Source organism: Phocoena phocoena, chromosome 10 (assembly GCF_963924675.1).
Source record: "Phocoena phocoena chromosome 10, mPhoPho1.1, whole genome shotgun sequence".
NCBI classification, from domain to species: domain Eukaryota; kingdom Metazoa; phylum Chordata; class Mammalia; order Artiodactyla; family Phocoenidae; genus Phocoena; species Phocoena phocoena.
In genome coordinates this window covers 47,436,827-47,508,915 of record NC_089228.1, presented here as the reverse complement: position 1 = coordinate 47,508,915, position 72,089 = coordinate 47,436,827, and the positions used below count along the sequence as shown (strand labels likewise).

The 72,089-nt window shown below is 41.9% G+C and overlaps 1 protein-coding gene across 1 annotated transcript; it reads right to left on the bottom strand.

Annotated features, from left to right (window-relative positions):
* Positions 1–42,996: 42,996 nt before the first annotated feature.
* On the bottom strand, positions 42,997–71,829 carry TCAIM (T cell activation inhibitor, mitochondrial). The gene is made up of 10 exons (XM_065886160.1): positions 71,801–71,829; positions 70,382–70,517; positions 67,505–67,658; positions 64,316–64,568; positions 58,216–58,338; positions 55,795–55,892; positions 55,412–55,503; positions 51,057–51,289; positions 50,023–50,154; positions 42,997–43,237 (listed from the first exon to the last, which is right to left on the bottom strand). The coding sequence occupies exons 1-10, from the start codon at positions 71,827–71,829 to the stop codon at positions 42,997–42,999; spliced, it is 1,491 nt and encodes a 496-aa protein (XP_065742232.1).
* Positions 71,830–72,089: the final 260 nt, after the last annotated feature.

The following is a 72,089-nucleotide window of genomic DNA, read 5'->3' as shown; positions in this document are numbered from 1 at the left end:
TACATTTTTAATTTTTTTAAAAAATGTTTTGGCCGTGCCGTGTGGCATGTGGGATCTTAGTTTCCTGACCAGGGATCGAACTTGTGCTCCCTACACTGGGAGCATGGAGTCTTAACCACTGGACTGCCAGGGAAGTCCTGGTCTTTACATTTTTAAATGGTTGGGAAAAGAATCGAAAGAAGAATATTTTGTGACATGTAAAGATTATATAAAATTCAAATTTCAGTGTCCCTAAATGAAGTTTCACTGGAACAGATCTACACTCACTCACTACATATTGTCTACGGTTACTTTCACTCTTCAGGTCAGAGATAGCCCACAACTTTTACAGAAAGTTTCCTAACCTTTGCTTTAAAGTCTTTTGTTTTGTTTTGGTATGGGAGCTCCACCAGCATTTTTTGGTTAGTATTTTTATTGCAGACCTTTCCCCTCCTTTTACTTTCAGCCGGTGTCCTTATGTTTTTGGTGTATATCTTGAAAACATCATTTAGTTGCATTTTTCCTAGTCTGACCATTTACTCGCCTTAAAAATATCACATTTACTGATATTCTTGGAATCAGTTCTATAATCTTATAGTGTTTTAGTTTGTCCTGCTTTATCTAAGCTGTTCTTTTCTACTTTTGTTTGGATTCATTGAAGCCTTTAAATTAATTTTTTCCTCTATACTGTTATATGCTGTTTCTACTATTTGAAAAGATCATGCATTTTTATACTATATAAACACACTTGTATTGTACTTGTATTAACTTATAAAGTTAATACATCTACCTCAATTACTTTGAAACACTATCTTTAATCACTCTCCATCTTTTAAATGTTTTTAATTTTAGAAATTATTTTTAGCCAAAAAAATTAAAAATTATTGGTTATATAATATAAAGTTTTATAAAGAAAGAATTAATCAGATGCTCAACCAGAACTGCTTGAGTCTCTCCCACTTCCTTTTTTCATTTAACAATATATCATGGACTTCCTTCCAAGTCAGTATATATAGACACCCTTTATCTTATTATCTAAATTTTTATTTTGTTTTTTATCCCATAAACTGGACATTTTTATTATTGGTTTCTGCAATGTTTACTACCGATGTAGACATCTTTAAATATAGTTTATTTTTTCCTGATTTTTAAATTTATATAAATGGAATCACACTGTTTTCTGTCCTTCTTCTTGCTCAAAATTATGTCAGTTTTATGCATGTTTCTACTGCATGTCACTGTGCTTTATTTTGTTTTATGATATTCTGTATGATAACACCACAATTGATATCCAGTCTACTCTTTTTAAAAAATTATTTTTATTTATTTTTTTATGCACTTCTTTTATTTTAAAAATATTTATTTATTTATTTGGCTGCACTGGATCTTAGTTGCTGCGTGTGGGATCTTTAGTTGCGGTATGCGAACTCCTAGTTGCAGCATGTGGGATCTAGTTCCCTGACCAGGGATCGAACCCGTGTCCCCTGCACTGGGAGCGTGGAGTCTTAACCACTGGACCACAAGGGAAGTCTCATATCCAGTCTACTCTTGATGGACATTGGGCTCTTTCCAGTTTTTGTCCTGGCTTATTGAGAATGCCTACGTCCTATGCTCTAAAATAATGCCAAATTGGAGCAGTTCTCATTAATGCTTGATTTTTTGCCAGCTTTCTTCACGTTTACCAATATGATAGATGTTATAGAAAAGCAACACACTTAAACTCATCTTTGCTAGCAGCACCAGTGTTATCTCCTGCAAAGGCTGCCTCTTCATAGCCACAGCTAATAACTGCCTTGGCTGAGTATATAGAGGTGGTTAGTTTTCTCAAACTTGTAAGGAAACAACCTTTTCAACTGTCCATGTATGGCAGGCCACAATTGGGTGTTAACTACATTAGCAACACTCTGGATCCTTCCAACTCTCCTTGCATACTGGCTAATTCCAGCCAGGGACCACTTTTCTCACAGGACTTTGCTAAGAGCAGCCAAGGAGCAGCCAACAAAACTACCATTCTGGATTCTTATTACCATTTTCTTTTCTTTCTTTCTATCTCTCTTTTGGCTGCACCACACAGCTTGTGGGACATTAGTTCCCCCACCAGGGATTGAACTCAGGTCCACAGCAGTGGAGTCACCACTGGACCACCAAGGAATTCCCTTATTACCATTTTCTTAATGCCACAGATGGGTTCAAATTGTGGTCTCCCTTCCACACAGATGTAGAGAACAAATGTATGGACACCAAGGGGGGAAAGTGGGGTGGGTGGTGGTGGTGGGATGAATTGGGAGATTGGGATTGACATGTATACACTAATATGTATAAAGTAGATAACTAATAAGAACCTGCTGTATAAAAAATAAATAAAATTAAATTAAAATTAAAAAAAAACCCGAACAAATTGTGGTCTCCCTTCCACATTAAGATTGCAACCTGACCAAACATTTTAAAGCACTGGCCTTCCTGTCTCTGCCCAGCTGAAGTCTGGGATTTCTATTACTAAGGAAAAGCCGAGAACGGACATTGGTGAACCCTAACCTTGTCTTTCTTCCAGCAAGCTCTGGCATCATTTTCTTTCTTCCGGAATAACACCCTTTAGACCAGTGGTTTTCAACGAGGGGACATATGGCAATGTCTGAAGACAATTTTTGTTGTCACAACTAAGAAGAGTGACATCCAGTGGACAGAGGACGCAGGTACTGCTAAATATCGTATTGATACAATACACAGTACTGCCCCCCAACCCCCCACAAGAAGGAATCACAGCTGACCCTTGAATAACAAAAGTTTAAACTGTGGGTCCATTTATACATGAATTTCTTTTTTCAACAGTAAATACTTCAGTAGTACATGATCCCTGGTTGGTTGAATCCCAGGATGCAGAGGCACTGTGGATACCTGGATTTTCCACTGCATGGGGGGTCCGAGCCCCTAACCCTTGTGTCTGGCCCCAAATGTCAAGGGTTCTGAGGTTAAGAAACACTGCTTGAGGCATTCCTTTAGTCTAGGTCTGATTGTGATAAAGTTTTTATCTCGAAAGTCTTTATATTTTCCAATTCTTGAAAAATTAGGTGAGCACACAAATCTGGGGTAACTGGTTTTTCTAAGTATGTTAAAACTGTTATTTGATGAAATTACATCATTGTTGATGTCATAGGTTATTTATTTTCTTTAGCTGTTTTCAAGATTTGTCTTCAGGGTTCCATAGTTTTGCTACAGTGTAAGTGTGGATGTTTTTAATTATCCCACTTGGGATTCAGTGGAATCTCTGAGAATTCCTGTCTTGCATCAGTTTTGGAGAATGCTCAGCCTTCTGTCTTTGACGTGGTCTCCCCCAGCTCTCTGTTCCGTAATCCTCAAGCTTTCTTTCTGTGATTTGTATATTGTCACTTCAAACTTCCTACCCCTGAAGGAGAATGGCACTTGAGATCCCGTTCGCTTAGCCCTTCTGCCATCTGTGTCCTATCTTACATTCAATCTGTCCACTGAGTTCTTATCCCTAATGATCATATTTTTTCTTTTTTTAAATGGAAAACACATAGTAGCACAAAGACTCAAACATTGGATATTATTTTTTTAAATTTATCTAAAATAATTTATTTAAAAGAATTATATGTATGTATACATAATGATAAAAAGAATTTAAGAAAGCCTTCAATATTAGATTTTGAGAAATGTTAAAGGTCAAACCAGGTCATGATTTGTTTCAGGCTGGGGGCCTCTGAGGACCCTGTGAGTAATGCTAACAGCCTGGAATATGACTTTCTGGGGGTTGAAGGATGTCACCTTCATGGACAAATTATTAAAGCAGGAATGCCCTTGAGCTGGGAGAGTGCCTGGAGGGGAGGGAAATGTAGAGGGCAGTGGCCGAGGAGGTGGTACCAATGGCCTACAGAGTGGGGGAGGGCCTGTGTCTGGCAGCGAAGGAGGGCTGTTGATGGCAGCAGGCACCCAGCCAGCGCCTGGAGAGTAGCCAGGGCTCCTTGGGCCACTTTCTTTTGGGGAGGCAGCAGTAGGGGGTGCCACTGGACTCCATGTCTGTGCAGGGACAATAGGTGGGCCTCTGGGACAGGGGGGAGCCACATCCCCAGCCCTACATCCAGATAGAGGTCCATATCTCAGGCTCAGCAGAGAAGCAGGAGATGGTGCCGGAGGATCTATCTTCCACGTGGGGCAGGTGATTTGGGCTGTGACTTCATTTACCCACATAAATGTAGGTAGAGCCCGGTTCTTTGACCCCACCTGACTTCTAGACATCTAAAGGAGAGGAGAGAAAACCTAGGTGAGTTCTCCATCAGTGGGCAATGGAGGGGCCACCCCTCACACAGCATGCGTTCTTACATAGCAAGGAACCCCAGGGTCCGTGGGCTTCAATGAACTAACCCCATACCCCGTGGGGCTACAGCTTTTCAGAAGCTTTCGCAGGAACAAGAGAGGTCTCATAAACTGTCCAAAGTTCATTTTTGGGTTTGATCAGAACTCCAGTAAGAGAAACACTGGATGTCCCCAAGTCCACTCCTCTTCTAAATAACTGACACGTTTGCCAAAGGCTATTACTATGCATTTATAAGTTCTATTTCTTTTATAAGGTATGAAGTGACGTTCCTTCCTGGTGAAATCTGAAAGCCCTTACCTTCTAGGTTAGAGTAGGTTTCAAGGTCTGAGCAGCTTTTCAGCTGTTAGATGCTGGGTGGAAAAGGTGGGTCTGACTGAGGAGCAGTGAGAAGTCTTCGGGCCTGGGACTGGAATGCTACATGGGTTCCAAGGCCATGTTCACTGGGTTTGGGGGAAGGAAGGCTGCGAAGGAAAGGAACACGAGGAGGAGTGGTCAAAGACTGGTAGTCCCCCCTCCGCCCCATGGCCCTCTCCTTTTATTCTCTGGCACTAGCACCTGGCCTTTATGACAGCGAGGTCTTCAGCCAATCACAGAGCTCACCCTTCGCTGTCACAGTGGACTCTCCAAGGCAATTTGTGGAGGAGAGCACCTTTGCTACCAGTGTAAATATGTACCTCTTTGCTTTTGCCAGTTGGCATGCCTGGGCAAGGGCAACTATTTTAGTCCTGTGGACTTTAATTTTGGGAAATTTAATTTTGGGGAGTGGTCTGTATTTTTAAGGGTGAATTTATTTCTATGATATTTAAAAATGTGAACAAATAAAATTAGATCAGGGCTATGCAAGGGAATCACTAAAAGGTGATTTAAGTGTATGCCAAAAGTACTGAGAGTTAACAGAATAGTTACAAAAAAGGAACAAATGGTGACAAAAAAGGAACCTCTATAATTTGGGCATTTAAAAAAGTAGTCATTTTACCTGAGAGACTGTATTAGGGTTGTCCAGAGAAACAGAACCAGTAGGATGTATGTGTGTGTGTATGTGTGTGTAAGTGTGTGTGTATAGAGAGTTCTTATAAGGAATTGTCTCACATGATTATGAAGCCTGAGAAGTCCAGACCCAAGAGGGCTGCTGGTGTAGTTCCAGTAGATGTTTGGAGGGCAAAGGCATGAGAAGACAGACATCCTGGCTTGAAAACAGCCACACAGAGCTTTTTTTCCATTCAGGCCTTCAATGGATTGGATGAGGCCCACTTTCCACTAAGTTATGGAAATAGTGGAAACATATTTAACTTATGAAACCAGTATAGGAAATATAGGAAGTTTGAATCATGAGAAATATAATATTGGTCTTAGTCAAACCAAAATATTGTGCTACCATGTTTTTAAATGATAATAAAGACTGAATAATGCTAAAGTCCGTTTTTTTAATTGATGCCTTATTATCTCATAAGTAGTTACAAAGGCTATTAGGTAAATATACTTTTTTTAAATGAAATTACTGGTTTATTATAAAAGGATATAACCCAGGAACAGCCAGATGGAAGAGATGCACAGGGCAAGGTATGGGGAAAGGGTATGGAGTATCCTTGCCCCGTCTGAGCAACCCCTGTCCCAGCATCTCCACGTGTCCACCAGCCCAGAAGCTCCTAATTATACTTTCTAATGTCTGTAAATAGAAACACTTTAATAACGTTTCTTTCCTTTTTCTCAATTAGACAATTTTGGCTTTATCCAAACTAAACGTTTGTGGAGTATATGTATAACAACTGAATGCGTTTTTTGATGAGTAAATCCTTCACATCTTCAAGAGAGGGAAAAGAGAGGAAGTGTGATAGAAAAAAATAAGAGGGAATTGGCTTTAGACAGATAGCTAATCATTTTTCTTTGTAAGGAGAGAGGAGAAAGTTTCGACATGCACACACACAAAAAAGAGTGTCATATATCTGGTTCTGACATAATTTGGTCCTTGAAAATTATATCCAGCCATGAGATATTTGAAGCCAGCACTTATTAATTCCTTATGTGTGGAAAGGAAGGAAGTGATGCTTCCTGAGTGAAATAAAATTATGTGTTGCTCAGGCAAACAAGATTAATCATTTCCTCATGAGAATTCTTTCGTATTTTGGTGTCTAAAGTCTCCTTAAAATATATAACCGAATGTCAATGTTTGTTGATGAAAATTCAATTAACAAGTTAAGAAAAAAGATTTGTTCAAGCCAAACTGAGGATTATAATCTGGGAGACAGACTCTCAGAAGCTCTGAGAACCATTCTGCCTGTTAGAAGTGGAAGGCACAGTCATACACGTTTTTTTTTTTTCGGTACGCGGGCCTCTCACTGCGGTGGCCTCTCCCGTCGCGGAGCACAGGCTCCGGACGCACAGGCTCAGCGGCCATGGCTCACGGGACCAGCCGCTCCGCGGCATGTGGGATCCTCCCGGACCGTGGCACGATCCCGCGTCCCCTGCATCGGCAGGCGGACTCTCAACCACTGCGCCACCAGGGAAGCCCCATACACATTTTTGAGACAAAGGACTGTACATCAAAATGACACTGACATTTAAAGTTCAACAAATATACATAATCCAGGTAACATGTACAGAGAGAGAAGCAAGTCACCATGACCCCTCACAGAATTGGGAAAGAATGCTCATCTTTTAAGAAGTTATATTACCAGCGTCAGAAGAAAGGAAAAATAATTGAACTTTACAGTTGAGCAGGCATTCCCACCTTTGAGGAGGTCCGGTTAATGTACAAGGCAGACGCACATTAGGGAGGGAGGGAGGAGGCTGAAACAGAAAGAATTTTATGTGTAAATTTTCCTGTCCTGGCTTAAAATATAAATTTTATTTCATCATGCCATGGAGTGATTTACCAGCCAACATTTTTGTTTACCTAATACATCTATGATTTCTGACTTTTAGCCATTAACCAACAGTGGAAAGAGCACTGGAAATAACATCAAAAGTTAATCCTGAACACTGTCTGAAGGTGCTGATGAGGGAGAAGATTCTCATATTTTACATTAGTTTTCACTAAGTAATATTTAGGGAGGCAGTTTTTTTTTTTTTTTTTGCGGTACGCGGGCCTCTCACTGTTGAGGCCTCTCCCGTTGCGGAGCACAGGCTCCAGACGCACAGGCTCAGTGGCCATGGCTCACGGGCCCAGCCGCTCCGCGGCATGTGGGATCTTCCTGGACCGGGGCACGAACCCGTGTCCCCTGCATCGGCAGGCAGACTCTCAACCACTGCGCCACCAGGGAAGCCTCCTAGGGAGTCAAGTTTTGAATTCAAATTGTGTTTAGAATCCTTCTCATACCAATTAAGAAAGCACACCATTGGACAGTCAGACTTTTGCTTTGTTTTTTGTTCTAAGACGCTTCTCAAATGAGTAATTTTGTCCATATCAAATTTCCTCAAAAGTGGCTACTAGGACTTCCCTGGTGGCGCAGTGGTTAAGAATCCGCCTGCCAATACAGGGGACATGGATTCTAACCCTGGTCCAGGAAGATCCCACATGCCGTGGAGCAGCTAAGCCCGTGCACCACAACTACTGAAGCCCACATGCTTAGAGCCCGTGCTCCCCAACAAGAGAAGCCACCGCAGTGAGAAGCCCATGCACCGAAAAGAAGAGTAGCCCCCCCTTGCTGCAACTAGAGAAAGCCCACGTGCAGCAACGAAGACCCAACGCAGCCACAAATAAATAAATAAATAAATAAATTTAAAAGTGGCTACTATAATTCCAAATTATAATCGCTGAAATTGAGCCAGTGAGAAAGATACACACAGGCATTAGCATCATAGTGAGAACACGTTCAGGGAGCAGGTGTTTCAGAGTTTTAGATGGATAAGACCCCGGAGAACTGGGTGTGTGTCCAGAGGTGTGTAACTTTTCCTCTTGGAACTTGTCAAAGGCCCGTCATCACCAATCAGAGTTTTCAGATGCATGGAAGACAAAGCTCTCAGAGCACAAATTTTAAGGGCTGGACACTGTGGTGAGAGCAAGTGAAATCTTAAGCTTGGTCATATTGTCAGCAAGCTGAGTTTCCAAGCTCAGTGAGATGAGGTATGAGGTAACATTCCTGGGGGAAGCTGCCCGTGTGTGTACACGTTACTGAGTCCAAACTCATGGTGCTCGCCACAAGACAGGCCAGCTGACCGAGAAGGTGGTGGACTTGTGTCCCAAAGAACCATCTTCTCTGAATTAGAATTCAGGCCTCTTTTATGCAGGAAGGGGAGGGAGTAAAGTCCTGGTTCCTGTCAAGACTCTGGAGGGGATGTGTTAATTTCTCCCTTCCTGCAGTCATTCCCAGGTGGGCCTGGTCGGGATGTTTGCTGTGAGCTAAACAGGTATTTTTGCTTAATGCTGGTTACCTAGGAGGCAGGGTTCCCAGAGATGGGCCATTATGTATAATTTAAGCTTATAGGCAACATCCCTTTAGTGATTAACTTGTAATAGAATACAAAGGTTCTTCCCTATCACAGACAGAGATGGGAGTGCTGGGGAAAGAAGTGGGAGACTCAGGCCTAGACAAGTAGCAGGAGGGGACAAGTAGAGTCAGGGAAGGAGGAGACAGAGGGCTTTTCCCTCACCTTAGCAATGGCCTCATGCAAAGGACAGGCTCACAGCAGTCCCTGGGAAGAGTCAAGGCCACAAATGCCCAGGGGAGAAAGTTATCGGTGGCAGGCTGCTGGATGGAGAACACCTTGGGGCATAGAGGAGACTCAGCAGTGCTTCTGGACTGCCCTCCTTCAGGTGGGTCGCACCAGGCAGATGAGAAGAGGGGAAAAGCCTAATGGGATGACCTGGGGCCAGTCTAAGAGGTCCGCCATTCCATCTCCATCAGCGTGATGGGCCGGCACCCTGTAACACTTGGCAGCTGCTGGGTCCACAGTGTGGGGCAGCCCCAGGTCAGAGGCAGCTTGGTGAAGATTCAAGGTGGTCCTGGGCTGGGGCAGAATCTCAGTTAGCAGATGGTAAAATGGGGAATGGGTCTAATTCTCAGGGAGCTGAGGCCGTGAAGAGGTTGTGGGTCCAAGGCTGAGCCAAACCCAGGGAGTGGCTCTGTGAAAAGTCCCCAACTGAAGAACCCCTGGCATCCACTATGCTAAGAAGAAACTAACCTTGCCAGAGGAGGGCATCCTCCCTTGTCTGTAAGTTTATGTCCTGGAAAAAACAGACACTGCTTGTGGAGACACACAGTGGGACTGGCAAAAGTCAGGAACTATAGGAAGGGGAAGGGTGGGTGTCAGGGACACCTCTAGGTTGGGGATATCAGACACTATGACAGAGGGGACTGGAGCAGGAGTGAGGTGTGTTTGTGGCTGTGCCGGAGAGATCTGAGGTCACCAGGTGGAATCAAGGCTGGGATAGGGTGGGAAATGCTTTACACAATAAAGATTGGGTTGCTAGGAGCCCCTGGTCTTCTACTGCTCCTTCTCCTCTCTGAAGCTCCCTCCACAGACTTCTTCCCCCAGCACCTCCTGACAGGTGAGCTTCAAACCCTTCATACCTTTATAGTCCCCTAGCTCCTGGCCAGCCCCTACCTGTTCAACCCACCGAGCCCTTGCTAGCAGCCACCCTGGCTCTGGGAATCCCTGCAGGATGTGCTGACTTCCCCATGGCCTTGTGGACCATCAGGGGAAGGTGGGAGAAACCCTCTCTGCCTGAGGGCAAATTGGAGCTTCATGTAGGATGCAGGTGTCAGGACCTTGAAAGCACGTTGACTTGGTTGATGTTCTAGGTAGTGTAACTTGATGTTTCTCAGGACCTTGAAAGCTCGTTGACTTGGTTGATGTTCTAGGTAGTGTAACTTGATGTTTCTCAGGACCTTGAAAGCTTGTTGACTTGGTTGATGTTCTAGGTAGTGTAAGTTGATGTTTCTCAGGACCTGGAAAGCTCGTTGACTTGGTTGATGTTCTATGTAGTGTAACTTGATGTTTGTCAGGGGTGACAGTCACTGTCCACTTTCAAGAAGGTGAAGCAATTATCAAGCTTGACAGAATGAAAGTAGGAAGAGTCTCCGGACTGGCTAATAGGCCCACACCAAAGGCATGCTTACCCTGAGCTCAGGAAGAGTCAGCTTTGTAGCCTCTCTCTTGCACTGTTCCTGGAAAAGTGTTCTCATGGTGTATGAGTTTGTTGCTGCAGTAATAAATGACCACAAATTTAGCTGCTTGGAACAAGAGCCATTTACCATCTCACAGAGCCTGAGTCTGGCAAGTGTGGCTTGGTACGCCACTTAGGGTCTCACAAGACCACCATCAAGGTTTTGTCCACCCTGGGCTCTTACCTGGACGCTCTGAGGAAAATCCACTTCTAGGCTCATTCATTTTGTTGATAGAATTGATTTCCTTCTCATGGTCTTCACTTGGTCCCTGCTATCATCAAGCCAGCAATGGTGGGAAAGTCCTTCTCATACTTAATCTGTCTTCCACTTCTCCTTCTGCTCCATTTCTCTGATCCCAGCCAGAGAAATCTCTCTACTTTTCAGAGCCCAAGTGATTAGATTGGGGCACCCAATCTATCTAAGGTGATACAGGATAATATCTCCCTAGTTTTAGGTCCATAATTTTAACTACATCTGCAAAATCCCTTTGGCCATGTAATAAAACATATTTACAGGTTCTGAGGATTAGGGCAAGGACATCTTTGGGGAACAATTCCACAGACTACACATGGTCACGTTTTTGTAAAATTTGTAAGAGTGATTTTTTTCTCTTCATTTGTAGAACCTCCAACATTCTCCATTCTCCTCTTAATCTCAGACAGTGTTTTTGAAGCTACAGTTTATTAATCATTGCTGCTTCCCTCGTAAAATGAGTTTAAGGAATGGCAAAGAGCATTTTTTAAAGGAATATAGGAAAACTCAATTGCATAGAAAAATATCAGAGACCACTGCACACAACCACTCACATTCCATGAAATTGTTACCATTCATCCATACACACGTGCACATTCACCCCCCCACCCCACACACACATATCTGAACTAGATCAAGATGTAAAGAATACTTTTTAGTATGCTTGGTTAAAATTTTTAAATTTGGAAAGATAATTAAGAAAAGACCCTAGGGACTTCCCCTGCGGTTCAGTAGTTAGGACTCCCTGCTTTCACTGTGGTGGCCTGGGTTCAATCCCTGGTTGGGGAACTAAGATCCCACAAGCCCACGTGGCACTAACATTAAAAAAAGAAAAAAAAAAAAAAGAAGAAGAAGAAGAAGAAGAAGACCCTCGAATTCATCGGAGCCTCCAGGTAGGCCTGCTTTTGGTCCTGGGAAGATTTCTGGAGCCTAGGTAGGGGCTGGCCAGATTTCAGAAGCCTAGCACAGTTTGTTTACAGAAGCCCGGGGCTGGCGGCTCCCTTTGATGCTGTTTGTGTAGGTGGAGCCCTCCCTCAGTATGGACGGCTGAAGACCCTCCTGTGTTGTCTCCATTTTCTCCTTTGCAGCGATGTCAAAGAGTTCGGACAGGGGAAGAAGCCTCTAGATTTTTCTGGGTAAACGAGATAACTAGAGAAATCACCTACCCCCTGCTGAGGGCAGACACACCCGCAGATTCTCCAGCTCCGGTAGAGAAGCCAGGAGAGAGACCCAGATCTCAGCGCGGGAGCGTGCAGGGGTGTCCTCCCCGGCGCCCAGGGCTCAGCCAGCACACGCGCAGAAGGCCGCGCCTCCACCCCGTCCTAGGGCTTCACTGGAAGAGACTGGCTCCCGAAACTCCGTCCCACCTACACCGACCCATCTCCCGGCCAAAGCTGGAGCCCGGAGCCCCACGCTGTTCTCAGCAATTCCTGTCACCATCTCACCGCCAGGAGGCGCTCCGCTGCCATTCGGCCCACTTGGGCTAGCGCCTCTGCCACAAGCCTCTACCTTTTCTCCCAGCCGTTCTGCGCCCCACCTGCACCTTCACCTGCAAGCTGAAAAATGTCCTTACTGGGAATAACCGATTTTCCTTTTGAGCCTGAGAGAATGTGCCGGGGCACGCCCTCTGAGCATCTTTCTGAGCCATTGTCCCCTGCCACCTGTACGCCTTCATACCCTGCAAGGACCATTCCGCCTCCCCTGGAAGCACTCAGGACCCTCTGTGGAATTCTTATAGGAATGTTTTCAAACACCATATAAATTTAATTTAGATTTTGACACATAATGTTTTCTAGAACTTCCTTTATCTCTTGAGACATCTTGGTGTTTTTAGCTCTTTGGGGTTCAAGAATCCAATTCTAATGTTGGCAGCAGAGTAATAGTTCCCAGCCAGAGCCAGAAGGATCCCCCACTTGGTTGAGATAGGAACAAGCCAGGATGAGTGGGACTCGAAGGCCTGGTGTCCCTGGGCACAACCTGGGGCCACCTGGGCTTGGGGGCAGCATTGAGGGCCAGCCTGGGCCCTGATCAGAAAGGAGCTAGAGCTGGGGCTGGAGGGACAGCCTGAGGCCAGGGGGCCTTTGGGCAGAGAGCCCCAGCCACAGCCCAGCTCTGTGCCTTCCCTGGTGGAATAGCCTCTGGGTGATGCTCTGGGGGGCCAATGAGCAGCCGCTCGGCCCTCCAGGAGTGGAGTGACTGCTGCCTACTGATGCAGCCATGCTGGGCAGGAAGTGGTAAGTGGAGGCTCTGAAACACACTGTCCCAGCCTGAGGACCCCCGGAAACGTCAGATCTCTGGGCTGGAGATTAAAGGCCTGGGGTCCAGCATTGAGTCTCTGGCTAATGACCCTCTGACGCAGCCAGGACCCCTCCTCTCTTGGCCTCGGTTTCCCTCCCTGCATGACGTGCGGGTGAGAAGCCTGTCTGCCCTTCTGCTCAACTGCAGTCTGTGACTGTGTTCCTAGGAACCAGGACTGGGTGAGGCCCCGGGGACACAGGGGACCTGGAGGTCAGGCCTGGGCTGGGGTCAGCTGATGCCAAGGGCATGACTGCTTCTGAGAATGGCAGGGGCCATTAGCTCCACAGGGTGGGTGGTGGGAGGACCAGAGTACACTCTCCGGGCTCCCTGCTGGTTGGCCTTGACAAAGACCTCGTTGTCATGGCTGGGGGTGCTGGCCTCTCAGGCAGAGCTGTTGGGGCCAGGCCCCCAGCCCTGACCTTGCAGGGGCTCTTAGCCTCACTCCCATCCAGCCCCCAAGAGTCCCAACAAGTGTCTCAGAGAGGCCCAGAGAGGTTCAAGCTCAGCCTGGGGCAGGCACCAGGGCTCAGTCTACACCAGCAGAGTCCCCAGGGTAACAGTGACTGTTATAAATCCCATGGACAAAACCGTCCAAGCCCTTCTGGGACAGCATGGCTTGGTCCTCTACTTCATGACCTCTCAGGGCCACTTCCGCTGACAGTGTATATGTGAAAAAAATCTTGGCAGGAGTTTCCTGTCAAGTTTGGCCTGATTGTCCACGGGGTCTCTAATCTGGAAAGCCAGCCAGCAGTGGGTATAACCCTCACCTTCAACCCTCTCCAAGCAAGTGGATAACAACAAAGGCCCTGCAGTTAGCAAAACCTCCAAGGCTGGAGGTACTGCTGAATCAGGTGTGCATGTCCTACTTCCTCAGTGGCCTCCTGGCTCTATTTTAGAGAGCTCTCTTAGCAATACTGACTCCATTTTTATTTTCCTTTCACAACCTGGAGATAGCATCCGATTTCACAGGCCAAGGGTTCAGTCCTACAAGACTGCCCACCCTGTCCCCCACTTCAGACACCAGTTGCAGGGCCAGGTTGTCACCTGTGCGTCTGACCCACTATAGATCAGAGGTTCCCACAACTGCTTCCTCAGGTTTGATTAACTTGGTAGAACAGCTCACAGAACTCAGAGAAACATTTTACTTCCTAGATCACCAATTTACTATAAAGGGATAAAACTCAGAAACAGCCAGATGGAAGAGATGCCTACGGCAGGGAACGTGGGAAGGGGCACAGAGCTTCCAACCCTCTCTGAGAGCCCCACTCTCCCAGTACCTCCACGTGTTCACTAACCCTGTCTGTTGGAGGGTTTTATGGAGGTTTCATTACCTCGCAATGGTTAAATCATTGGCCAATGGCAATTGATTCAACCTGTGGCCACTTTCTCCTCCTTGGAGGTCAGGGGGTGGGACTGAAAGTTCCTACCCTCTAATCACATGATTGGTTTCCTGGGCAACCAACCCCCACCCGCAGGTGTTTGCAACAGTCACCTCATTAACATAACAAAAGACACCTTTACATTCTCAGCACTCAAAAAATTCCAAGGGTTTTAGAAGCTGGATGCAGGGAGTGGGGACAGGGATGAAGACCAACAATATATCTCTTATTATAAATCACGATATCGCACTGACCGAGCAGGACCCCTTATTCCCCTTGTGTGCTAATGTTTTCATGCAGCCATCAGCCCACCCTGGGAGACCCCGAGCACCTACGGCCCCTTCACTGGGTGAACCTTCCAATGTTATGCCAAGCCTGGTGCCTGCCCAGAGAAGGCCTTGGGAAACACTCCACAAAGGATTTCAAGACCCCCAAGACTGCAGGACTCCCTTCCTCAGAGTGCTCATGATCACGTAAAGTACCTGTTCCCCTGGGGCTGGGCCCCCTTGGCATCCTGATCTTACCTGTTCCAGGTCACTGTGGGCTGCGGGATGCCTTTGCTGATGGGCTGACCTGGAGCCAGGAGCTCCTGGGGCCTGCACATCCCCGCTTGTGACCTGCATGGACGGGGGTCCTGAATGGGGAGGGGGCTGTGAACCTAGGTTGCTCCGACACTGGCCGCATGAACATGGGCAAGCGGCCCATGAGCCCGCCCCCCGCCCCACCCCAGGTGCTGGAAAACAGGGCTGTCTCTGTGCCCCCAGCGGGTCGTCGCTGAGCCTCTGAGTTAACTCTGGTGGTCTGTGTTGCTTCCCAAGTGATAGAATCACCACGTCCTGATTCTGGTGAGTTCTCTGATGGTCAGGAAGTTCTTCCTCCTGTCTAGCCACTGCCTACCTTGCTTTGACTTAAGCCAATCCAAAGGTACCTGGTTAACTGTCCAGGATGATAGACCAGGATGATAGGCCGGTGCGTGAGGAACATGCAAACCTCAGGCTATCAGGGGGAAAATGGCCCCATGGACAGCCAAGTTCTCTGCTGCCCCCTTGTAGAGTTCACCTCTCCCCAGGGAAGCAGTTTTGGTCAGAGCAGAGGGATCCGGCCATCCCAGGCGGTGGCCAGGGACAGAGGGTAGGCCTGAACGGCTGGCCCTGCAGATGGGCAGTGGGGAGGGTCCTGGGCTGGGAGATGCTGGATGGCTTCAGCTGGCTCTCTGTGCAATGATCCCTTGGCCCTGGGTTCCAGGGTCACACGCAGCACAAACGACCCCGGCTTGGCCCAGTCCCCCATCGCACTTTTGGTGTGTGTGTTGCTGGTCAAGTGCACAGGGTCCTCTGTGCGGTTTCCCTGAACTTGTCGTCAGGCGTGTTTCAGAGCCAGCTTTGCCCGCTATCATGCAGTGACACGTGCTGAACCTTCCTGCCCAGGGCTGTGGCTGGGCAGAGCATAGAGGGTTTGTGCTCTGTTTGTTTGTTTTGGCCACACCACTCGGCTTATGGGGTTTTAGTTCCCTGACCAGGGATCGAAACTGGGCCTTCGGCAGTGAGACCGCGGAACCCTAACCACTGGACCGCCAGAGGGCTCGTGCTCTGGAGCCAGTGGGTCTGGGTTTGAGGACCGGCCTCTCCACTTCAGGGCATGTTGAACCTCACCTAGAGGATGGGGTGGGCCTTGCCCTGCCCCCGCTCGGGAGGCTTTAGCAAAGACTTCAGCTGGGGTCTCGCTCCAACAGCTTTCTGTGCTGAGACCACTGGCCGACTCCCTCCCTCTACCTCCTGGAGGCTCCTTTCAGGCTTGCCCTCCAATCCCCGTGCCTCTCCTGCTGGCTGAGACCTGAGTGGGTGGGTCCTGCCCTGACCCCCGTGGATGGGGGCATCCTCCGTGCTACCCGCCACTGCATGCTCTGGGGAGACTGCTGGGTGGCGACAGCTCCCACCTGTGCCATCTCCTGTTCCAGGCCACACGGTGGAGGGGCTATCGCACCTTCCTGGTCTCATCTCGGACTTGGCTCGGTGAGACAAGGCGGGAAGTGAGACCCAGCCCGGGATGGGCCATGGGTGCTGCGTGGGTCCCAGAGTGGGGGACGAGGGGCTGGCCAAATGGGCTGCACCCTGAGCCATGTGGAGCTGGACATCACCCTTGTGGGTCATGCGCTGGTTCTGGCTGGGATGCACCTGATCTTGGAGAGACAGCAGTGAGCGGTGGCTTGAAGGAAGATCTTAGTTCTCTGCCCAGGAACTGGACCTGGGTAGCCTGGATGAAAACCAGGAATCCCAGCCGTTAGTCCACCAGGGGCTAGAGGCTGGAAGCTAAATTCCCCTGGCCCTTGCCTCCATTGAAAAATGCATTTCTCAAGGAGGCAAAAACTGCAAAAACAGGTACAAAGTTTATTATTAGAGACACAGCACAAGTGGGAAAGCACACAGTTTGTTTATCTAAGACAGAAGCAAGGCAGAAATACACACCCGGAGAGAAAGGGTGTGGGTGTCTCCGCTAATGAGGGGGAGCACGGGAAAGAGGTGGTTAAGTCATTTGTATAGGGCAGTTCTTCCACTCTTTGTTTATCTTTGGCCCATTATTTGGTTTCTTTTTCCACTCCTGACCTGCCCTAGGACCCTCCCCGACATGGATTCCAGCCCAGAGGCCTATGGGGGGCCTTGGCATCACCTATTATGGGGTGGCGCCCCCTCCTTTTTGACCCCCAAGGAGGCTTTCTGCTCATGTGCAGTGTCTCCCTTGCCCCAAGGATGGGAAACGTGTGACCTCTTTATTTTTTACTCAAATAGGGTTTAGCCCCTCTCTGTCCCCTCCATGACTGTTATCTTAAAGTGTCCTCAGGAGACAAAGTCCAGCTACTTACCCTGTTGCTGTTATTTGTATCTCCTAGTGCAAACAGGAGGCTGGTTGTAAATATCTAGCCTAGAGCCCACCTGCTTCCTTCCTCAAGAAATGTAAACAGGAGGCCAGTGGTAAATGCCCAGCCTGGAGCCCACAACCGGTGGGAAGCAACCAGAGCAGGGTTCTCCAGGGCACTCCCAGGTCCTAAAATCCCCCATGAGCCCGCTCTTGCCCTGCCTTGGCTTCACAGCGCCTTACTTGATTCAGAAGCCCTGTGTTCCTCTCCTGCCGGTTTATACCCAGGCAGGTTCACATTGCAGGGCCTAACTGTGTAGACAACAAGACCACAGCAGCTCTTCCTTCCAGAACACATTCAGGCTTCCCCCACCTGAGAAATGTCACAGAGGCTGTGAGTTTTTTTTTTTTTTTTTGTGGTACGTGGGCCTCTCACTGTTGTGGCCTCTCCCGTTGCGGAGCACAGGCTCCGGACGCGCAGGCTCAGCGACCATGGCTCACGGGCCCAGCCGCTCCACGGCATGTGGGATCCTCCCGGACCGGGGCACGAACCCGTGTCCCCTGCATCAGCAGGAGGACTCTCAACCACTGCGCCACCAGGGAAGCCCGAGCCTGTGAGCTTTATGTCCTTTGAGGAAGAGGTGGGCTGCTGAGGCCGAGCCAGCCTGCTGTATCTTAGCACCAAGGATATAGTCAATAATTTTTTATTTTTTTAAATGAATGACCAGTATGCTAGCTGGACTCAGAAGGCTGGAGCATCTGTGCAGGATCCTCTAGGTGGGGAGCACCCAGGAGGAACGAAGCCTGGACTCATCCCCAAGGCTGGAGGTACTGCTGAATCAGGTCTGGGTCCAATCACAAGACGGTTTAAACGGGGAAACAATATAAAAATTGGTAAATTTTGTCTGATCAGGTCACCAAGATGGCTGTTCTTCTGCTCTCTGTACATCCCCTGCTCGACCAGCCCCTGCTTTACCTATGCCTTATTCACGTGACTGACCTTCCCTCTCAGTCGTAGAGCCTGATCAGTAAATGCCTGTGTACTTGCTCCTGGCCCCAGCTGGTGATTGTTCTAATCTTTAGATCAGAACTCTCTCCACTATGCTGGTTTATCAAAGGGGCAGTGAGGGGCGTGCTCCTCTGCTGGTTTCTCTGGCAACCAGTGAGTCAGTCTGACGTCAGTTCCTCCTTTAACTGGTAACCTCCCCCCCGCTCCTCTCCCCCTGGAGTGAAGACTGCCGCCCTGTCCTGTCCGCTATTTGCTGCATGCCATGGGCTTCTCGCTCCAGGACCTTGCTTCAGACGTGTAAGATCCTCCTATCCATTAAACCATTGACGTTGCTCTTGCTGACTCTGGGCTGCTTCTTCTGGCTTGAGGCTCTGTGACATGGGCAAGTACAGGGCTTGCTGGCTTGAGGGGTGCAGCCCAACAACTTAGATAAAAGAATGACTGTAAGTAATAAAACTCAATATGGGCCCTAGGGCTGAGGGAGAGACCCCCAGGAAGAAAAAAACTTGGAAGGGGTCCTCTCTCGAGGTCCTGTGTTCAGGCCTCATTGGTGGCAGAGAAGTTGGCTGGGTTGCTCCTGCCGTGGCTCCCCAACCACTGGGTAAGCAGGAAGCAACTCTCTGGGGCACAAACCAGGTGCAGGCAGGTCAGCTGATGGCTAGGCCTGTGGACAAGCAGAGGAGGTCGGAGTGCCAGTGTGGGCAGGAGGCCCAGTGTTTGCAGTGTGTTGATGTTGCTGAGTCCAAGCTCATACTGCTTGTCTCATGACAGGCCAGTAAATTGAGAGACAATTTGTTGGGGCAAGGAATAGTGACTTTATTTGGAAAGCCAGCAGACCGAGAAGAGGGTGGACTAGTGTCCCAAAGAACCATCTTCTCTAGAATTCAGGCTTCTTTTATACTAAAAGGGAAGGGAGTAAAATCCTGGTTCTGTTCAGACTCTGATTTCTTCATTCCTGTAGCCATTCACATGTGGGCCTGGTCAGGATGTTTGCTGTGAGTTAACAAAGATATTTTAGCTTAATGCTCATTACCTGGGAGGCAGGCATCCCAGAGGTGGGCCATTATGTATAATTTAAGCTTATAGGCAACATCCCTTTTAACTTGTAGCAAAAGCAGTAGGTTACAAAGGTTAAAGTAAAAGAAACAGATCCGATATGGAGTCAGATTTGTCTTCTCTATTACATTGTGAGGGCCACGAGTTGTGCGCCCATGGCTGGGCAGGTCTGCACCAGATGCCATCACACCTACACTTGTGACCAATCAATCTTGCAGACTCCAAAACCAGCAGGAGAGCCCCTCTCTCTGCAATGTCCCCCTAGCGCCCTCTACTGGAAAAGCTTACCATTGTGCTCACTCTGAAGGACAGAAGCTTAAAGGAATCCTGTTCATTACTGCAGAGCATGTGTGAAGGGTGGGTTGGAAGTTGAGCAGCAATAAAGGGGGCACTGGCACAGAAGACCCATGACGCAGCTCTATCCTGGAACCCATTGGCCCAAGAAGAAAAGAGAATGCTGTGCACAAAAAAACTCACAGCTAGCCAATTAGAAAAGTGAGAGGCTGGATCCAACCCAGGTGCCCAATGAATAGGGCAGGCTCAGTAGAGGCTGGAATCATGGGAGACCCTAACTTTGCGGGTGTGAGTGGATGTGAAATAATGCCAGGTGGACTTGGCGTGACACCCACAGATGGTGGCTTCTCTCTGCAAAGTCATTCAAAGGCAGAATGAAACAAAGGGGAGTTTATAATGGTGATCCTGTCACCAAGTGTAATGGATTGCATGCTGACTCCAAAGGATGTGTCATGTCCTAATTCCTGGAACCTGTGAATTTTACCTTGTATATTAAGGTATGTGACTTAGTTACAGATTTCGAGAGGAGGTGCTTACCCTGGATTATCCCATGAGCCCTGCATGCAGCCACATGCTTTGTTTTTAAACTTCATAGGAAGAATTTTATATTTTTCAATAACTTGTCTTTAATATGGGTGCAATTTACATCATTTTCATTTTACCTAAAGATTTGGTAATGCTCTTTTTTTAATTAAAAATTTTTTATTGAAGTATAGTTGATTTACAACGTTGTGTTAGTTTCAGGTGTACAACAAAGTGATTCAGAGATATATACATATATATATACACACACACACACACACACACATATATATGTGTATATATATATATTCTTTTTCGTATTCTTTTCCATTATAGTTTATTATAAGTTATTGAATATAGTTCCCTGTGCTATACAGTAGGACCTTGTTGTTTATCTATTTTATATATGATAGTGTGTATATGTTAATCCCAAACTCTTAATTTATCCCTCCCCCACTTCCCCTTTGGTAACCATAAGTTTGTCTTCTATGTCAGTTTTCCCCTGACTCTTGTAGGGTACGTTCACCCCTTTCTAAGGGAAAGGGGCATAGAGTCGCATGTAGTCATGGCATCAGGCCAGGATCGCAGAGTGAAGCACAGTTGTTGCTGTTTATCCTCTTAATTTTAATTCAGTTTTAAAATAGGCAAAACATATATAGGTTTCAAAAATCAAAGCTAGGGCTTCCCTGGTGGCGCAGTGGTTGGGAGTCCACCTGCCGATGCAGGGGACGCGGGTTCGTGCCCGGGTCTGGGAGGATCCCGCGTGCCGCGGAGCGGCTGGGCCCGTGGGACGTGGCCGCTGGGCGTGCGCGTCCGGAGCCTGTGCTCCGCGGCGGGGGAGGCCACAGCAGTGAGAGGCCCGTGTGCCGCAAATAAATACATAAATAAAAAATAAAAGCTGAACACAAAGTTTACTCAGGAGTTTCACTCCCATCCCAATTTCATTTACCCCAATCCCATTAACTTCCTGTTGGCAGTCATTTTTATTCATTTCTGGGTGGTTCTGCCTGGGATTTTTTTGGCAAAAATGGAAATATGTATCAAAAAGTAATTTTGAAGATTTAGTCCTTCACTAACAGGAAATTCTCTCAGCTGCTCATGGGACTGTCATAGCTGAGAGTGGTGTATTATAATAAATTAAACAAAAATGAACGGACTGTTCCTAATTTCAGATCACACTGTGTTTCTGAGAAGAGACCTATAGGGATAAGAAGAAAAGTTATTATTTATGCCATTTCTTGGAGCTGTTCCTTCACTAAAAGACATTTCTTTTTTCACTTAACATTATATCCTAGAGATCACTCCATGTCCTTTCATATATGTTGCCCATGTCACATTCTTTCCCCCTTTTTTTCCTTTTGGTTGTGTAGCACTCCATTGAATGAAGATACCACAATTCAACCAATCTCTGGATAGGCATTTTAAGAGCCTTTTATATAGAAAGAAATTAGCTCTTTACTATGAAATAACTTGCAAATATTTATTCCCAGTCAATTTTTGTCTGTAGACTCGTGTGTGTGTGTGTGTGTGTGTGTGTTTTCCTTAAAAATGTGTGGTATTTTATGTGTTCTTTTTTAAAGATTTTTAAAAAATTTTACAATATTGTGTTAATTTCTGCCATACAGCCCAGTGATTCAGTTATACAGAAATATGTATATAGTTTTTCATATTCTTTTCCATTATGGTTTATCACAGGATATTGAATATAGTTCCCTGTGCTATATTAAGTTTTTAAACTATCTTAAGTAATTGGATTTATCAATCATTTATTACTTGAGATATTCAGTCATAGTTAGGCTTTTCCCACATCTAAGTTATAAAGAAACTCAGCCATGTTTCCTTCTAGTACTTCTGTGGCCACATTTTTTTTACACATCTCATCCCTGTGGAGTTCCATGTTGTGAGGTGTGGATCCAATTTTATCCTGTACTGAGGAGCTATGAAATCGCACCATTTTTAATTACTAAATTCTTTAATATACTCAATAATGTGTTTAAAAGATCGGGATATAATTTCTGATGTTTCCTTGTTCTATTTTGTGTATAAATGCCTCTTAATATTTTTTTCCAGGAAGTCGATGAAAATTCTCTTAAGAGATTAAGTGCCTACTTAGAAAACCTCCAGAAACCAGGCTTCAAGTCTTTGAAACCAACCCAGCTTGTGTTTTATGTAAGAGAGACAGACCAGAACTCCTCTGATGACCAGGAACACTTCAGCACTTCCGGTACGTTTCTTATTTCTTGTGTGTCCCATGAAGGCTTGGTGTGATGTGTCCAATCTGTCTAACGTTGCTAGAAGACCTTCGGGTTGAAGCCTTGTCATAGGAAATAATATCATTTAATTGAGTGTTTTCCTGGAGTTAGATTCTGTTCCTGGTTGCATGTGTTTGATGAGCCATTTTTTATGTTTAAACTTTTCTGACTAGAAAATTGAAGTGTTCCTATTTGTCCCCTTCCTATTTCAGTGCTGTTTTAAGTATTAAATGTCTATATAACAATTTATATCTTTAAAAAATATAGCTTACATTCTCTAATTTAGTCCTCAAAGTACCCTGTGAGGAAGGTAGTATTTGCCCAATTGTAACTTAGTAATGTCCCAGGACCATGGAGACAGAATAGGGGTCTTGAACCCTTTAACTCCAGCCTCATGCTGTTTCTAAAATCTGATCAGTCTTCATGTACAGCCTTCTATTTTATCCTTTGTCACTGCTTTAGCCATGATCCAGTGATCCTTTAAACTAAGGATGAATGTGGGTCTATCCATCCTTTCCGTGATCCTTGAGGAAATAACTTTATTTTTAGAATGAACTTTAAAACAGTTTAAAGATTTACTAAGAGCTTTCTGTGAACAAATGCTAAAACAAATAGCTGTCGTCAGCTCTGGCTGAGTAAAGAGAAAAATCCTCTACTTTCAGTTAATGGTTAAATTTGGACTGTTTATTAAATGAAAATAGATTATAAAAAAATAAATTAGTGGGAATTCCCTGGTGTTCCAGGGAATTCTGTGCTCTCAATGCCAAGGGCCCAGGTTCAATCCCTGATCAGGGAACGACGATCCCACAAGCTGCATGGTGCAGCGAATAAATAAATAGATAGATAGATAGATAGACAGACAGATAGATAGATAGATAGATAGATAGACTTCCCTGGTGGCTCAGTGGTTAAGAATCCGCCTGCCAGTGCAGGGGACGCGGGTTCCATCTCTGGTCTGGGAAGATCCCACATGCTGAGGAGCAACTAAGCCTGTGCGCCACAACTACTGAAGCCCCCAGGTGCCTAGAGCCCGTGCTCCACAAGAGAAGCCACCGCAGTGAGAAGCTCGCGCACCGCAACAAAGAATAGCCCCTGCTCACCACTAGAGAAAGCCCATGTGCAGCAAGGAAGACCCAACACAGCCAAAAATAAATAAATTAATTTAAAAAAATAAATTATATATATATGGAGTTCTTAGAAGTCAAAAAGAAAACAGAGTAGCTTAGTTACAAAAATGGGCAAACACAGTGACTAGATAGTTCAGGAAATAATACACATAAATTGCCAATAAGCATATAAAAATGTTTAGCCTCAGTAATCAAATGCAAACTAAACTAATTAGTTAATATTTCCCAATAAAAGTTATGTGCAGTCTGGCACAAACATTCCACACTCTACAGCAGCATTTACATTGGATTAAATAATTAATGGAATTGATAAGAGAGAAACTGAGATTTATTCCTTGACTTACCTCTTCTGAGGATAAACTATTTCTTCATAACTTCAAATGCAGGAACTTGGATTTTCCTTTCCTCTTTCACTGACTAGAATAATTTTCCTACCAGTATTTGTCACTTTATCATCAATGATTCAACTAAAAAGTCTTTCTTAGTTTGCATGTTATAGATTCTATAAATCTATGTGGCAGGCATAGCAGGTATATCTGAGAATGATTTAGATTGTGGTGACGGTCATCGTGGCAAAGAAAACACAGTCTTGTATGGAATGGTGAAAAATTAAAAACAACTTTTATGGTGATCAGTTTTGGAAGTGTTAAATAAATTGCACTACATTGATTATGTGGATTAGTATAGAGCTTCTAAAAAGAAAGAGAATGATATATACATACAGATAATGGAAGAGTCACCAAGGTTAAATAACAAAAGCAAGTTCAAAGTAATAGATCCAGGGAATTCCCTGGCAATCCAGTGGTTAGGACTCTGTTCTTCCATTGCAGAGGTCCCAGGTTTGATCCCTGGTTAGGGAACTAAGCTGCAAGCTGCGTAGAGCGGCCAAACAAATAAATTAAAAAAAAAAAAGTCATAGGTCCAGAATGGTGTAGTTTATATGTTAAAAAGGAACAATTCACACTGTGGGTGTGTGTTCATGCAGACACAAAAGTGTATATGTCATATATAACATACACACAAAGCACACAGAAAAGGACCAGAGCAGTGCTGTCCAAGAGAACTTTTTGCGGTGATGTAACTGTTCCGTACGAGCGCTGTCTGGTGCAGCTGGCACTAGCCCCAAGTGGCTTCTGAGCACTTGAAGTGGGGCTAGTACGACCAGGAGCTGAATTTTAAATTTTATTTAATTTCAATCAATTTAATTTTACCAATAAATAGCCACATATGGCTAGTAGCTACCATATTAGGCAGTGCAGGTCTCAATGCTTGTGTACCTAAATGTTAATAGGGTTACATCTAGTGAAAGTGTGAGGTTGTGTGCCTGTCAACAGGAGACTTTTACTTTGTATATATAATTTTACAAGAAGGATGTACTTATATAACACTTGTATAATTTTCAAAACCAATTTTAAAATTTTTTCCAAAGAAAGAAAAGAGTCAGCATGTTATAATGGGGAAAATGCTTGGCTTGATGGCAGCTCAGATTTCAGCCCTCACTTCACGCTTCTTAACCTCCTTGAACCTCTGCTTCTTCACATTTCAAAAGAGAGATAATAATGGCACTGGTGAGAGTGTTCATTGAAAAGTTATGTAAATTCAACTAGCGCCATGTTTAATACCCAATAAAGGTGCAGGGGAACCAGTAGATTTCCTGTTGTTGATGTAAGTTAGATTACTACCCTGAGCCCAGTGACTACTTGCATTAAAGTCAGATTGTGAAGTGCTAACTTTTAAAAAATTAGGGAACTTTGAGTCACTTCTGAAAATATTGTGTCCCTAGCTAGTTGGATGGGGGAGTATGAGGACAGTCTCTTTCAACCGGAGAGAAAATTTGAGATGGGTTTCTGTGACCCCTGAGACTGGATTGGCCCCCCTCCTTGAACCACTGTCGCAGGGCAGCCTGCCCCACCCTCCCCCTACCTCCACCCTCCCCCTTCTCTTTAGTGCTGGACACCCTCTCTGGTGGACACTTGCTCATAGGAGAGCTTTTCCATCCCTTAGACTGTAGAGACCAAATTTATGAACAGCATTGAAAATATTCTCAATCCCCTTCCTTGGGCTGGGGTGGGTTTGGTCACTGGCGCCAAACTAGAAACGGGAGCTGACAGAGGACTTCGTGAAGATGGAGGTAGTGTGGTACAGTTTTGGAGAAGGGATGTAGTTTTCCATTTACAGATGATTTTCCAGTAGGATGAATTTTAATGAGTAATGGAGTGTTTTAAAGATTTTGATTCTATAAATGTTGTATGAAAAGAAATGTTTTTCAAGTAAAGCAAATAATCATCTGTATTAACTGTTTGGGGGAATTATATTCTCTAGGATTTCGAGCAGTCACATTTACTTTGCACACCAGAGATCTGCTAAGCACAGTGTTATATATTCTCAACTCCTGCAGTTTATCTACTGAACATATCCAAAGCTTGAATACTAATGTGCACTCCCAGCCTCTCAAAGAGGCCACAAGGATATCTGACAGGCCCATCAAATGGGACAAGTCTTACTACTCCTTCACTGGATTCAAGGACCCTGATGAAGACCTCGAGCAAGTCTGGAGAATGGAAACAACCCTAACGTACGTAAGAGTTTTTATTTAACTGAACTTATTTGTAGTTAGTAGCCCACACTCGCCTCGACTAGACAAAAGCCCGCATGCAGCAACAAATACCCAATGCAACCAAAAGGAAACCCCAAAAAAACATGAGCTAGAAGAGAGGGTCTCAGCCTTGTACGCACTGGGATCCAGCCCATGAAACTTCTGCTTATACCCATTGCTCTAACGATCTCAAAGTGTGTCCAGATGAACAAAACCTTGGGAATGTCTGACCTACCTTTTGGTATAGAAAAAAAGTGGGACTGGATAAGTCAGGGCATAAAAGCAACAATGAGAGTTGTTGGACCTTAAGTCAAGAGGCTTTAGAATAACATATTAAAGAAATTCAGCAATTAGTCTGTGGTTCAGTTGAGTGTTCATAGGGTACAATTTTGGTCTGGAGCTAGATGTGTAGCCATCATGAAAAGATTGTCCCAGAGACCCAGAACTCGGAGTTAGTCAGCTGGCCAACAATGAAAACAGACTGGAACTGGGAAAAGCCAATTCACCAAGATAAGTGCTATTCCATTGGTTCCTTGTCCAAGCTGAGTATTTATAATTTCCTTATTTGTATGTAGTTCATCCAATAAAATTCTTCAGTCTTTAATGAAAGTAGACACTCTTACATTATATTCTATTACATGTTACTAGATAATGCATTTTTAAGAGTAGGGAACATGTTTTAATTATCTTTCTACTAATCTGCTTTGTAGATTCATAAAACCCAACCAGCGTTTTTATTTCACTGAATTAAAGAATTGTTGGAAAAGTGTGAATGTGAAGTGCTGGAGGCTGGGTGTGGAGAACTCAAGGTTTAATATGGAAATGTAAAGTAGCTTAATACAGATGGTAGCAGTAGAAGTGACTCAGCCATGAATGTAGAGGACCATTTTTTAAAAAACACTGCTTCTGTTAGTTTCATTACTGTTGACTTAAAGTATCTGCTGTTTTTAGCAAGAGATACATTGTGTTAAGGAAATTTTCTGAGTGTACATGGGTTGTGTTACTATGAATTCTTCATTTCCTCCAGAGGGATATTTTGTTTTAAATTCAAGCTCTCATGTTGACAGTTACCAGCACAAGCTCAAAACATGTCATTTTGATTTGTCTACTCTTAAGGAAGGTAGCAACATAAATTAAATAGACCACTGTTTTAGAAATTGAAATCAGTGGAAATATAACTGTCTAATTTATTGATCATTATTATCCAAATTCAGTTGTCAATAACTATGTATCTTGTCAAACAATGAAGTAAATCCATTCATAGTCAGATAGAACCTTTGTTTTCTTAGCTTTGACAAATGAAATTAACAGCAATAAAGCATTACATGTTTTAGCCTTGTTTATAAGAGAGATCTTGCATTCGCTTTAAAACTGTGATTTAAAATTAATATTGAATTATCCTAAATGAAACAGACAGTTTTTAGAGTTTCTTACAGAAGAGCTGGAATAGGGCTGTGGCTGGTTCTTGGCGTAATGCTGTTTCATAGCTTTTACTTCCATATGTTTTTCTTGGGCTAGAGAATATTGAGAGTTGACTGGTATCACCTTAAATCTTCCTACTCAAAGCTTCTCTTCTAAAATCTACTGGTTAGAGATTTCTGTTTTGTTTAGTTTTTGATGCTTGTATCGGAGGTCCTTGTGTTATATTTCTTGAACATTGATATGTTAGTGACTTACCTGAACCAGATCATCACACCTCATAGAGTTTGAGTTTAGCTCATTAGGTATAATTTTAGAGCAGAGAGTCCAGTCTGGGTAGGATAGGAGAGGACAGCTCTACACTGAAAAAAGGCAAGAAAAGGAATACATGCTGCTCTTTGGGCCCTTTGGGTAAATTACAGTATCTACTAAATGCCGCAAAAAAAAATCTGTTGCCTATACCAGCATGCCTTAGAGGGCCGATGCCCCGGTTATGACAGTTGTATGAATTTGGAGGATTTCATATCTCTGATTTCCATAACCTAACCTGGTCTCCCTGGTCCAGTGTGTTCACACAGGCCCAGCACCCCTTTCCAATCTTGACCTTTTCCCAAATATGGATGTTGCCCCGTTTGCAGGAACCCTGATGAGGGTTTGTTCAAGGTTTTGTTTTATGTTAGTTTTTCCCAGTAAGGATTCCAGGAGCTTATGTCATCAAAGCCAGAGTGGTGTTTGTATCAGTTTCTTGTTTCAGTTATTAATTTTTTATTTGGGCATGCCACGTGGGACGTGGAATCTTAGTTCCCCAACCAGGGATCGAACCCAAGCCCCTGCATTGGAAGTGTGGAGTCTTAACCACCGGACCGCCAGAGAAGTCCTAATTTTTTAAATTTGTTATTATTTTGCAAATAATTATAAAATTGTTGAACCATTTGACAGGTTTCAAACCATATGAATGGAGTGACTGTCCCATAGTCAGGAGATTTAGGGCTGTAACTGAGACAAAACTTGTTCACCACCATGGTCATTTTGGCCATATACGGTTTGTTTTTATTTTCATTCTTGTATTGTTTACCTCATCTTTATTATATATGTAGTTATAGGAGAGGACGCATAAGGAGCACATGCTGAATTACACAGTTCAGAGGGAGCATAAAAATAATTCTGCAATTTATATCCAGCTGATCTTCAGCTGGTTTACAAATTGCATTCACCTGATCAAAATTTAATCTTGAAAGCATGTTATTTCTAATATTTCAGAATGTCATGTTAAAAAGAGAAAATATAACAGTTCTATTTAGTGTAAAGTTTCAAATAATTTTCCTTATGTTTCCTCAGAGACATGCAGGCTGAAATAAATCACAGAAATTATGAAAATAAATCAGTTGAGTTTTTAAAAACACAACATAGAAGAATCATCAGGTCATAAAAGCTCCATTTAATCTATTTTCTTCTTATATCTGGCAGTTACATTTCAATGTACATTTTAGGACATGCTGTGTAATTTTGTATTTCTCAGCAAATTATGCTTTATTTACTGTAAAATCACTTTATAGTGATAAAAACACTACAATGAAATGTTTAATATGTAAGGTTTTCTAATTTTATACAATAATAAAAATAATTTACCAGTCTAAATAAATTAGAAAATGCTACTTTGTGTTGTAGCTTTTAGTATTTGCATATTTTGCATATCAAGTAATTTTATAACTAAAATGTATTGCAATTATAGAATTTATGTTTGGAAGGAGACAACAGGATCCATTTGTATCTAAACAAAATTATCCCATATGTAATGTCTACTCCACTGAAAAAAACATGTCATTGAACTATAGAAAGACCATTGAAATGCTATTCTTTTTTTTTTTTTTTTGACAAGGAACATGTCATGTTAACTTTTTTTTTAATACAACAGGTTCTTATTAGTCATTCATTTTATACACATCATTGTATACATGTCAATCCCAATTTCCCAATTCATCACACCACCATCCCCACCCCGCCACTTTCCCCCCTTGGTGTCCATACATTTGTTCTCTACATCTATGTCTCTATTTCTGCCTTGCAAACCGATTCATCTGTACCGTTTTTCTAGGTTCCACATATATGCGTTAATATACGATATTTGTTTTTGTCTTTCTGACTTCACTCTGTATAACAGTCTCTAGATCCATGCACATCTCAACAAATGACCCAGTTTTGTTCTTTTTTATGGCTGAGTAATATTCCATTGTATATATGTACCACATCGTCTTTATCCATTTGTCTGTCAATGGGCATTTAGGTTGCTTCCATGACCTGGCTATTGTAAATAGTGCTGCAATGAGCATTGGAGTGCATGTGTCTTTTTGAATTATGGTTTTCTCTGGGTATATGCCCAGTAGTGGGATTGCTGGATCATATGGCAACTCTTTTTAGTTTTTCTTTTTTTTTTGGCCAAGCAGCTTGCAGGGATCTTAGTTCCCTGACCAGGGATTAAACCTGTGCCCTCAGCAGTGAAAGCACAGAATCTTAACCACTGGACCACCAGTGAATTCCCACTATTTTTAGTTTTTTAAGGAACTTCCATATTGTTTTAATAGTGACTGTACCAATTTGCATTCCCACCAACAGTATAGGAGGGTTCCCTTTTCTCCACACCCTCTCCAGCTTTTTTTTAAAATTTATTTTTGGCTGCATTTGGTCTTTGTTGCTGCGCGCAGGCTTTCTCTCTACTTGTGGTGAGTGATGGTTACACTTTGTTGAGGTGCGTGGGCTTCTCAGAACGGTGGCTTCTCGTTGTGGAGCGTGGGCTCTAGGGCATACAGGCTTCAGTAGTTACGGTGCACGGGCTCAGTAATTGTGGCGCATGGGCTTATTTGCTCCACGGCACGTGGGATCTTGTCTCCTGCATGTCTCCTGCATTGGCAGGTGGATTCTTAACCACTGCACCACGAGGGAAGTCCCTCCAGCATTTATTATTTGTAGACTTTTTGATGATGGTCATTCTGGCCAGTGTGAAGTGGTACCTCATTGTAGTTTTGATTTGCATTTCTCTAATAATTAGTGATGCATCTAACCTTCTCTAAATCCTCTTTATCTTTTCATATTGGTTATGTTAGACGCCCTTGGAAACCTTTGCTTGACCCTCCAGTCCCTTCACCCTGATGTGGCACTTAGTACGCTGAATTCTGATTCTTGTTTTGTTTCCCTGCACCCTGACCATAAGCCCCTGGGAGACAGGGACACAAATTCTTATAATCTCTATACTCCAAGGGCCCAGTTTAGTGTTTAAGTACATGGTAGGTGCTTCAAAATAGAATTTAGTTGAATTATGGGAAATTCTGAGGAAATAGATTTGCAATTGAAATATGTAGACTTTATTTCTAAAACCCTTCTTTATTATACCATTTAATCTTTCTAACCTAATTTGAGATTCTTACCTGAATATTTAAATGCTAGGACTTATTTTTATTTGGAACATATTTCTTTTCTTCTGCAATCTCTTCAATTCCTAGCTAAAAGTTCCTAAGATTTACAGTGGTTTGTTTTGAATATTAATATTTCCAGCACTCCATAGCTTTTTTCTTATTGCTTACTTGAACTTTCCTTCTAGGAAAATAATTTTCTTGTTAGAATTCCTCAATACCATTTATTGGAGTCCTAAACTTGGACTATTAAAGTACCATAGAACTAAATATTTCTTCCTTTTTTTTTTAAATACTGTAGCTTTTTGAAAGATTACCGAGTTATTTTGACCTGCAGAGGAGGCTGATGCTTCTGGAGGACCAAATAAGCTATCTTCTAGGTGGCATCCAAGTTGTTTATATCGAATAATTACAGCCAGTGTTGACACTTGAAGAATATTACTCTCTTCTCGACATGTTCTGTAATAGAGTGTTGAAAAGTCGAATACCTTTTCACCCTCGAAGTTTGCGTGGTTTGCAAATGATCCTTAACAGGCAAGTATCTAAAACAATTACTTTTATTCATTCAGTCAGATGGGCTGTGTGTGTCTATGCATGAAATTGTTTTGTATTTCCATGTGTGATTCTTAGAAATTAAAGAAAGGAATGTCACCACCTCTGTTGGCAACAGTCTTTTACACATGAGAAAAGCCAATATGAGAGGATTGAAAGATTGAGTCCCTAGAACATTCTGTAAATATATTGCCACTTACAGGGCAAATCAGTCCTGTGGAAAACTTTATAGGATTAAACTAATGTGAAATAAACAGTGTGCATATCAGGCACCATGCTTGGTACTTAAATGCATTATCTCTTTAGCTCTCACAACCTCACCATGGAGTGGGTTACTAACCCCATCTTACAGATGAGGAAGGTCACAGGGCCAGGAAGAGTGTGGTTATCCTGATAGTGTGTCTCTTTGGGGACAGCAAAACTTCAAATCAATTCTGCTATACAGGAAGTCCACTACATATGAACCTTCAAGTTGCAAACTTTCAAAGATGCAAACGTGCGTTCACCTGTCCAATCTCATAAGTTAGTTCATGTGTCTGCTGTACATTGTCAGATGCGTGCATCCTCTACAAGTGGTTGTGCTTTTGTGTACTTCACTGTTTTTTATGTATTATTTGTGTGAAAAGTATTATAAACCTACTACAGTACAGTGCTATATAACCAAATTGTGTTAGTTGGCTAACTTGTTGCACTTACGAACAAATTGGACTTAGGAACGCACTCTCGGAACGGAACTCGTTCATATGTAGGGGACTTACTGTACCTTTAAGGTGGGTTTTCTTGATGAGTTCCTTTTCCATTAATCAGACTAAGAAAATCGTTTCTTTGGGGGTGGAATGGGGGTGGAGAGGTCACTGATTTTTCCTTTTACGTATGCTTTATTACAGTGACAGATATGCTCCAAGTTTGCACGAACTTGGGCATTTTAACATTGTGATCCTCTGCGATCCAGCAAACCTCCAGTGGTTTATTCTCACCAAAGCCCAACAGGCAAGAGAGAACATGAAAAGAAAAGAAGAGTGAGTGCTCTTAGCCCTCTTCCTGTCATACCATTCCGTCTAATCGTTAAAAATATTCAGGTACGGGTTTCCCTGGTGGCGCAGTGCTTGAGAGTCCACCTGCCGATGCAGGGGACACGGGTTCGTGCCCCGGTCCGGGAAGATCCCACATGCTGCGGAGCGGCTGGGCCCGTGAGCCACGGCCGCTGAGCCTGCGCGTCCGGAGCCAGTGCTCCGCAACGGGAGAGGCCACAACAGTGAGAGGCCCGTGTACCATAAAAAAAAAAAATTCAGGTAGTCAGAACTCATAAGTATGGGAAATTAAAACTGTATTGAACTTAGGAAATCGACTGTATTAAACTATATATGTCACTTAGGAATAACATTTATTTTTTCCCTCCCGGTTGTGCCAGGGATTGGATGTGGCTGTTTTCTCAGTATAATAACCTCGGTTGCATTCCCACCATGTACCTCAATTTGAGACGCAGCGCTTGTTAATATAAAAGTCAACTCAGAAGCAGAGTGAAAGGTAAGAGTATCAGAAAGAAATTGTGCAGATGGAAAAGGGTGGCAACAAGGGGGGAAAACTCAGTTACTACTTGATTAATTGGAATCTTCACTGTTTAAAATTTTGAAATCTGCTGAAGGAAACAAGCCTCGTCTGCACTGTCATTAAATTGAGAAGAAATCTTAAAGTGAAAAAGGTTTTTGGTTCATAAGCAGTGCTGTCTCTATGCCATTTGTATCTTTGAAGGAATCCTGTTATAGTCAGTAGTTTTGTAGGCAGTAAGATAGTGTTGAAGATGTTTCATGGATCTACTATGAAGAAAGGGATAGTTTTCCTAAAGATGTGGCCTAAGGAGGTTTGGCTAGCAAGGATTCATTCATTCATGCAGCCGTCATTTGCTGTGACCGTTGTGGATCCGAAGCTGTGCAAGGCGCCACTGGTAGAAAGATGAAGGCCTGGTCCCCAGGCTCGCAGGAGACGCAGGTGCCCTCAGTGTCAGGGGAGGTGGACGGAGAGGGGTCATGCATGAGAGGAGCCAAGGCTGATGCTCTGGGAAGGGAACAGGAAGCAGAGGCTGTGGCCGAGGAGGCCGAGGCTGACGTGTCCGGGGAGCAGGGTAAGGAGGGTGGGGTCAGGAGCCTGGTGGGTGGAAGACCAGGGTGATTGTCCGAGTGTGCTGCTGGGGCCCCCTCTCTGTTTACTTACTTCTCTGGCCTCACTGCCCGTTCTCTCCTCGATCTACACAAATTGCTTGTTTAAAAAGCCAAGGATGTGAAACAGAGAAAGGGTGGCCATGCAGGAGGGCTGTGGACATGATCCGTGTTCCAGGAGATGATGGGGTCATTTTATGCATCAAATAAGTGAAGGAGTCACATATCTCTTTCACTTGTGGAATTGGTGACAGTTCCTGGCCAGATCCTATTGAACAAATAGCCTGCTTCTTGACTGGTTGGTGAGCATTTGTGTTGTTACCTTTTCTAACCATAAGTTTGTTTCCGAACTCTATGAGTCTGTTTCTGTGTTGTTAATAAGTTCATTTGAATCATTTTTTCTTTAGATGCCACATGTAAGTGATATCATATTTGTCTTTCTCTGACTTCCTTCCCTTAGTATTATCATCTCTAGGTCGATCCATGTTTCTGCAAATGGCATTATTTTGTTCCTTCTAATGGATGAGTTATATTCCATTCTATGTGTGTACCACACCTTCTTTGTCCATTCTTCTGTCAGTGGACATTAAGGTTGCTTCTCTGTCTTGGCTCTTTTAAATAGCACACGAATGTTCTGGTGCATGTGTCTGTTGGAATGATGGTTTTCTCCAGATGTACGCCCAGCAGTGAGATTGCCGGATCATATGGTAGCTCTAGTTTGAGTTTTTAAAAGAACCTCCATAGTGGCTGTTACCAATTTCCATTCCCACCAAGACGTAGTAAGGTTCCCTTTTCTCTACGCTCTCTCCTGCATTTATTATTTGTAGACTTTTTTTTTTTTTTTTTTGCAGTATGCGGGCCTCTCACTGTTGTGGCCTCTCCCGTGGCAGAGCACAGGCTCCGGATGCGCAGGCTCAACGGCCATGGCTCATGGGCCTAGTTGCTCCACGGCATGTGCGATCCTCCCAGACTGGGACATGAACTCGTGTCCCCTGCATCGGCAGGTGGACTCTCAACCACTGCACCACCAGGGAAGCCCTATTTGTAGACTTTTTGATGATGGCCATTCTGAGTGGTGCGAGGTGGTGTCTTGTTGTAGTTTTGATTTGCATTTCTCCAATAATTAACGATGTTGAGCACATTTTCATGTGTTTATTTTTTATACAGTGTGAGGAAAATGTACCTGAAGAAGCTGTCTTCCTGAAAGTCAGCCCTGTTTTGAATTCTTTTTCCTTTTTTTTTTTTTTTAAATCTTTACTGGAGTATAATTGCTTTACAATGGTGTGTTAGTTTCTCTGTATAACAAAGTGAGTCAGCTATACATATACATATATCCCCATATCCCTTCCCTCTTGCATTTCCCTCCCACCCTCCATATCCCACCCCTCTAGGTGGTAACAAAACATTAAGCTGATCCCCCTGTGCTATGCGGCTGCTTCCCACTAGCTAGCTATTTTACATTTGGTAGTGTATATATGTCCATGCCACTCTCTCACTTCATCCCAGCCTACCCTTCCCCCTCCCCGGGTCTTCAAGTCCATTCTCTATGTCTGTGTCTTTATTCCTGTCCTGCCCCTAGGTTCTTCATAACCATTTTTTTAATATTCCATATATATATATGTGTTAGCATACGGTATTTGTTTTTCTCTTTCTGACTTACTTCACTCTGTATGACAGACTCTGTCCATCCATCTCACTACAAATAACTCAATTTTGTTTCCTTTTATGGCTGAGTAATATTCCATTGTATATATGTGCCACATCTTCTTTATCCATTCACCTGTCTATGGACACTTAGGTAGCTTCCATGTCCTGGCTATTGTGAATAGTGCTGCAATGAACATTGTGGTACATGACACTTTTAAAATTATGGTTTTCTTAGGGTATATGCCCAGTAGTGGGATTGCTGGGTCATATGGTAGTTCTTTTTTTATTTTTTTTGCATTACACGGGCCTCTCACTGTTGTGGCTCTCCCGTTGCGGAGAACAGGCTCCGGATGCACAGGCTCAGCGGCCATGGCTCACGGGCCTAGCCGCTCCGCGGCACGTGGGATCTTCCCAGACTGGGGCACGAACCTGTGTCCCTTGCTTCGGCAGGCGGACTCTCAACCACTGCGCCACCAGGGAAGCCCTATTTTTGTTTTTTTAAGGAACCTCCTTACTGTTCTCCACAGTGGCTGTATCAACTTACATTCCCATCAACAGTGCAAGAGGGTTCCCTTTTCTCCACACCCTCTCCAGCTCTTATCATTGTAGACTTGTTGATGATCACCATTTTGACTGGTGTGAGGTGATATCTTGCTGTAGTTTATTTTTTAAAATTTTTATTTAATTTTATTATTTTTTGGCTGTGTTGGGTCTTCGTTGCTGCCCGTGGGCTTTCTCTAGTTGTGGCAAACGGGGGCTACTCTTTGTTGCAGTGCACGGGCTTCTCATTGCGGTGGCTTCTTGTTGAGGCGCACAGGCTGTAGGCGCGTGGGCTTCAGCAGTTGCAGCACGTGGGTTCAGTAGTTGCTGCGTGTGGGCTCTAGAGTGAGTGGGCTTCAGTAGTTGTGGCACGCAGGCTCAGTAGTTGTGGCTCGTGGGCTCTAGAGAGCAGGCTTAGTAGTTGTGGAGCACGGGCTTAGTTGCTCCATGGCACGTGGGATCATCCTGGACCAGGGCTTGAACCCGTGTCCCCTGCCTTGGCAGGCGGATTCTTAACCACTGTGCCACCAGGGAAGTCCCTGTTTATCTACTTTAAGTATAGTAGTGTGTATATGCTAATCCCAAACTCCCGTTTTATCCTTCCCCACCACCCTTCCACTTTCGTAACCATAAGTTTGTTTTCTAAGTTTATTTGTATCATGCCTTTTTGTTACTGAGTTGTATGAACTATTTGTATATTTTGGGAATAAGCCTTTTCAGTCAAATTGTTTGCAAATATTTTATTGCAGTCCACAAGTTGTCTTTTCATTTTGTTTATGCTTTCCTGTGCTGCACAGAAGGTTTTAAGTTAGATTAGGTCCCGTTTGTTTATTTTTGCTTTTATTTTGTTTGCCTTGGGAGACTTACCTAAAAAAATATTGGCATGATTTATGCCATGGACTGTTTTGCCTGTATTCCTTTCTAGGAATTTTATGATATTACATCTTATATTTCAGTCTCTAAGTCATTTTGAGTTTATTTTTTTTGTATGGTGCAAGGGACTGTTCTAACTTCGTTGATTTACATGGCCCTATCCAGCTTTCACAGCACATTTTGCTGAAGAGACTGTCTTTTCTCCATTGAATTTCTTGCCTCCTTTGTTGAAGATTAATTGACTGTAGGTGTGTGGTATTATTTCTTGTCTTTCTGTTCTGTTTCTTTGACCCATATATGTGTTTGTGCCAATACTGTACTGTTTTGATTACTGTAGCTTTGTAATATTGTCTGAAGTCTTGAGGGGGTTATGCCTTCAGCTTTCTTCTTTTTTCTCAGTTTTGCTTTGGCAATTCTGGGTCTTTTGTGGTTCCATATCAATTTTAGGATTATTTGTTCTAGTTCTGTGAGAAATGTCATGGGTAATTTGATAGGGACTGCCTTAAATTTGTAGATTGCTTTGGGTAGTATGAACAATATTAATTCTTCCAGTCCAAGATCATGGGATATCTTTCCATTTCTTTGAATCATCTTCAATTTTTTAAAATCAATGTTTTATAAGTCTCAGTGTATAAGTCTTTCACCTCCTTGTTCAGGTTTATTCCTAGGCTTGTTTTTTTTCTTCCTTTTTTTTAAAGATGCACTTTTAAAAGGGATTGTTTTTTACTTTTCCTTTCTGATGTTTTATTAGTGTAAAGAAATTCAACAGATTTATGTATGTTAATCTTGTATCCTGCTACATAGCTGAATTCGTTTATAAGTTCTAGTAGTTTTTTGTGTGGAGTCCATAGAGTTTATACATACAGTATCAAGTCATTTGCATATAATGTCAATTTTACGTCTTCACTTCCACTTTGGATATCTTTTATTTCTTTTTCTTGTCTGATTGCTGTGGCTAGGACTTCCAATACTATGTTGAATAGAAGTGATAAGAGTGGGCATCCTTGTCTTGTTCCACATTTTAGCAGGAAGGCTTTCAGCTTTTCACTGTTGAGTATTATATTGGCTTTGGGTTTGTCATAAATAGCGTTTATTATCCTGAAATATGTTCCCTCTATGCCCACTTTTGTAAGAGTTTATATCATAAATGGATGTTGCATTTTATCAAATGCTTTTTCTGCATCATTTTAAATGATCATGTGGTTTTTGTCTTTTGTTGATGTGGTGTATCACATTGATTGATTCTGTGTATGTTGAACCATCCTGTGACCCTGGTATGACTCCAACTTGATCATGGTATATAATCCTTTTTATGTGTTGTTGCATTCAGTTTGCTAATACTTGGTTGAGGATTTTTGCATGTATGTTCATCAAAGATACTGGCCTGTAATTTCTTTTTTGGTAGTGTCTTTGTCTGGTTTTGGTATCAGGGTGATGGTAGCTTCATAGAATGACTTTGGGAGTGTCCCTCCCCTTCAATCTTTTGGAAGAGATTGAGAAGGCTTGGTATAAGTTCTTCTTCTTTGTATGTTTCATAGAATTCCTCAGTGAAGCCATTTGGCCCTGGACTTTTGTTTGCCTGGAGTTTTTAAAATTACAGATTCTATCTCACTTCTAGTGATTAGTCTGTTCAAATTACCTATTTCTTCTTGATTCAGTTTTGGCAGGCTGTATATTTCTAGAAACTTGTCCATTTATTCTAGGTTGTCCAATTTGTTGGTATATAGTTGTTCATAGTATTTTCTTACTGTTTTTTGTATTTCTGAGGTATTGGTTGTTATTTCTCCTCTTTCATTTCATATTTTGTTTATTTGGGTCCTCTCTCTTTGCTTGGTGAGCCTTCTCAGAGGTTTTTCAACGTTGTTTATGCTTTCAAAAACTGGCTCTTGGTTTTATTGATTTTTTTCTATTTTTAAAAAATCTCTATTTGTTTCCTCTCTGATCTTTATTATTTCCTACCTTTTGCTGACTTTAAGTTTTGTATGTTTTTCTTTTTCTGATTATTTTAGGTGATAGGTTAATTCGTTTATTTGAGATTTTTCTTGTTTTTTTTTTGAGGAAGGCCTTTATTGCTATGAACCTCCCTCTTAGGACGGCTTTTGCTGTATCACATAGATTTTTGTATGGTTGTGTTTTAATTGTCATTTGTCTCAAATAATTTTAATTTCCTCTTTGATTTCATCATTGACCCACTGGTTTTTTACTAGCATGTTGTTTAGTCTCCATGTAATAACTTTTTTCTTGTTTCTTTTTCTGTGGTTGATTTCTAGTTTCATGCTACTGTGGTCAGAAAAGATGCTTGAAATAATTTCTATCCTTTTAAATTTGTTGAGGCTTGTTTTGTGTCCTAGTATGTGGCCTATCCTAGGGAATGTTCCATGTGTGCTTGAAGAGTATGTGTATTCTGGTTTTTGGGGGGATGTAATGTCCTGAAAATATCAATTGAGTCTAACTGTTCTATTGTGTCATTTAGGATCCCTGTTGCTTTACTGATTTTTCTGTCTGGAAGATCTCTCCCTTGATGTCAGTGGATTGTTAAAGTCTCCTATGATTGTTGTATTCCTGTCAATAGCTCCCTTAGTCCATTAGTATTTGTTTTATGTATTTAAGTGCTCCTATATTGGGTGTATATATGTTAATAAGTATAATATCCTCTTCTTGTATTGATTCTTTTATATAGTGTCCTTCTTTTATGGCCTTTGTTTTAAAGTTTGTTTTTGTCTGATGTGAGTATTGCTACCCCTGCTTTCTTGTCATTTCCATTTGCATGAAATAACTTTTTCCATCCCTTCACTTTCAATCTATGTGGGTCTCTTATAGGTAGCATATTGTAGGCTCTTGTTTTATTATCCAATCTGTCACTCTGTCTTTTGATCAGAGCATTTAGTCCATTGACATTTAAGGTAATTATTGTTAGATATATATTTATTGCCATTTAAAATCTTGCTTTCCAATTGATTGTGTATTTCTTCTTTGTTCCTTTATTTTTCTTTTTGTTTTCCTTTTGTGGTTTTCTTTTGTATTATGTTTGAGTTCTCTTTTTTTTTTTGTTTTTTGTGAACCTATTGTATGTTTTTTTTTTTTTTTTTTTTTTTTGCGGTACGCGAGCCTCTTACTGCTGTGGCCTCTCCTGCTGTGGAGCACAGACTCTGGATGTGCAGGCTCAGCGGCCATGGCTCACGGGCCCAGCCGCTCCACGGCATGTGGGATCTTCCTGGACTGGGGCACGAACCCATGTCCCCTGCATCGGCAGGCGGACTCTCAACCACTGTGCCACCAGGGAAGCCCTATTGTATGTTTTTGATTTGTGGTTGCCCTGGTTTTCAAATATGTTAACCCATTATTGTATCTATTTTCTTTCGACTGGTAGTCATATAAGCTCAAAAACGGTCTAGAAAAGAAACCTACATTTTCTTACTCCCCTCTCCCACATTTTATGATTTTTTTTTTTTTTTTGTGATACATGGACCTCTCACTGTTGTGGCCTCTCCCATTGCAGAGCACAGGCTCTGGATGCGCAGGCCCAGTGGCCATGGCTTACGGGCCCAGCCGCTCCATGGCGTGTGGGATCTTCCCGGACCGAGGCACGAACCTGTGTCCCCTGCATTGGCAGGCGGACTCTCAACCACTGCGCCACCAGGGAAGCCTGATGGAAGGGTTTTGAGTGACCAGTAGGACCGGGCTGCAGTGGGAGGGGTGTGGAGGGAAGAGGGTCGCATGGCGTTGACCCAGGTCTGTGCTGTCTGGTCACTGGCTGCTCCACCTCCTCTTCTTCCTCGTCCAGCTGTTAAGCAGCAACAGGCACCTGGGCTGGTGGCCAAGGACCATCCAAGGGAGGACTCTGTTTTCCTGGGACAGACTCACTGGGGGTGAGAAGGAGCTCCAAGAATGGGCATGTTTCACAGCTGGGGAGACTGAGGCCAAGGGAGGGGTGGGTTACAGGTTCCAAAGGTGAGCTGGCTCCTGAGGCAGCCCTGGTTCCCCTTGCCCACCTGTCCATCCCTCAAGGCCCATAGCCCCTCTCATAAGCTCAGGGAGGCTGCCTGGAGGCAGAGTCTTTGAAGAGAGAAAGGAGGAAGCAGGGCCTGGGGAGACCTGTCCTGTGGACAGACGTGGCTCTGGACATATGCCTCCCTGACTGGACAGCCTGGGCAGAGGGTACAGCCCCCAGGCAAGCTCATGGCCTGGTTCTTCCTTGGGAGAGCTCTGGCCTGAGGCTGGAGCTCAGGTCCCTCTGGAGATCATTTCTGACCCAAGGCTTTGAGGTTAGAGGGGTCTCATCCTGTCCTAGTTTTCAGTGGTGGGAGAGAGTTTTCCAGAACTTTTATGTTCGATTGGAAGAGGAAGTCAAACAGGCATAAACAGGCCACCAATTTTTTGTAGATTCCTTTATGTTGAAATAGTTATTAAACTATTAACAAATGAATAGTGAGAAAACAATTATCTGGTTAGCGTATTACTTATTATGTAACAATTAGTTCTGAGACAAAGTCCAATTCAAAACATATTACTGAGGATTCTATATTAGTTGATTTTAGAAATGGCATAATCCAAACCTATTTTTCCATAAATTATTATTTTTTTGGCCACACTGCATGGCTTTTGGGATCTTAGTTCCCCAACCAGGGATCGAACCTTCACCTTTGGCAGTGAAAGTGTGGATTCCTAACCACTGGACCTCCAGGGAATTCCCTCAAATAAATTTTCCTATGTAACCGCTAAAGAATTTTTCACTCCCATCGTTTGGCTCTGGAAAACTTATAGGCAACAACATTTTTATATGAGAAAAAAAATTAAGCACAGTTGTTAGGCACAGCTTAAAAGGGGTGATATGCACAAACTATAATTACAAATCAATACTTATTCAAACACACATTTGAATTTAAAGCGTTCAAATAATCATAATCATTCAAATAATCAAATAATCTCGCACCATGCTTCGAGAATCATTTTTAACATCTCTTTTCCTTTCTAACGCACTATGGAAAAAATTCCTTTCTTATTTCTTCAGCAGTAAGAGCCTCAAAAATGTTGTTACAAACCTGGATTCACCTTGTCCTCTTGAGAAACAAGCTGAAGAGGTTTTTGGATCTGGTTAAAAATATTATCCTAAGGGAAATATCCAGAGAGAAGCCCTGTGTCTGTCTATAGGGCTTGGGGCTGGGCTGGGTGGTGGGTCCAGGAAAGTCCACACAACTATGGACACGGGGTGACTCAGAGGGGCTCTAACCAGCGTTCTAATCATTGGAAGACCGGGGTTGAGAGGGGTGGCAGATCCTGAACGGCCCGAATCATTTTAAACTTGGCCCTACTTGATGGAACTCTTTGAGAAACAAGGATTTTTCTGGATAGTGTTTGTCCTTGAAACAAATGAATCACCTCATTCAGTGTTTCAAAAAAATTCACTGTCTCTTGGTTATAGGCTATCAACAGTTAGACTATCTTAATGCATAGGGAATGCATTCTGGAAATGCTTTAACTGTATCAGACAGCTTATGATAATGTCAATATCATTTATTAATTCAATTGCTTTTTCCCATCTACTCTCTCTTAGGCAAATTTTTTTTTTTTTTTTTGCGATACGCGGGCCTCTCACTGTCGTGGCCTCTCCCGTTGCGGAGCACAGGCTCCAGACGCACAGGCTCAGCGGCCATGGCTCACGGGCCCAGCCGCTCTGCGGCATGTGGGATCCTCCTGGACCGGGGCACAAACCCGTGTCCCCTGCATCGGCAGGCGGACTCTCAACCACTGCGCCACCAGGGAAGCCCCTAGGCAAAATTTGATTAACGAATTTTTACTACCCATCAGTCATCTGTTTTGGACTCAAACTGTCCATAATTGGCTGTGAAATACAGGTGTGTGTATCGATACATGTGATGTAACTATAAAGTCGCATGTTGAATTGTTACAGGTGGAAATGAGTTCCGCAACTCCAGAGCTATATTGAACGAGACCTGTTTATACTTACCAACATTCACTCATAAAAAAAATATATATATATATGTGTGTGTGTGTGTGTGTGTGTGTGTATATATATATATATATATATATATATATATATATATATATATATATATATATAAAATCTTTCACCCTGTAGAATCCTTTCTTTCTAACATCTTTTCAGCCAGTCCTGCCAATCAGATAAGAAACACTACAAGATTGGGAGATAAAACCTTTTTAAAACAAGTTTCCTAATAGAAATTAATTTTTGAAAAGTCTACTTTTAAAGCAGCAGTTAGAAACTGTTCTTGTAACATGTCAGTAATACTGTTACATCAAATTGTGGATTTAAATAAGTTTAGCAGTTTCTTATCTCTTTAAAAAATAATACAGATTTCTGTGTTATTTAATGGCTTCTTCATTCTTCCAATTCCAAGGAATACAAAGGTCTCCATCCTGCATTACAGAGTAGAAATGTGAAATGCACAGGTGCATCCCTTGTAGATAAGGCAGTGATTGTTCTAGAAGTCTCTTACAACAATCCACCATTTGTATACTTGAAACGCTGGGCTCCTTATAAAACTTTTCCAGAGAAAATTTCTTCGTGGAAGCCTGCATCAATTCGTTTTCAATGACTTTCAACCTGTTATGTTGAAAACAAACATCTGATTGCCACAAGCTATAACCAAATAAAAGAACATAAAATGTAAAAAATATTTTTGTATATTGGGCCATAACTTTCTACTCTCAACACTGAAAATGGTATCCACAAAGGCCAAATTATACGCTCAGAAGACTGTCCATAGGTATCTTGTAGCACCTATTATTACCACATATATCTCTAAGTATTTGTTAAATCTTTTTACCAGTAATGGGGTAAAGATAATTAATATAATAATTTTTTTGGCTTTTTAAAAATTTTTATTTTTTATTTAAGTTTAACTTCTAATTAAAAAATGTTTTTAATTGAAGTATAGTTGATTTACAATGTTGTGCTGGCTTCTGGCATACAGAGAAGTGGTTCAGTTATACATACATATATCTACTCTTTGTCAGATTCTTTTCCCTTATAGATTACTACAAAATATTGAGTATGGTTCCGTGGGCTCTACAATAGGTCCTTGTTGTCTAATTAATGCATAATTCAAAAGCCTCTTATCCCTCCTCAGGGAGCAGCTGTTGGTGACTGAGAAAAGCAGGAAGCTGAGAGCGCCACCGGCAGCTTCAGGAGGCCCTACAGTCCAACCCTGACCCGGGCAGGAGTGACTTCTGGAGATTCCTGAAAAACCCCAGGACCAGAGGCTGGAGGAGGCCGCCCTCCCCACCAGGGCACAGGTGCTGTCTTCTGCCCGCCAAGGGTAAGACACAGAGGCGCTGAAAGTCAGGCAACCTGGAGAAGTCGTGCAGGGGGCTGGAAGGACAGGACCCAGATGTTAGCTTAGAACAGTGGTCTTTAAACGGCTCAGCAAGCTGAGGGTGGTGCAGAGGTGCTCTGAGGGCCCTCGTGGGTATGGACGGCCTCCAGTTCCTTTCCTTTTCAACTGGAGCACCTGCCAACCTTGATCTTTCTTTATCAATTGGTTTTCCACTTGAGAATCCACTTTATAAAGAGAGATGCAGCTCAAAGTGTCTGAAAACCACTGTCTCAGAACAGGCTTCATCTAAGGCAAGAAGGCTGTCTAACCAGCACCAAGTGGCTGCGATGCAGGCGGCCAGACTAGGGAGGGACCGCGGCGCAGGGAGAGGAAAGAGGCAGCGGGGAGGGGAGACTCAGCCGGGCCGGGGCAGACGGCTGTAGGGGCCCCGGCCAAGGGGGCAGGCGGGATGGGACCAGCAGCAAATGGTTTCTTTACCCTCCGTGTTGGAGGGGACATGGATGAAGGCTCCGGAGCCCAGAGCCAGAAGGAGGCCAGGGAAGCATGAGCGTCAGTGGATCCAGTCGGTGAGTATTGACTGAAGCCTCCCATGTGCCAGGCCCCGACCCCGGCACTGGAGCGAACGAAAGAGACAAAGCCTCTGCCCTCATGAAGCTCACACGCTATCTGGGGCGGGGGGCGGGGGCAGACAGTAAATGAACAAGGAAAACAGCGTGTCATAGGGAAATGGGTGGCAGGTGGGAGGGATGAGGGGAAGCTGCTGGATGGCAGGGGAGCTGAGACCTGAGGCTGGGAAGGGGCGGAGCCTGAAGCCATGGGGAGAAGGGCTCCAGGCAGGGTCAGAGCGCGTGTCCTTGAGGAGGTAAGAAGCTCCTCTGGCAGGAGCAGCAGGGGTGAGGGCAGCGTCTTAGGAGGCGAGTTCAGGAGGCCGCCGGCAGGGCCTCGCAGGCAGGAACACATCCGGGCTCTCAAAGGACCACTCGCTCCGGCTGCTCGGCTGAGAGACCACTGGGCGGGGGCGTGCATGCGGGGGCGCGGACACGGGACAGGGCATCACAGGATGGTGGAGGCTGAGACCCGGGCGCAGCGGGAAGGGACAGGAGACGGGCGGGGTTCTGGAGAGACGGAGAACGTGGAGCTGAGAGGTCTGCCGGCCCGGATGTGGGGAATGAGGAAGCAGGACAGGAATCAAGATGGATCACGGGGTTGGATTTACCTCAGCTTCTGGTGGATGAAACGCTCAAAAACTAAAATATTTCATTTTTATTTCTTTTTATTTTCCTTCCTTAAAAATCTACTGGCACTATTTCAAAGCTATAGAACGCCCAGTGCGAAAACAGAAAAAGCAGCAGATACGATGTAGCAAGATCCTCAGGCCTCACAATGGAAGGTACGTGAGACTTACAATTAATTAATTAATTAATTTCTGGTTTATCCTTCAGTGCTTGTTTTTTTTAAGATTTTATTGGGGTATAGTTGATTTACAACATTGTTAGTTTCAGGTGTAAAGCAAAGTGATTCAGTTATACATACACATATATTCTTTTCTCATATAGATTATCACATTCAGTAGAGGTCCCAGTACTATACACTAGGTACTTGTCGTTTTTCTGTCTTACATGTAGTAGCGTGTGTATGTTAATCCTAAGTTCCTGATTCATTCCTACCCCCGCAATGTTTCCCCTTGAGTAACCATAACTTTGTTTTTGAAGTCTAAGTCTGTTTCTGTTGTGTAAGTTCATTTGCATCATTTAAAAAATTAATTCCAAATATGGGTGATAATCGTATTTATCTTTGTCTGACTCACTTCACTGAGTGTGATCATCTCTAGGTCCATCCATGTTGCTGCAAATGGCATTATTTCGTTCTTTATTATGGCTGAGTAATATTCCACTGTATATGTGGACCACATCTTCTTTATCCACTCCTCTGCTGATGGACATTTAGGAGGCTTCCATGTCTTGGTTACAGTAAGTACTGCTGCAGTGAACATTGGGGTGCATGTGTCTTTTCAAATTATGGTTTTCTCCAGATATGCCCAGGAGTGGGATTGCCAGATCGTATGGTAGTTCTAGTCTTAATTTTTAAAGAAACCTCCATAATGTTCTCCATAGTGGCTGTTACCAGTTTCCATTCCCACCAGCAGCTTAGGAGGGTTCCCTTTTCTCTGCACCCTCGCCAGCTACTATAGTTTGTAGACTTTTGGGTAATGGCCATTGTCACCTGTGCAAGGTGAGACCTTGTTGCAGTTTTGATTTGTGTTTCTCTAATAATTAGGCATGTTGAGCATCTTGTCATGTTTTGTTTCTTTTTTTTAAACAGTGTGAATAATGTTACCTCTTGAAATTGGCTTCTTGAAATACTGCACTGATTTGAATTCTTTTTCGATTACTTATCCCAGGACATTTCTTGAGGACAGGTGTTATTTATTTACAGCCCTGCAGGCCTTGTGAATATTAAGACCTGGGCAGATGTCACATCCCTAGAGCCTGAGCAGGCTTGGTTCCCAAGGCTGGACTGTCCTGGGGCTGAGGGAGCTGGGGAGGATATGCCAGCAAATGAGCCCCTCCTTGGCCCTCTAGTGCCTGGTCCCCTCTGGATGGGACCACAACCTCCAGATCCAGGTGGGCCCTCCTACAGCTAAACCAAGCCTACTGTACCCAAAGGATGGTGGACTCTCTGGGCTGGAAGAATTTGAAAAGTCACCTGGTCTGCACGTCTCCTAGTGGTGGGGCTCCCACCTCCAGCTCCGTCCGTACAGTCGCCCCGCCTCCGGACGACAGCACACTCAGCAGAGCGGTTTTGCAGGGGTTGGGTATTGTCTGGTGGTGAAGGGTAAGGGGGAAGGGGCAGTGAGACAAAAGCCCTTGGGTGTTTGTTCTAATTTACAACCCAGAAACAAGAGTTTCCCTAAGGTTCTGGGTGCCCAAGGCAGCAGAGCTGGCATGAAGAAATCCTGCCGCCTTGTGGCCATTTCCCCGAAAAACAAGTTAAAAACCAGTGCTGATGGGCACTTGTCACAAGGCCTGGGGAGGGGGCTGTAAATGACACCTGCCCTCAAGAAATGTCCTGGGGTTGGTAATCGCAAAAGAATTCAAACAGGGCAGACTTTCAAGAAGCCAATTTCAAGAGGTAAATTTTACACTGTTGAAAAAAAAGGCACATGAAAAGATGCTCAACATCGGTAACTTTAAAAAAAATATTTTATTTTGTAACATCTTTATTGGAATATAATTGCTGTACAATGTTGTGTTAGTCTCTGCTGTATAACAAAGTGAATCAGCTATATGTATACATATATCCCCTTATCCCCTCCCTCTTGTGTCTCCCTCCCACCCTCCCTATCCCGCCCCTCTAGGTCATCACAAAGCACAGAGCTGATCTCCCTGTGCTATGCGGCTGCTTCCCACTAGCTAGCTGTTTTACATTTGGTAGTGGATTTATGTCAATGCCACTCAGTCTGTCCCAGCTTACCCTTCCCCCTCCCGTGTCCTCAAGTCCATTCTCTACCTCTGCATCTTTATTCCTGTCCTGCCTCTAGGTTCTTCAGAACCTTTTTTTTTTTTTTTTAGATTCCATATATATGTGTTAGCATATGGTATTTGTTTTTCTCTTTCTGACTTACTTCACTCTGTATGACAGATTGTAGGTCCATCCACCTCACTACAAATAACTCAAATAACTCAATTTCGGTATTTTATGGCTGAGTATTCCATTGTATATATGTGCTACATCTTCTTTATCCATTCATCTGTCGAATATTGCTAATTATTAGAAAGATGCAAAGCAAAACTACCATGAGGTACCACCTCGCACCAGTTGGAATGGCCATCATCAAAACATTTACAAACAATAAATGCTGGAGAGGCCACGGAGAAAAGGGAACTCTCCTATGTCACTGGTGGGAATGGACATCAGTAACAGCCACTATGGAGAATAGTATGAAGGTTCCTTGAAAAACTAACACTAGAGCTATTATAATATGATCCGGCAATCCCACTGCTGGGGTGTATATCTGCAGAAAACCATAATTTGAAAAGCCACATACACCCCAACATTCACTGCAACACTATTTACAATAGGCAAGACATGGAAGCAAGCTAAATGTCCATAGACAGAGGAATGGACAAAGAAGATGTGGTACATACATAGAATGGAGTATTACTCATCCATTAAAAAGAACAAAGTAGGGCTTCCCTGGTGGCACAGTGGTTGAGGGTCCGCCTGCCGATGCAGGGGACATGGGTTTGTGCCCCGGTCCGGGAATATCCCACATGCTGCGGAGCGGCTGGGCCCGTGAGCCATGGCCACTGAGCCTGCGAGTCCGGAGCCTGTGCTCCGCAACGGGAGAGGGCACAATAGTGAGAGGCCCGTGTACCGCAAAAAAACAAAAAAAAAAAACAAAATAATGCCATTTGCAGAAACATGGATTGACCTAGAGATGATCATACTAAGGGAAAGAAGGAAGTCAGAGAAAGACAAATATGATATCACTTACATGTGGCATCTAAAGAAAAAGTGATTCAAATGAACTTATTAACAACACAAACAGATTCATAGAGTTCGAAAACAAACTTATGGTTAGAAAAGGTAACAGCACAAATGCTCACCAACCAATCAAGAAGCAGGCTATTTGTTCAATAGGATCTGGCCAGGAACTGTCACCAATTCCACAAGTGAAAGAGATATGTGACTCCTTCACTTATTTGATGCATAAAATGACCCCATCATCTCCTGGGACACGGATCATGTCCACAGCCCTCCTGCGTGGCCACCCTTTTTGTGTTTCACATCCTTGGCTTTTTTGTGTGTGTGTGTGATACACGGGCCTCTCACTGTTGTGGCCTCTCCCATTGCGGAGCACAGGCTCCGGACGCGCAGGCTCAGTGGCCATGGCTCACAGGCCCAGACACTCCGTGGCATGTGGGATCTTCCCGGACCGGGGCACGAACCCGTGTCCCCTGCATCGTCAGGCGGACTCTCAACCACTGCACCACCAGGGAAGCCCACATCCTTGGCTTTTTAAACAAGCAATTTGTGTAGATCGAGGAGAGAATGGGCAGCGAGGCCAGAGAAGTAAGTAACCAGAGGGGGCCCCCAGCAGCACACTCGGACAATCACCCTGGTCTTCCACCCACCAGGCTCCTGACCCCACCCTCCTTACCCTGCTCCCCGGACACGTCAGCCTCGGCCTCCTCGGCCACAGCCTCTGCTTCCTGTTCCCTTCCCAGAGCATCAGCCTTGGCTCCTCTCATGCATGACCCCTCTCCGTCCACCTCCCCTGACACTGAGGGCACCTGCGTCTCCTGCGAGCCTGGGGACCAGGCCTTCATCTTTCTACCAGTGGCGACTTGCACAGCTTCCGATCCACAACGGTCACAGCAAATGACGGCTGCATGAATGAATGAATCCTTGCTAGCCAAACCTCCTTAGGCCACATCTTTAGGAAAACTATCCCTTTCTTCATAGTAGATCCATGAAACATCTTCAACACTATCTTACTGCCTACAAAACTACTGACTATAACAGGATTCCTTCAAAGATACAAATGGCATAGAGACAGCACTGCTTATGAACCAAAAACCTTTTTCACTTTAAGATTTCTTCTCAATTTAATGACAGTGCAGACGAGGCTTGTTTCCTTCAGCAGATTTCAAAATTTTAAACAGTGAAGATTCCAATTAATCAAGTAGTAACTGAGTTTTCCCCCCTTGTTGCCACCCTTTTCCATCTGCACAGTTTCTTTCTGATACTCTTATCTTTCACTCTGCTTCTGAGTTGACTTTTATATTAACAAGCGCTGCGTCTCAAATCGAGGTACATGGTGGGAATGCAACCGAGGTTATTATACTGAGAAAACAGCCACGTCCAATCCCTGGCACAACCGGGGGAATAAATAAATATGTTACTCCTAAGTGACATACAGCTTAATACAGTCGATATCCTAAGTTCAATACAGTTTTAATTTCCCATACTTATGAGTTCTGACTACCTGAATATTTTCAATGATTAGACGGAATGGTAAGACAGGAAGAGAGGTAAGAGCACTCACTCTTCTTTTCTTTTCATGTTCTCTCTTGCCTGTTGGGCTTTGGTGAGAATAAACCACTGGAGGTTTGCTGGATCGCAGAGGATAGGAATGTTAAAATGCCCAAGTTCGTGCAAACTTGGAGCATATCTGTCACTGTAATAAAGCATACGTAAAAGGAAAAATCAGCAACCTTTCTACTCCCATTCCACCCTCAAAGAAACGATTTTCTTAGTCTGATTAATGGAAAGGAACTCATCAAGAAAACCCACCTCAAAGGTACAGTAAGTCCCCTACATATGAACGAGTTCCGTTCCGAGAGTGCGTTCCTAAGTCCAATTTGTTTCTTAAGTCCAACAAGTTAGCCAACTAACACAATTGGCTATATAGCACTGTACTGTAGTAGGTTTATAATACTTTTCACACAAATAATACATAAAAAACAGTGAAGTACACAAAAGCACAACCACTTGTAGAGGATGCACGCATCTGACAATGTACAGCAGACACATGAACTAACATGAGATTGGACATGTGAACGTACGCTTGCATCTTTGAAAGTTTGCAACTTGAAGGTTCATATGTAGTGGACTTCCTGTACAGCAGAATTGATTTGAAGTTTTGCTGTCCCCAAAGGGACACACTATCAGGATGACCACACCCTTCCTGGCCCTGTGACCTTCCTCATCTGTAAGATGGGGGTAGTAACCCACTCCATGGTGAGGTTGTGAGAGCTAAAGAGATAATGCATTTAAGTACCAAGCACGGTGCCTGATATGCACACTGTTGATTTCACATTAGTTTAACCCTATAAAGTTTTCCACAGGACTGATTTGCCCTGTAAGTGGCAATATATTTACAGAATGTTCTAGAGACTCAATCTTTCAATCCTCTCATGTTGGCTTTTCTCAAGTTTAAAAGAGTGTTGCCAACAGAGGTGGTGACATTCCTTTCTTTAATTCCTAAGAATCACACATGGAAATACAAAACAATTTCATGCATAGACACACACAGCCCATCTGACTGAATGAATAAAAGTAATTGTTTTAGATACTTGCCTGTTAAGGATCATTTGCAAACCACGCAAACTTCGAGGGTGAAAAGGTATTCGACTTTTCAAGAGTCTATTATAGAACACGTCGAGAAGAGAGTAATATTCTTCAGGTGTCAACACTGGCTGTAATTCTTCGATATAAACAACTTGGATGCCACCTAGAAGATAGCTTATTTGGTCCTCCAGAAGCATCAGCCTCCTCTGCAGGTCAAAATAACTCGGTAATCTTTCAAAAAGCTACAGTATTTTTTTTTTTTGAAAAAAAGGGAAGGAATATTTAGTTTTATGGTACTTTAACAGTCCAAGTTCAGGACTCCAATAAATGGTACTGAGAAATTCTAACAAGAAAATGATAAATTATTTTCCTAGAAGGAAAGTTCAAGTAAGCAATAAGAAAAAAGCTACGGAATGCTGGAAATACTAATATTCAAAGCAAACCACTGTAAATCTTAGGAACTTTTAGCTAGGAATTGAAGAGATTGCAGAAGAAAAGAAATATGTTCCAAATAGAAATAAGTCCTAACATTTAAATATTCAGGTAAGAATCTCAAATTAGGTTAGAAAGATTAAATGGTATAATAAAGAACAGTTTTAGAAATAAAGTCTACATATTTCAATTGCAAATCTATTTCCTCAGAATTTCCCATAATTCAACTAAATTCTATTTTGAAGCACCTACCATGTACTTAAACACTAAACTGGGCCCTTGGAGTATAGAGATTATAAGAATTTGTGTCCCTGTCTCCCAGGGGCTTATGGTCAGGGTGCAGGGAAACAAAACAAGAATCAGAATTCAGCGTACCAAGTGCCACATCAGGGTGAAGGGACTGGAGGGTCAAGCAACGGTTTCTAAAGACGTCTAATGTAATCAATATGAAGAGATAAAGAGGATTTAGAGAAGGTTAGACACATTGCTAATTATTAAAGAAATGCAAGTCCAAACTACAATGAGGTACCACCTCACATTGGTCATAATGGCCATCATCAAAAAGTCTACAAATACCATATGCTGCAGAGCATGTGGAGAAAAGGGAACCCTCTTACACTGTTGGTGGGAATGTAAGTTGCTGCAGCCACTATGGAGAACAGTATGGCGGTTCCTTAAAAAACTAAAAATAGAACTACCATATGACCCAACAATCCCACTCCTGGGCATGTATCCAGACAAAACTATAATTTGAAAAGATATATGCACCCAATATTCATAGCGGCACTATTCGCAATAGCCAGGACATGGAAACAACCTAAATGTCTATTGATGGATGGATAAAGAAGATGTGGTCCATATATACAATGGAATATTACTCAGCCATAGAAAAGAATGAAACAGTGCCATCTGCAGCAACATGGATGGACCTAGAGATGACCAAACTAAGCAAAGAAAGTCAGACAGAGAAAGACAAATACCACATGATATCACGTATATGTGGAATCTAAAATATGACAGAAATGAACTTATCTACGAAGCAGAAACAGACTCGCAGACGTAGAAAACAAACTTATGGTTACCAAAGGGGGAAGGAGGTGGGGGAGGAATAAATTAGGAGTTTGGGATTAGCAGATACAAACTACTATATATAAAATAGATATACAAGGTCCTCTTGTATAGCACAGGGAACTATATTCAATATCCTGTAATAAACCATAATGGAAAAGAATATAAAAAAGAATATGTATGTATAACTGAATTACTTTGCTGTATACCAGAAATTAATACAACATTGTAAATCAACTATATTTCAATGAAAAGAAAAAGGAGTAGAGAAGATTAGCTGCATGTGGGAAAGTTTCAGGGGAAGAAAAAAGCATGTGCAAACCTGGAAGCACGAATAGGGACAAAGCAGGTTCAAAAACAAGGAGTTTGGTGTGGCTGGAGGGTGGCCTAAGTGGAAGGAGGTGAGGCTGAAGAGGCAGGTGGCGCTGGGTCGGGGAAGGACCTGTGTCCTATATTATGGACTCAGATTTTATGCAGAAAGTTGCAGTTATATTAGAGGAGTTGAAAGGCATCAAAAACTCTGCTATAATAAAAGCAATAGCAGTATAAAAATTCTACAAAGTATTTATAATATACTTCTAACACTTTCTGAAAAACAATTTTACTACCTACTTTTCAATTTTTCTCTCAACGAGTTATTCATGTGTAAATGGTAGCTACGTTTTAAACACCTTTAATTTTGAGATAACTTTAGATTCACACGTCTTTCACCCAGTTTCTCCAATGGTGACATCTTGCAAAACTACATACAATCACAACCAGGAAACGGACATGGCTACAGTCCACTAACCTTGTTCAGATTTCATCAGTCTTACTTGCACTCGTGTGGATTTAATCATATGCAGATTTATCACACGTAGAGATTCATGTGACACGACCACAGTCAAGACATAGAAGAGTTCCATCACAAGGATCCCCTCTGCTGTACTTCCATAGCCACAGACACCTCTGCTCTCCCACCCCCGGACCCCTGCAACCACTAACCTGTTCTTTCTATAATTTTATTATTTGAAGAATGTTATATAAGTGGAACCATACAGCATGTATTCTTGTGAGATTGACTTTTTTCACTTTGGACAATGCCCTTGAGAGCCACCCAAGCTGTTGCCTGTATCAGCAGTTCATTCCTTCTTACCACCGAGTGGAGTTCTGTTGCATCGATGTGCCAAGGTTTGTGTCACCATTCAAACACTGGAGGGTATTAGGGTTCTTCCTAGTTTTTTGCTCTCACAAACATTTGTGTACAGTTTTGTTTCTCTAGTATAAATGCCCAAGAGGGCAGCTGCCAAACCCCATGATAAACACGTGTTTACTATTATAAGGAACTGCCACACTCTTTGCCAGGGTGCCTGCGCCATTTTACATTCTCAACAGGAATGCATGAGTGATCCAGTTTTTCTGCGTCCTCGCCAGCATTTGGTGGTATCGTTATTTTTCAGTTTAGCCATTCTGACAGGTGTGCAGTGACATCTCATTGCATTTCCCCATGGTTTTTCATGTGCTTATTCGGCATCTGTATGTCCTTTTCTGTGACATATCTATTCATGTTCTTTGCCCATTTTCTAATCGTTTGTTTTTTTACTGTTGAGCTTTGAGTGTCCTTTATATATTTAGATACAAAGACTTTGTCAGGTAGGTGGTTTGCAAATATTTTCTACCAGATATTTGATTTGAACAGATATTTCACGGATGGCAAAAGAGCACATGAAAAGATGCTCACCACCATTCATCATTAGAGAAATGCAAATTAAACCCGCAATGAGATAGAACCACACACCTCTTAGAGTGGCTAAAATTAAAAAGATGACCATAGCAAGTGTTGGCAGTTTCTTTTTTTTTTTTTGCGGTACGCGGGCCTCTCACTGTTGTGGCCTCTCCCGTTGTGGAGCACAGGCTCCAGATGCACAGGCTCAGCGGCCGTGGCTCATGGGCCCAGCTGCTCCACGGCATGTGGGATATTCCCAGACCGGGGCACAAACCCGGGTCCCCTGCATCGGCAGGCAGCCTCTCAACCACTGCGCCACCAGGGAAGCCCAAGTGTTGGCAGTTTCTTAAAAAGTTAAAATACCCTAACATATCTGGCCATTCCACTTTTAGGTATTTACCCAAGAGAAAAGGAAATATATGTCCATATAAACTTTGTAGATAAGTGTTCATAGCAGCTTTATTTCTAGTAGCCAAAAGCTGACATAACCCAACATCCATCCATAAGTGAATGGATAAACAAACTGGTATATCCATATGATGGAATACTACGTGGAAATAAAAAGGAATAAGTACACACAATAGCATGGATGAATCTGAAATTATGCCAAATGAAAGAAATCAGATCCTAACCCCAACATACTCTGATTCCACTTATATAAAACTCTAGAAATATAAACTAATCTATAGTGACAGAAAGCAGACCAGTGGTTGCTGGGGTAGCGGGTGGTAGATGGAAGAGAGGGTTTACGAGGGACATGAGCATTCTTTTGTGGGTGATGGATGTGTTCACTATCCTGATTATGGTAATGGTTTCATGGGTATTTACATATGTCACATCTCATCAAATTATACCCACTAAATATGTACAGTTTATTGTAAGTCAATTATACCACAGTAAATCTGCTAAAAACAAAACAAACAAAACAACAGAATGAAGGCCTTTAGGCTATGCTTCAGAAAAGACTATAGAATTTCCAAATAAAAACGGACTTAAAAATCAGTCCTCTAACAATTTAAACTACAAAATATTAAGCATCTGATCTGCAAACAGGTGATTCAAAGTTTTTTCAGTTTACTGACATATTAGCATAGTTTGAAACAAAAGTATGTCGATAACAAATTAGAGACTTTTTTTTTGCTTTTAAGCTTTTTCTTACTTTTGTCCAGTGATGATGGACATCCATTGTTCCCAGCATCACATGGCCCACTGCACTCATCCCGGACCGGTCTGTAAATATTATTGTACATCCTGATGATAAAGCACAAACCTTTGGTCACTGTCCAGAGAGGCTTCATTCTTTCAGCACTGTGCAAATCATTACGTAAATTTCATGTACCAACTCAGGATTAAATTCGGTAGAAGCTTAAAGCCTAATTTTATGTCACTGTTTAAGTCAAAGGAACAGATTTTAAAATTCAGCTGATATAAAGTCACGTCTATCAATACAAAGACTTTTAACACTTAGCTTTCCTCTAGAATTTACAGATGTGTATAGCCATTAAGGGATACGGATTTCGGAAGTGAATGGAAATTGTTTACCTTTTGCATTTTTAAGGCTTTCCAAGTTCTGCTGGGCTAAGCGGCCTAAACTGTGCATCTGACTGCAGCGGTGGGCGATGCCCCAGCTCCTCTGCCACCTGGTCCAACAGAGCACACGGCCCATTAACACCCGTGTCCCCCCGGAGGGAGGCACACACTCGCCCCCACTGCTTGACTCCCGTGAAAGCCGAGGAGTTGCTTTCTCGAGGAGACGCGCAACATGTTTCCAAACTAACTCATTTTTCAAGAAGCAGCCAAATGGGAAATGAATCGTTTACCAGAGGGTAAAAATCTTAGCACTATATTCAGCTATCCAAAGACTTAGAACAAGCAAATACACTGTGTTGTTTCTCTTAAAATAAGAGGATGAAATGGGGAAAACTTTGACAAAGATCTTTTTCTTCTTTATGTTGTTTAATGACAATGTTGTCTGAGATTTAAGTGCCAACTAGGAATTCCAGTTTGGTTTATCAGAATTTTTTGGATCATATTCTAGAGAAAATGATGTTTACGACATCGTGTAATCTGCTCATTTTATACCTGAACATTATTACATCTCAGTGACAAAACGACATGATGTCACAGAGGCACTTCTGTGTATGTGTAAAGAGCACCGGTATTAAGTGGTATCAGAAAACCAACCTTCGAATTCTAATTCTGTGATTTACTAGCTCTGTGACCTTCAACAAACTGCCTCTAGTCTTCCTAAGGTTTCTCTTCATGCTTGCCCAGTGGGGACACTTCTTACAGCACAGGTAGTATAAATCACAGGGGATGAACATGTGAAGGAATAAGGTGCTCAACAGGCTTTAAGAAAACTTAGGTTCCTTCTTCATGCTAACACCAATTCTGATGAATGTCATTTCTGATAAAGTGAAATCGGCTTTCAAAATTATTCCTTTAACACACAATGTCATCAGTCACAATGCTTCCTTTCGTTGGATACTTGGTTAATTTCCCAGTAAGCCGAGACACTTACGTCCATGGTCCTTAAATGTTTTGGTCTCGGGACCCCTTTGCACTCCTAAAAACTGAGAACCTCGAAGAGCTTTTGTTTATATGGGTTATAGCTATTGATATTTACCATAGCTGAGAAATTTCTCCACTATATTGTAAAATAATGTTTACTTCTCTTTATGTTTAAGAAACCCTTTCATCTTCCTGATCCATTCTGCCTTCTCACATCTCTTAAATTTATTTAGAAAAAGTTATTTTCATGCATATTAATTTGTTTTTTTATATACCTTTAAGAAGGATCTTATTATTTTGTGTTTAGTTAGTGAAGTCTATGTTACTAGATAATGGAATTGGAAGAGCCCCCTCTAATCACAGCTTGGATGTGATGAAAAGACAGCAGTTACCAGCACAAACCCAAACATCCCACACAGTCCAGGTGTAAACACTTTCCTCTGAAATTTGAATTATCTTGGACGACTATGATTTGAATACATAAGAATAGAACATATAAGTACTATCTGTATTCTGCAAGCCCAGGAAAAAGGTGCTGTTATGATATCCAAATGGTCATTTGGTTCAATATAAGTAAAAAGTCCTGATAATGATGGCTGAAAACAACAAAACAGGCTACAGCAAAGAGTAACAGAAGTTTAAGCTCCAGACCAGATGACAATATCTCAGGGTTCTTGTAATGCAGAGTCCCATGACTGAATCACACCACCCCCTCCTTAGGGTTGTAACAGCTGTTAAATCTATTTTTATAATAGATAAAGATTCAGCATGTATCTTTATACAACTGTGATTTCTAAGTTTATGAAAACATTTAAAAAGTCATGTTATAGTGACTACAGGTAATAATACTGTATTGCATTTTGAAAGTTGCTTAAAGAGTAGATCTTAAAAGTTCTCATCACAAGAAAAAAATTGTTTTGTAACTATGTATGGTGACAGATGTCAACTAGACTTATTGTGGTGGTCATTTTGCAATGTATACAAATAATGAATTATCATGTAAAACACTTGGAACTAATATAATGTTATATGTCAATTATACCTCAATTAAAAAAAAAAAGTCATGCTATATAACACAATAAAAGAATACAACATTTATTTTTTTATCTCCCTTCCTCTTTTTAAACTTAAGTACCAGTCTTACATGATTGGGAAATAATTATTTTTTATACATTATGGGCATAGGAAAAGTATATTTTTCACAAGCCCATTATGTTAAAAAAAAAACTATTATGCTAAAAATATCAGTATCTAAACTTTACTTCACTATTTTAAGCAAGAAATTCATATTGATTTTCTTACATAAACATTTGATTACTTTCATAAAAAGATAACTGAACATTTAGTGAACACAATAATTAAAGATGCAAATATTTAACTGTTAGAAACCTTTACCAAAAGGTAATACATGTTTATTTTAATCTCTAAATTAGGTTTTCTCTTCTTCATTACCTGATATCCGAGAGCTGCAATTGATGGGACAGTTCATCTTTTAAACGATCTAGTTCTTTTCTAAGTGGCAAACTATTCTTCAGCTTTTTAACAGCACTTTTCCCATTATTATCTAACCAGGATCTAGAAAGAAAAAAAACAGAGATATACACTTTGCAATACTAACTATAATGCAAACATTTCTACTGTTGAACGACGTGTTCATTGACTTAAAGTAGCCCCAGTGTTAAACCGAGTTTGCCATCAAACGTTTGCCAAATTATAAGTACTGCTGCAGGAGTAGGCAGGGCAGAATGGCAAGGTGACTCGGGGATCAGAGGAACATTTTGGGTCCAAGATGTAGTGGTGGAGTGGGCCCTGGGTACAGCCGTGCAAGAGAAAACTCCAGGGGGTTAGGGAAAAAATGGTCTAAAGCACCCCATCCCCAGGCCACCAGACACCCCCTGTGGGACACCTGTCAGTGACTGATGGTCAGGTGTTAGGATAACTCTGCAGAAGGGCTCATATGTCCATCTCAGAAGTGCTTGCCAAATAAACCTCTTTAAGGTTCCTTACTTATTAAGTCACTTTAAAGGTTTGAGATGTTGTGATCTAAGACATTTAAAAAATAATCAAGTTCAGGGAATTCCCTGGTGGTCCATTGGTTAGGACTCCCGCTTCCACTGCAGGGGACACTGGGTCCTATCCCTGGTCGGGGAACAACCATCCGGCACACTGCACAGCGTGGCCGCAAAATAATAGTAATCAAATCGAAACTTTCAGAACCAATCAAATCATTATGCGTGCATCAAATATTTATCCTGAAAGCCGAACAGTGTGTTGTGATGGGAATCTAAGGAAGACACATCTAGTAAGGAACAGAGAGAGAAGCAACTGGAAGAGTATATGAGCTTCTAGGAGAACAGAGGAAGAATTAACTAATTCTAATTCTGCCTGGAAGGTTCTAACCTGAGAGATGGACCAGATTTTTCCAGGCAGATTAGTGAAAGGGAGGGGCATGCCAACCACGCCAGTGCACAGGGAAGTATAAGATGAACCAACGTGCCCAGATCACACGATGCCTAGAGGGAGGGTGGTGTGAGATGAGACTGGAGAGGCACATATGTGTGTGTGTGTGAGATTATAAAAGGTCTTGCACATTGGGGTAAGGAATTGGGATCTTTTCCTCTAACTAAAGATGTTCCACTTTTTTTTTTTGGCCATACGGAGGAGCTTGCAGGGATCTTAGTTCTGGAACAGGGATTGAACCTGTGCCCCCTGCAGTGGAAGCTCGGAGCCCTAACCACTGGACCACCAGGGAATTCCCTATATTCCACATTTTTTTGACTCACTAAATGTGTGCAGTCATTAATAATTCTTCCTACTCCCCCTTTAAGAATACTAGTAGTGATTTTATTTCTGCTTTCTGTGTGAGAAATAAGAAAATAATATCTTACTTTATATCACGATTATTAGCTATTACCATTTTTCAACCTTTTCGTCATTTATTAAGTCATACGTGTTAATCAATTTACTTTAAATTATGTAATAGAAAGGATGATTTTTTGACAAATGAATTACCAAATGGCATACTATGTTGGGTTTGGGGACCAAATGTCTTAACCTGTAGAATGAAATATAATCTTACGATTATATATTCATGACCTGATTGTTGGAATTCTTACATTTAGTGTATAAAATTTAACTGATCTAGTTTAACAATTTTTGTGTTTTGTGTCTAAACACGGAGATAAAAATGAAGGTTCTACACATGGCATTTTCTTTCTATCTATCTATCTATGTAGGTATTAGATCTATCTATAGATATAAAGACAAAGATACATGTATCCTAGCTCTGGCCACTGAGAAGTTCAGTAGCAATTGAGACATGCACCACCCAGATCTTGGTTTCTAAAAATCATTCCCTCCTAAAAAGAACCAGAGCTTCTTGGCAAAATGGTTCAATCAAACACTGGGCCAGGGAAAGTCCAGATGAGCCTGGAACACCTTGGTGAACCAGGAAGTAAGAGAGTTCTCAAAGAATGATGGGGACATAGGAGCCGGCTTGAAGGGATGATAGATAAGGTTAGAAAATTGCCATTTGGCAACCATCATCATATGCCTCCTATATAACATTGAAAACAACACACTTCACTTTTCAGGTATTCCTGCCAAATATGAATAACCTGACTCTAATTATGAGAAATACCAGATAAACTCAAAACACTCAAATTGAAGGACATTCTACTAAATAACAGCAAGGCAATGGAAGACAAGAAAACACTGAGGAACCATTCCCGATTAAAGGAGGTTACAGAGACTAAAGGTATGACTAATAATTTGAAAAACAATGACTTAACCTATAAATAAGGAGAAGACTGAATAAGTGTATGATATGAGTTAAAGCATGATTATAGCATTTCCAAATATCCTACAGAAATAATTCCAATATTGTAATTGTCCAATGTCGCATTTTGTGGTCGCTAAGAGGATTCAGAGCTTAGACAATGCAAGTGAAATAAAACTTTGTGTGCAAACTTCAAATAGAAAAAATGGAAGTCTGACATTTACTGATATCTCAGTAGTTAACAGAATAGCATTTCAATGGTCTTTCTATAGTTCAATGACATGTTTTTTTCAGTGGGAGAGACATTACATATGGGATCATTCTGTTTAGATACAAATGGATCCTGTTGTCTCCTTGCAAACACAAATTCTATAAATGCAATATATTTTAGTTATAAAATTATTTGATAATCAGGGAATATATGCAAAATATGGAAATACTAAAAGCTACAACACAAAGTAGCATTTTCTAATTTTTTTTAGGCTGGCATATTCTTTTTATTATAATATATAATTAGAAAACCTTACATATTAAACATTTCATTATAGTGTTTTTATCACTATAAAGTGATTTGACAGTAAGATAAAGCACAATTTGCTGAGAAATTAAAAATTACACAGCATGTCCTAAAATGTACATTGAAATGTAACTGCCAGATATAAGAAGAAAATAGATTAAATGGAGCTTTTATGACCTGATAATTCTTCTATGTTGTGTTTTTAAAAACTCAACTAATTTATTTTCATAATTTCTGTGATTTATTTCAGCTGCATGTCTCTGCGAAAACATAAGGAAAATTATTTGAAAGTTTACACTAAATAGAACTGTTATATTTTCTCTTTTTAACATGACATTCTGAAATATTAGAAATAACATGCTTTCAAGATTATTATTATTTTTTTTTTTGCGGTACGCGGGCCTCTCTCTGCTGTGGCCTTCTCCCGCTGTGGAGCACAGGCTCCGGACGCGCAGACTCAGCGGCCACGGCCCGCGGGCCCAGCCGCTTCGCGGCACGCGGGACCCTCCCGGACCGGGGCACGAACCCGCGTCCCCTGCATTGGCAGGCAGACTCTCAACCACTGCGCCACCAGGGAAGCCCCAAGATTAAATTTTGATCAGGTGAATGAAATTTGTAAACCAGCTGAAGATCAGCTGGATATAAATTGCAGAATTATTTTTATGCTTCCTCTGAACTGTGTAATTCAGCATGTGCTCCTTATGCGTCCTCTCCTATAACTACATATATAATAAAGATGAGGTAAACAATACAAGAATGAAAATAAAAACAAACCGTATATGGCCAAAATGACCATGGTGGTGAATAAGTTTTGTCTCAGTTACAGCCCCTAAATCTCCTGACTATGGGACAGTCATTCCATTCATATGGTTTGAAACCTGTCAAATGGTTCAACAATTTTATAATTATTTGCAAAATAATAACGAATTTAAAAAATTAGGACTTCTCTGGCGGTCCGGTGGTTAAGACTCCACACTTCCAATGCAGGGGGCTTGGGTTCGATCCCTGGTTGGGGAACTAAGATTCCACGTCCCACGTGGCGTGCCCAAATAAAAAATTAATAACTGAAACAAGAAACTGATACAAACACCACTCTGGCTTTGATGACATAAGCTCCTGGAATCCTTACTGGGAAAAACTAACATAAAACAAAACCTTGAACAAACCCTCATCAGGGTTCCTGCAAACGGGGCAACATCCATATTTGGGAAAAGGTCAAGATTGGAAAGGGGTGCTGGGCCTGTGTGAACACACTGGACCAGGGAGACCAGGTTAGGTTATGGAAATAAGAGATATGAAATCCTCCAAATTCATACAACTTTCATAACCGGGGCATCGGCCCTCTAAGGCATGCTGGGTAAAGGCAACAGATTTTTTTTTGCGGCATTTAGTCGATACTGTAATTTACCCAAAGGGCCCAAAGAGCAGCATGTATTCCTTTTCTTGCCTTTTTTCAGTGTAGAGCTCTCCTCTCCTATCCTACCCAGACTGGACTCTCTGCTCTAAAATTATACCTAATAAGCTAAACTCAAACTCTATGAGGTGTGATGATCTGGTTCAGGTAAGTCACAAACATATCAATGTTCAAGAAATATAACACAAGGACCTCCGATACAAGCATCAAAAACTAAACAAAACAGAAATCTCTAACCGGTAGATTTTAGAAGAGAAGCTTTGAGTAGGAAGATTTAAGGTGATACCAGTCAACTCTCAATATTCTCTAGCCCAAGAAAAACATATGGAAGTAAAAGCTATGAAACAGCATTATGCCAAGAACCAGCCACAGCCCTATTCCAGCTCTTCTGTAAGAAACTCTAAATACTGTCTGTTTCATTTAGGATAATTCAATATTAATTTTAAATCACAGTTTTAAAGCAAATGCAAGATCTCGCATAAACAAGACTAAAACATGTAATGCTTTATTGTTGTTAATTTCATTTGTCAAAGCTAAGAGAACAAAGGTTCTATCTGGCTTGAATGGGTTTACTTCATTGTTTGACAAGATACATAGTTATTGACAACTGAATTTGGATAATAATGATCAATAAATTAGACAGTTATATTTCCACTGATTTCAATTTCTAAAACAGTGGTCTATTTAATTTATGTTGCTACCTTCCTTAAGAGTAGACAAATCAAAATGACATGTTTTGAGCTTGTGCTGGTAACTGTCAACATGAGAGCTTGAATTTAAAACAAAATATCCCTCTGGAGGAAATGAAGAATTCATAGTAACACAACCCATGTACACTCAGAAAATTTCCTTAACCCAATGTATCTCTTGCTAAAAACAGCAGATACTTTAAGTCAACAGTAATGAAACTAACAGAGGCAGTGTTTTAAAAAAAATGGTCCTCTACATTCATGGCTGAGTCACTTCTACTGCTACCATCTGTATTAAGCTACTTTACATTTCCATATTAAACCTTGAGTTCTCCACACCCAGCCTCCAGCACTTCACATTCACACTTTTTCAACAATTCTTTAATTCAGTGAAATAAAAACGCTGATTGGGTTTTATGAATCTACGAAGCAGATTAGTAGAAAGATGATTAAAACATGTTCCCTACTCTTAAAAATGCATTATCTAGTAACATGTAATAGAATATAATGTTAAGAGTGTCTACTTTCATTAAAGACTGAAGAATTTTATTGGATGAACTACATACAAATAAGGAAATTATAAATACTCAGCTTGGACAAGGAACCAGTGGAATAGCACTTATCTTGGTGAATTGGCTTTTCCCAGTTCCAGTCTGTTTTCATTGTTGGCCAGCTGACTGACTCCGAGTTCTGGGTCTCTGGGACAATCTTTTCATGATGGCTACACATCTAGCCCCAGACCAAAATTGTACCCTATGAACACTCAACTGAACCACAGACTAATTGCTGAATTTCTTTAATATGTTATTCTAAAGCCTCTTGACTTAAGGTCCAACAACTCTCATTGTTGCTTTTATGCCCTGACTTATCCAGTCCCACTTTTTTTCTATACCAAAAGGTAGGTCAGACATTCCCAAGGTTTTGTTCATCTGGACACACTTTGAGATCGTTAGAGCAATGGGTATAAGCAGAAGTTTCATGGGCTGGATCCCAGTGCGTACAAGGCTGAGACCCTCTCTTCTAGCTCATGTTTTTTTGGGGTTTCCTTTTGGCTGCATTGGGTATTTGTTGCTGCATGCGGGCTTTTGTCTAGTCGAGGCGAGTGGGGGCTACTAACTACAAATAAGTTCAGTTAAATAAAAACTCTTACGTACGTTAGGGTTGTTTCCATTCTCCAGACTTGCTCGAGGTCTTCATCAGGGTCCTTGAATCCAGTGAAGGAGTAGTAAGACTTGTCCCATTTGATGGGCCTGTCAGATATCCTTGTGGCCTCTTTGAGAGGCTGGGAGTGCACATTAGTATTCAAGCTTTGGATATGTTCAGTAGATAAACTGCAGGAGTTGAGAATATATAACACTGTGCTTAGCAGATCTCTGGTGTGCAAAGTAAATGTGACTGCTCGAAATCCTAGAGAATATAATTCCCCCAAACAGTTAATACAGATGATTATTTGCTTTACTTGAAAAACATTTCTTTTCATACAACGTTTATAGAATCAAAATCTTTAAAACACTCCATTACTCATTAAAATTCATCCTATTGGAAAATCATCTGTAAATGGAAAATTACATCCCTTCTCCAAAACTGTACCACACTACCTCCATCTTCACGAAGTCCTCTGTCAGCTCCCGTTTCTAGTTTGGCGCCAGTGACCAAACCCACCCCAGCCCAAGAAGGGGATTGAGAATATTTTCAATGCTGTTCATAAATTTGGTCTCTACAGTCTAAGGGATGGAAAAGCTCTCCTATGAGCAAGTGTCCACCAGAGAGGGTGTCCAGCACTAAAGAGAAGGGGGAGGGTGGAGGTAGGGGGAGGGTGGGGCAGGCTGCCCTGCGACAGTGGTTCAAGGAGGGGGGCCAATCCAGTCTCAGGGGTCACAGAAACCCATCTCAAATTTTCTCTCCGGTTGAAAGAGACTGTCCTCATACTCCCCCATCCAACTAGCTAGGGACACAATATTTTCAGAAGTGACTCAAAGTTCCCTAATTTTTTAAAAGTTAGCACTTCACAATCTGACTTTAATGCAAGTAGTCACTGGGCTCAGGGTAGTAATCTAACTTACATCAACAACAGGAAATCTACTGGTTCCCCTGCACCTTTATTGGGTATTAAACATGGTGCTAGTTGAATTTACATAACTTTTCAATGAACACTCTCACCAGTGCCATTATTATCTCTCTTTTGAAATGTGAAGAAGCAGAGGTTCAAGGAGGTTAAGAAGCGTGAAGTGAGGGCTGAAATCTGAGCTGCCATCAAGCCAAGCATTTTCCCCATTATAACATGCTGACTCTTTTCTTTCTTTGGAAAAAATTTTAAAATTGGTTTTGAAAATTATACAAGTGTTATATAAGTACATCCTTCTTGTAAAATTATATATACAAAGTAAAAGTCTCCTGTTGACAGGCACACAACCTCACACTTTCACTAGATGTAACCCTATTAACATTTAGGTACACAAGCATTTAGACCTGCACTGCCTAATATGGTAGCTACTAGCCATATGTGGCTATTTATTGGTAAAATTAAATTGACTGAAATTAAATAAAATTTAAAATTCAGCTCCTGGTCATACTAGCCCCACTTCAAGTGCTCAGAAGCCACGTGGGGCTAGTGCCAGCTGCACCAGACAGCGCTCGTACGGAACAGTTACATCACCGCAGAAAGTTCTCTTGGACAGCACTGCTCTGGTCCTTTTCTATGTGCTTTGTGTGTATGTTATATATGATATATACACTTTTGTGTCTGCATGAACACACACCCACAGTGTGAATTGTTCCTTTTTAACATATAAACTACACCATTCTGGATCTATTACTTTGAACTTGCTTTTGTTATTTAACCTTGGTGACTCTTCCATTATCTGTATGTATACATCATTCTCTTTCTTTTTAGTAGCTCTATACTAATCCACATAATCAATGTAGCACAATGTATTTAACACTGCCAAAACTGATGACTATAAAAGTTGTTTTTATTTTTTCACTATTCCACAGAAGGCCGAAATGTGTTTTCTTGTCTTTGCCACGGATGAAAGTCATCGCAATGTAAATCATTCTCAGAGATACCTACTATTGCCTGCCACATAGATTTACAAAATGTAGAACATGCAAACTAAGAAAGATTTTTTCGTTGATTCATTGATGGTAAAGTGAGAAATACTGGTAGGAAAATTATTCTAGTCAGTGAAAGAGGAAAGGAAAATGCAAATTCCTGCATCTGAGTTTAGGAAAAAATAGTTTATCCTCAGAAGAGGTAAGTCAAGGAATAAATCTCAGTTTCTCTCTTAATTTATCAATTCCATTAATTGTTTAATCCAAGGTAAGGGCTGCTATATAGTGTGGAATGCCTGTACCAGATTGGATATATCCTTTATTGGAAAATATTACCTAATTAATTTAGTTTGCATTTGATTACTGAGGCTAAATGTTTTTTGTATCTTATTGGCTATATATGTGTATTATTTCCTGAACTGCCGAGACATTGTGTTTGCCCATTTTTGCAACCAGGCTGCTCTGTTTTCTTTTTGACTCCTAAGAACTACTTATATACTAACATTATCTTTTTGTCACTTATACTGTATGTTTTCTCCCATTTTTAATTTATTTTTTATAATCTATTTTTATTTAATAAATGGTTCAAAGTTAACCATTAACTGAAAGCGGAGGATTTTTCTCTTTACTCAGCCAGAGCTGACGACAGCTATTTGTTTTAGCATTTGTTCACAGAAAGCTCTTAGTAAATCTTTAAACTGTTTTAAAGTTCATTCTAAAAATAAAGTTATTTCCTCAAGGATCATGAAAAGCATGGACAGACCCACATTCATCCTTAGTTTAAAGGATCACTGGATCATGGCTAAAGCAGTGACAAAGGATAAAACAGAAGGCTGTATATGAAGACTGATCAGATTTTAGAAACAGCATGAGGCTACAGTTAAAGGGTTCAAGACCCCTATTCTGTCTCCATGGTCCTGGGACATTACTAAGTTACAATTGGGCAAATACTACCTTCCTTACAGGGTACTTTGAGGACTAAATTAGAGAATGTAAGCTATATTTTTTAAAGATATAAATTGTTATATAGACATTTAATACTTAAAACAGCACTGAAATAGGAAGGGGACAAATAGGAACACTTCAGTTTTCTAGTCAGAAAAGTTTAAACATAAAAAATGGCTCATCAAACACATGCAACCAGGAACAGAATCTAACTCCAGGAAAACACTCAATTAAATGATATTATTTCCTATGACAAGGCTTCAACCCGAAGGTCTTCTAGCAACGTTAGACAGATTGGACACATCACACCAAGCCTTCATGGGACACACGAGAAATAAGAAACGTACCGGAAGTGCTGAAGTGTTCCTGGCCATCAGAGGAGTTCTGGTCTGTCTCTCTTACATAAAACATAAGCTGGGTTGGTTTCAAAGACTTGAAGCCTGGTTTCTGGAGGTTTTCTAAGTAGGCACTTAATCTCTTAAGAGAATTTTCATTGACTTCCTGGAAAAAATATTAAGAGGCATTTATACACAAAATAGAACAAGGAAACATCAGAAATTATATCCCGACCTTTTAAACACATTATTGAGTATATTAAAGAATTTAGTAATTAAAAATGGTGCGATTTCATAGCTCCTCAGTACAGGATAAAATTGGATCCACACCTCACAACATGGAACTCCACAGGGATGAGATGTGTAAAAAAAATGTGGCCACATAAGTACTAGAAGAAAACATGGCTGAGTTTCTTTATAACTTAGATGTGGAAAAAGCCTAACTATGACTGAATATCCCAGGTAATGAATGATTGATAAATTCAATTACATAAAAAAATTTAAAAAACTTAATACAGCACAGGGAACTATATTCAATATCCTGTGATAAACCATAATGGAAAAGAATATAAATACATATATATGTATAACAATCACTGTGCTGTACAGCAGAAATTAACACATTGTAAATCAACTATACTTCCATTAAAAAAAACTTAAGAAAAGAACACATAAAAAACCAAAACCCCCCCCCCCCCCCCCACACACAAAGCAGTCTACAGCAAAAACCGAGTAGAAGAAAATATGTGCAAGTTTTCTTTTCTTTTTCTTTTTTGGCCGCCCTGTGCAGCTTGTGGGATCTTACTTCCCCGACCAGGGATTGAACCCAGGCCTAACGCAGTGAAAGCACCAAGTCCTAACCACTGGACCACCAGGGAATTCCCCAACTTGCAAGTTATTTCATAGCAAAGAGGTAATTTCTCTCTATATAAAGGGCTCTTAAAATGCCCTTTCAGAGATTGGTTGAATTATGGTATCTTCATTCAATGGAGTGCTACACAACCAAAAGGGAAAAAAAGGGGGAAAGAATGTGACACAGATGGTATTTAGGAATGTACACAGAGTGATGTCTACGATGTACTGTTAAGTGAAAAAAGAAATGTCTTTTAGTGAAGGAACAGTTCCAAGAAACGGCATCAATAATAACTGTGCTTCTTATCCCTATAGGTCTCTTCTCAGAAACACAGTGTGATCTGAAATTAGGAACAGTTTGTTTGTTTTTGTTTGTTGAATTTATTACAATATACCGCTCTCCGCTATATTGTGTTGGGGGTTTGATGATTCACTAGAAGGATTTACAGAACTCAGAAAAGCTGTTATACTCACAGTTACAGTTTATAACAGCAAAAGGATACAGATTAACATCAGCAAAGGGAAAAGGCATGTAAGGTGGAGTCCTGTAGGGACCAAGTGCAAGGTTCTAGTTGTTCTCTCCCAGGGGAGTTGTACAGACAGTGCTTAAGCCCCCAGCAAGGATGTGTGAGAACACATGAGAAGTGCTGCCAACCAAGAAGCTCATCCAAGCCTTGGGGGCCAGGGCTTTTACTGGGGCACTACATGCCCACATGACTGACCATAGCTATTCAGTCTCCAGCCTCCCCAGAGGGCCTCAGACATGAGAAAACAGGCATTCACCATAAAATACATTGTTAGCATAAACTATCTGGTGTGGCCCAAGGCCCTGGCACACAAAAACATTCTTATCAGGCAAGGATATCCCAGGGGCTCAGAGCTCATCTCCCAGGAGGCAGTGAAGGGCCAGTACTGAAGCCTGGCATTTCTTCGCAACCCAAGCCTGCTGAGTTCATCTTTTATAGCACACAGAAGTTTTAGTAAAAAAAAAAAAAAAAAGGTACACTGGTAGAGGAGGGAAACCAGTCACCTAGTACTAACCTTAATTTTTCCTCACACGTTGGATTTAAAAACTTTACATTATTAAACATTAAATTAAATTGTGTTAATTTTTGACATCCCCAATAATTTGTTATTAAATTATTACATCTCCAAGGTAGTATTTTTCTGTTGATTCAATTTACTAATTACTTAAAAAGGATATAACTTCGAATAGCCAATATATATATATATATATCAACTATCATAAACAGAATATTTTCCTAAAGCAAAGAAGCAAAACTGATTTATTTTCCATGGCAAGTAGAAAAAAGCAATACAGGAAATTCCCTGGCGGTCCAGTGGTTAGGACTCCTCGCTTAGTTGGGGAACTAAGATCGTGTAAGCCGCAAGGCATGCCCCCCCACTCCCAAAAAAGGGGGAGAAGCGACACAATAATGTTCTAATTTTCAAGAGTTTTAAATTCCTTTTCATGTTAAACCAGGTGTTAATGTTAAGGAAGATAAAAGGAACCAATGAAATTATTCCAAAGCATCTGGCTTTGTAATATATTATCTAACATTAAAAAATAGTGACCTTCCTAACTAAGTTCATCATGAGTTTGTATTCCTTGAGAAGACATTAACTGATGATATAGGGAAGTGGACCAGCATGCAACATAAGGAAAAACTATTTGGGCACTGAAAAACCCCCCTTGCATCAACCTTAAAAAAAAGGACTGATTAGGGTATCAGAGCCCTTAAATTTTCCTTCAAACCCTCAATTTTACTTTCAAACCTGGTACAGAAAATATGATTACTAATACTCTAAGGAGTTTACATGATATCTTTGTTGCCTGCATAAAACATGACAGCTTTCATTAAAAAAAACAATAGTTTTAGTTTCAATTTTCAGTATCTATAGTTCAAAGCACTGATTATTCCACCGTGACAAAACAACCCCAATTTATAGAACTCTCTGTATTATACTGTAGCAAAGGTAAATAAACTAAACAAAAACATAGACTAAATGTTAAAAAGTAAAAAAATAATTGTTTACCCTTTCCCTGGGGTGCTGTCCAAAGAAATCTGGATGTACAGCAAAATAGAATGGCCTCAAGGCATTGACTGCTTCAGCTCCCGATAAAGCTCTGGAGTAGAGAAACCAGTATGGAAATATCCTTCCTGGACACAACCTTTTTAAAAGATACGGATTTATTATTCACCAGAGCACTGACATGGACACAAATCCCCCATGTATAAAGTGACAGTAGCATTAAGATTATTGTGTATGGAAGATACCATAGAAATAAGACAGAAACCAAAGTGTAAAATTTTGTGGGTTTTTGAAATCTACAAAAGTTTTGAAAGCAGTGAGTCCCACATGATTTCTTTTCTTTTTCTTTTTTTAAAATTTACTTTTTGGGGGCTGCACTGGGTCTTAGTTGTGGCACGCGGGATCTTTCGTTGTGGTGCACAGGCTCCAGAGTACATAGGCTCAGTAGTTGTGGCGCGCAGGCCCTAGAGCGCAAGTGGGCTTCAGTAGTTGCGGCGCATGGGCTTAGTAGTTGCGGCATGTGGGCTTAGTTGCTCCGTGGCATGTGGGATCTTCCCGGATCAGGGATTGAACCTGTGTCCCCTGCATTGGCAGGTGGATTCTTAACCACTCCGCCACCAGGGAAGTCCCAAGACATTCCTTTTAACAATGACTATTTACTGAGATATTCATGTACATAATAGTTAATTAAAAGTACTAATTATTGCCAAATATGTTTTAGAAATCTAAAACTTCACATGACATTTTTATGGAACAGATCCAATTTTATTTTGGTTATATACTTTGAGCCAAATAAACACTTTATTTATCTCTTTTGACTTGGCTACCAAGAAGCCAGAATGAAATTTGATGTCTGAATAATTGTCTCATCAGTTCTATTTTTTTAACAAATGATCTTTCTCTAGAGGGTATCTGGTCTCCATTTTGATTACCCTATATATGCCTATTACTGTGCCAATTAAATTTTACTGAACTCCTTAAATCCTTTCTTGAAGTAGATAGGGTTTAGACTATCTACTATTTACTACATAAATAGCAAATATAATAGTCAAATGACCTTACTATACAATTTAAATGTAATGTGGTTTTCTATATGACGGCAATAGACTTGAGGGCAACATGGTAATAAGAACTGTGCTAAGGACAAACTTTATCTTTTTTTCCTTTTAAACTTTTCACACTGAACTATTTTGAAAGATGGTATTCTTTTCACCTTCTACTCTGAATGGACTCTTGTGAGAATGGACCTGGATGTTCACATGAATTTTCTGTTTCTTTTTTTATTCCTGCCCTCCACCATATTATCTACAAAATAGTTAGAATTTGATAAATTATAATAAATTGAAATAGCTAAACACGTAACAGATTCCACACCCCTCCACCCCCACAAATACTAATAACAGATGGAACCACAAAGCTTACCTCCTCACAGGTCTCAGGTGGCAAAACATTTCTGAGTATATATGTAGGTCAACTTCCAGGCATCCATTAATCACTTAAAAAGTTAAGCAGATACCATTAATGAACAAGTGGAATTTGAAATTAAAAACACATTACCATTTACATTAGCACCCCCCAAAATGAAATACTTAGTTATAAATCTGACAAAATATGTACAAGATCTATATGAGGAAAACTGTAAAACTCTGATGAAAGAAATCAAAGAAGAATTAAATAAATGGAGAGATATTCCATGTTCATGGATAGGAAG

Excerpts from the sequence above, each read along its gene's own strand:
- TCAIM (XM_065886160.1), bottom strand. The coding sequence starts at position 71,829 with ATGTTTTGCCACCTGAGACCTGTGAGGAG. Across the intron at positions 67,659-70,381 it reads GACAGCACCCCAGGGAAAGG|GAAGTCAATGAAAATTCTCT; the intron begins GTAAACAATTAT and ends TATTTTTTCCAG. Across the intron at positions 64,569-67,504 it reads GGAACACTTCAGCACTTCCG|GATTTCGAGCAGTCACATTT; the intron begins GTACGTTTCTTA and ends TATATTCTCTAG.